General features: G+C 36.9%; 1 protein-coding gene across 1 annotated transcript; it reads left to right on the top strand.

The window, feature by feature from the left end:
- The first annotated feature begins 13,677 nt into the window (after positions 1–13,677).
- On the top strand, positions 13,678–59,930 carry HNMT (histamine N-methyltransferase). Its single transcript, XM_060626063.2, has 6 exons — positions 13,678–13,937; positions 27,307–27,359; positions 47,991–48,098; positions 49,141–49,271; positions 51,714–51,807; positions 59,063–59,930. Exons 1-6 carry the CDS (start codon positions 13,801–13,803, stop codon positions 59,416–59,418), a joined length of 879 nt encoding a protein of 292 aa, XP_060482046.1. The 5' UTR covers positions 13,678–13,800; the 3' UTR covers positions 59,419–59,930.
- Positions 59,931–72,089: the final 12,159 nt, after the last annotated feature.

The raw sequence follows: 72,089 nt of genomic DNA, 5'->3' as shown, positions 1-72,089 counted from the left end.
AACACTTTGAAGGAAAAGATCTAAGTTCTATCAGAGAGTAATAGGCTGTAGGAGGCCAGGGAGGGGACTGGATTATGGGGGGCGAGGACCATCCCTCTGATGAAATGACTCCGGTGCTGCTTGATGAGTTACTAGGACCAGGTCAGGGCTAGAATGGAGCCACCAACACTCTTCTACGTTTTTTCTCAAGTCAAAGACAATTTCTTTTTCTCCATTTAAAGAGGAGATCAGACAACCAGATGGGCATTTGCTCAACTGGTTTGCTATTTATACTTTGAAACATATTGAGAAATACTGAATCCACTACAGAAGGCAAAACATACAACATTTGGCAAAACCAGTCTCTTGAGGAAATTTCTCAGGAAGTGCTGGGGCCCATCTTTCTTGAACTATATCTGGTTAATAGGACTAGATTTGTGCTTTCCTAGACAGCTCTCTCCAACCATTTGTGAAACAAGGCACAGAATAAATAAAGATATTTATCTCTAGTTTACCACCTCCTGCCTCATAAGAGAAAGCCTGTCTTACGTGTTCATCCTTGAATTGGTCAAATTTCTCTCCTTCAGCACATGGGAGATGAGATCTCAGGCACTATTTCCTGTGTTTCGATTTTCAGTTTGATGATGCCTACTCTGGAGGTGGTCTTTCACTTAAACAACACTGTCCCACTGGAGCTACCTATTTCTGTGGCTTTTCCACACCCAGTTGAAAGGGTAAGAGTGGGCCCATCAACCCGGAATTAGCTGCAGTGCCATCCCTAAAAGACAAGCCCAAAGTGGAGATCACTGATTCACTTCCTACCCATGTCCTTTGGGCAGCAGACCCCAAGGACCTCAAGGATTTCACTGGATGTGACACTGCTATCAGGAGCTCTGGACAGCAGGGCCTACCTGTGGTTGGTTGTAGCCTGACACCAGTGCTTAGAATCAGGAATTCCAGCTCAAGTACAAGCTTTTTCATGTACTAGCCTTGTGACCATGGACAATTCATTTTTCTGGGCCACAGTTTTCTCATCTATAAAATGGCGGCAATGACTCCACCTACATTAGCAAGGTGTCAGAATATTAAAGGAGCCAGTTTCAGATTATCATAAGCCATGACACACTTTACAAATAGAAGGCAGGGTTATCATGATAGCCTTCTATTTATTTCTTCCCTATTCCCCACCCTTTGGTTTTGCAATTTGCCCCCGTCAGGCCAACCTGTCTAGACGCCCTGTCCCTGCCAAGATTCTATAAATCTTTTCCCAGAAGGACATTTTCTCCACTATCAGATTGCTCTTGCCCAGGTCTGAATTCTTTTCATCATCATTAATTTGAGGACTTGGTCCGCAAAGGTTTTGTTTTGTTTTGAAAAGAAGAGAAACCAGAAAATCATAGCAAACCCTGGGAAAGAGGTGAAACTAAGGAGAGGTGGAAGGGAAGAGTCTTTGAAATAGTAATTAGGGAGGCAAATAAGTACTGGGTAAATGTCAAGTCTACTGGTGCACACGTATAACATAAAGCCAAACTGATGCACTTAAAAAAAAATGTCAAAGTTGACCATGTTTGCTTGTTTGTTTAATTTTTAATTTACAAAGAGTAAAATCCCTCTTCCTGGCATACAGTTCCAAGGGTTTTGACACATGCACTACCATGGCACCCAGAGTACAGAGTTCATCACTCCAAAAGGAGTCTCTCTTGCTTCTCCTTTACAGTCTGCTCCTCCCCTGACCTTTAACCCCTGTCAACCACTGAGCCAGCTCTATGTTGCTACTAGAATTTTAAAACGGGAAATGAAAATCTCCCATCTGGTCGGTAAATGTAGTTTCCTTCCTATCTCAGCATCGCCCTTGGTCTGGAGTTTTGTTGTACTGTAGCTCATAGTAATAAAGTTCAAAGAAGAGCTATTGTTTTCTAAGCATCCCTATCATTGTTTTGGCAAATACTCTCCTGTCTGGGTGCCAGAGAAAGGTCCTGGGGGTGGGGATATATTGTGTTTGCAAAAATGAACACGATCTCATAGAAAGGCCATTTTCAGCACAGAAATTGCAACCCTGGTATAAAATTAGAATTGCTTCTCAAGGAGAAACAGCCTTTATTAAAGTAAGTACAAATTCTTTCTGGAGAATCCCAGGTTTGATATAACTTTTAATTAAGTTTCTCAAAAGCTGGAGCTCATTTATTCTTCCCTCTGTCTGCCACCTAGCAGCAGTATGCAGGGCCCCGTATTCACTGAGACCTTGCTTTGAATTCTAATTCCAATTTGAGTTTTCATATATAATTTTGGCTCATTCCATGAGTTTTCTAAAATCATTTGTTTGAATATCATCAATATCTCCCTCCACTTTCACTATGGAAATCTCTCTGGATTTGGCTATTAAGGAGTTTGAGCTATCTGTTCTCAATACTGGATTGCCATGAGTGTTTTAGAGCCAAATTAAACAAAACGAATTCCCTAAACAAATTAAATTCCAATATGCATTCATTTCTTACCCCGACTAGAGATAAAAAGGTGATAAAATGAACTTTAGAAAAATGATTCTAACAGCAATATTATGAAAAACAGGTGAGCTTTTTGTTGTTTATCTGAGGAGTGAAAGGGCCAAATACTGCAAATACTGTGAAGTTTTAACCAACTTTGAAATTCCAAAGAGAGCTTCCTTTGGCATCCAAAGTTAAAAGCAGACTATGTAATACACAGCAGGCATGTGTGGGAGGCAAAACTCACTCTGCCTTTTTTTTTTTTTTTTTTTTTGGTGGCATGACATTCCAGAGGCAAGAGAGCTCACATACGTATTCAGAATTCCCAAAAGCAAATTTTCAAAACTTAACAAGTCAATGTCACATACCTTCACCATCCTTGACCCAATCTGTATTTCATTTCTGCTAGAACTGGATCAATGGAAGTATTTATTTGCACTAGGCAAATAGAGAAGTTTTGTAGGCACTTTGTACATATCATGCCTCCTTCTTTAACCCTGTGTTTATTGGCTGCAAGTTTCACTTGACTGCACAAAATGGATTCACAATTGATAACTCTGAAACATAAGGGCAATTGTGTTTATGGAAGACCATCTTCTAGCTACTGAAACTGGCTGACACCCCCTGTATAATGTCTGATTATAGAACATGCTGGGAAAGGAGCTTATTCTTCAGGTCCTATAGGTATCCATGAAAACTCTTAGAGGCCTAAATAGGAAATAATAAAACAAACATTGACACATATGCTTTTTGTTTTTAATTAGCCATACTGATAAACAGATCTTAATTATTTTCCACTGCCTGAGAGCATACGGGTAATTAGTATGATTTCCTTCTGTTTTCCAAAGAGTGCATTCTGATGGTATAATGTGTGCTTAAAAATGGAAAATAGCTTTGGATTTAGAGAAGGGGTGGTACTATAGAATCAGAGAATGAGGTATACAGAGTGCCAAATTTCTGAGAAGTGGCATCCTGCTTCCAACCGGAAATACTAGCCACATCTCTGAATACCAGGTTTAAACTCAAGTATCCTTAGAATTTTAGAACTGGAAGTGAGATGGTGGGATCTAGTTCTTCACATTTGAAGAAACTGAACTCCCACTGAGTTAAGTACTTACCCAAAGTCACACAGGGAGCTAGGGAGTAGAACAGAAGAAGAACCAGGGTATCACACACTACTCCACTTAGTAACTTCCTCCGACTGTCTGAGACAGGGACCTCCTGACTTTGCCCGTGGCTAACTCTGCAACTTTCAGAGGCTAGAGGAGTCCCAGGTGCCCACTGATGGTTCTTCCTCATGAATTTAATGAACTCTGATGAATTCCGAAGAGATAATTTCCCAGCAAATACCTTCCTCATAAACAAAGCCAATCTTCCTGATGTCCTAAGGGAGTTAATGATCATAGTCAATCATCTCCACTCTTTAAGATTTCAATAATACAGCCTTCTTTTGACCCTATAGCTATCATATTAACTATAATAATATCATATAATATGCAACATGCAATAATATCATACTAGCTATAATAATATCATAACACAGTGAAAATACCTTTATTTTCACTATTTTACTGTGATTACCTGGCATTCATTGAGCATTTAATATGTTCTAGGTGTTTTGCTTTACACTTTTATACTTTTTTAATTTAATTCTCACAACAAATCAGCATAGTAAGCACTTGTGCTAGTCACTGGCTGCTATCAGATCCACTTTTGGTCCTTCTCCTGCTCTGTTCAGTATTACAGGGTGCTGAATCTTGCAAGTTAAATCACCCATGCTTTCTTGCCAACTTAGCTTTCACTCAGCTTTAGTAAAGAGGGACACTGGCAAAGATGAGAGCATAAGAAGAGGGAAGATGCTGGGTATTTCTGTCCATTTCCTTTGGTTTCAGGCAGCATCTCCAAGAGTAGCTGTGTCTCGTCCATTGTTCTAGCTCTTACTGGGTAGCCCAGGCTCCAGAGCTTTGGTAACACATGTCCTCCCTTTATTCCTCCAGCCCTACAGGTGGTGGGAGCTTCCTGATAGGTTGCCTCAACATCTCTGTTTGCCTTTTCAGCTCTTTCAAGACCTTTTAAATTGGTTGACAGTATTAAAAATTCCCTCTGAACCACCTCACAAGAATTCTGCAATTTGGACTGAAACCTGGCTAATAGAGTATTATTGTCCTCATCCTATAAATGAAGAAACTGAAGGTTAGAGAAATCTGTCTCACTCCAGAGAGATTACTATGGTTTAAATACTATGCCGGACATTTTATACACAAAATATTATGTGGTAATATTTTAATATTACCTCACAAAAATATTTAATCCTCACAAAAATATTATGAGGTAATATTATTATTCCTATTTCACAGATTAAAAAAACGAGGCTCAAGGAACATAAATTACCTATCCAATGTCATACTAGTTAGTGGCAGACCCAGGGTAATGCTGAGATCAGTTTCTAGATCATAGTAAGAGGATAACCAATTAATTAAGAGATGTTGGAATAGGGTACCACTTCTTCCAGAATTTGAGTGGTCAAACTCTTTAGCAAGGTCATGCTAGAAAGTTGAAAAAGGAGGCCTTTGTCACATTGCCATAGCTCAGCTGTTTTACCAGAAGGCTCAGGGCCACCCAGCAGCTTTGCAAATAATCACAGGGCTAAAAGCATCTGTGTACTGCTGTTTAACAATCTGCCCTCCAGGAAAAATTAAAAAGTCCTGATTCATAGTGTTTGCCCATCTCCATAGTGTAAATATTCTCACCACGGCTGATTTTAAGCTATTGATATGATATCAACCAGCTCCCAGAATTCCTGAAACTCCACCATACTACTGGCTAAAGGTCTAAAAGGCACATGATTGGGGTGCCTGGGTGGCTCAGTCAGTTAACTGTCCGACTTTGGTTCAGGTCCTGAACTTGCAGTTTATGAGTTTGAGCCCTGCACTGGATTCCATACAGACAGCTCAGAGTCTGGAGCCTGCTTTGCATTCTGTGTCTCCCTCTCTCTCTGCCCCTCCCCCACTCACACTGTCTGTCTGTCTGTCTGTCTCTCTCAAAAATAAACAAAGATTTTTTTTAAAAAGGCACATGGCTAGTTTTTGTTGACCTGATTATATTAAATAAATACATTTTTAGATTAAGGATTTAAAAACTGTAAGTTGATGAATTTCTGTTTTTCAAAAGACATCATCGAAAAATGAACAGCATGCCACAACCTGGAAGATATTACATATATGTATGTATATATATGTATATAATGTGTACATATGTATACATACTCACACGTATATGACAGGACTCATCTAGAATATATAAAGAAATCTTATATAAATCAATAAGAAAAGAAACAAACAATACAGGCTTTTAAAATGGACAAAAGACTTTAACAGACCCCTCATGAAAGACTACACACTTTTTATGGCCCACAAGTATTTGAAAAAACACTCAAAGTCACTAATCGGTTGAAAATGAAAATTGAAACTACAAAGACATACTGCCATATACGCCCAGAAGGGATGAAACAAAAGTGATTGGCAGTATCAAGAATTGATGAGGATGTGGCACCTAATATCTTTATATTTTGCTAGTGATTGTGGACATTTGCAGATCTTTTTGCAATATCTTCTAAAGCTAAATATTTGTTTATCCTATGACATAATTTCACTCATGGCAACAAAAACGAGTGCGGCAAAAGACATGTATAAGAATGTTTCCATCAGGTTTATTTATAATAGCCCCAAACAGAAATGGCCCAAGTGTCCATTAAGAGAAAAATAGATAAAAAATAATACATTATAATAATATTCAACAATAAAAAGAATTAACTGCTGATGCCCCACCCCCCCCCCCAAAATTATGGGAATATCTCAAAAATATTATGAAGAGAAAGAAGCCAGACATAAAATTATACATTCTGTGTGCCCCTTTTATAGGAAGTTAAGAACAGGAAAAAGTAACCTGTGGGGATAAAAATCAGAATGGTCGTTATCTGAAGGGGGGGGGGGGCTGTATTATTAATTGAAGACATAAATTAGTCTTCTAGGGTGTATCACATATAAACCTTCCTCAAGCTGTACACTTGAGATTTGTGTACTTTATTATATATAAATTGTGCTTTGATTCTTTTTAAGTAATATCTGAGCCTCATAGGCATGTGCATCCTTTTAGTCTCTGGATCATGTACAAGCAAGGCTTCTCAGATGGGGTTTAACCCATCATATACTTGAACAAATGCCTCTGTACCAAATACCAGAGTAGTCTGTTTACCATTAACACTCTCTTTATAAAAATTTTCTTACATGACCCCTTAACCTTCACAGACCCCTAATTCAACACTAGACTTATAGTCACTGAGACAGTAACTGAGATGATCTGTATAATGGACTCAGGCAAAGGTTGTTTGATGAATTGCATTCTTTTATGTTTGTTTTGTTTTCATAATTTCCCAGTTCCTGATAATATATCAGGTTCTAAATATTTACCGTCTTCTATCTTTGGAAGGGGATCTAGACCTTTCCAGGTTACTTTAAATGTTTGGATTATTAAATAGGAACTAAGTTCTCTATTTCTTTTTTGTCTTGCCTCATTACTTATTCCTACCCTTAAACATTTCTTAAGTCTCTAGAATATCATTGGTTACTCTTCTATATTTTTTACTTTCTGTCTACTCATCCACCCTCTTACCTCCCAAGTAATTATTCCCCAAATATTTATTCTGCATTATTTCATTTGGTTTGTCTTCTCTCTTATTGGGTATTTTGGACCTTTTTAATTTTTCTGTTCTAAGTTAATTAAAACAAAAGCATAAACTCCAGGCTAAAAAAGAGCAATTGAAACAACTATGCCATTAAAAACAAGACATAATGGCATTATTACCAGTTGTGTGAGTTTAAGAAACTTCCATTGATAAAATGTGGCCAGGGATATTTCACATAAAGTCAAGGGGCTGCTTACCCAGAGATTATCTTCAGGTTATCATTTATGATTCATTGATAGTCTTTGTATACGGTGGCTCCGCTAGCTATGAATACATCTAACTTTAGTTTCATAAGCCCAAAGTAATTTATCTTTTTTAAAAGATGAAGACTAATCAGAACTTCAAGGAACCTTAAAGGTCATCTAGTCTACCTTCTTTCCCCATATTTATATATAGTAGGGGTGGTAGGGGATGGGGGAGGAAGTTTAAAGCAGTTACATCATTTACCTGATGTTATTTACCTAGTAAGAGGCTAAGCTTGTATATAGTACTCAAGTTTCTCGCTTCTTAGCTTATTTCTACCCTTATGAGAAACTTAGCTAAATGTCCTGTTAAAAGTAAGATTCTGATATCTATCATCTGTGCCTGATGTTACCAATCAAATTGAGCTCTAATATTTTATGTACTATGATTTCAAACCTCCCTTCAAGACCACAGTTGGGCTAAACTGCTTGTTAAATTTCAAGTAAACTAGCACATCAAATAAGCCAACCAATTTGTATAAAATACCTTCCTCCTCCATGTTTGTCAAGAGAAAATAAAGTGGGACTCTTGTAACTATTTGATTAAGATAATTTAATAATATTGTCATTATCATTTACATATATGTTATGCTATGGGGCATATAGCTAAGGATAAGAATAAGGCCAATAAAAACAGTGTTCAAAAGACTACAGACCAGAGTGGAGACTGCTGAAGAATGTTACGTACCATAAAATGGGTCCTTGGGATTTTGCTATCGTTTATTCCTCTTTTGTTCATTTGTTTGTTTTTTGGCATAGCACATTCAAAGCAATAAGAATAAAAGGAAATTAAAAAAAAAGCAGAATCATACCTATAAATAGAGAATAAATTGATGATTGCCAGAAGGGAGCGGGGTGGAGGTAAAAAAAAAGTGGGTGAAGGGGAGGGGAGATACAGGCTTCTAGTCATGGCAAGAATAAGTCACGGGAATAAAATGCACATTGTTAAGAATATAGTTAATAATACTGTAATAGTGATACATCAGGACAGACGGCAGCTACACTTGTGGTGAACACAGCGTAATGTATAAACTTTTCAATTCACTATGTTGTACACCTAAAACTAATGAGACATTGTGTGTCAACTATACTCAAATAAAAAATAAAAAAATAAATTTAAAAAAGAATAGGGGTGCCTGGTAGTTCAGTCGATTGAGTGTCCGACTCTTGATTTCTGTTCAGGTCATGATCTCATGGTTTGTGAGTTTGAGTCCTGACTCAGGCTCTTTGCTGACAGTGCAGAGACTGCTCAGGATTCTCTCTTTCTCCCTCTTTCTTTCTCTGCCCCTTCCTCACATGCTCTCTCTCTCTCTCTCTCTCTCTCAAAATAAACAAATAAATTGTGTTTGTTAAGAATAAACAAGGGAAACCCTTTCCTTTATGACCTAGCATGGACATTATTATATTAATAGGTGATAGGAAGAATACAGAATCGCTCCACTTTTTGTTGGTTCCAGAGTTTTCTAATATGGAAAATAATCTTCATGTTGATAAGGTACAGAGTGGTAAGAAGTAGTATGATACAATTTTTAAAAATAGTCCATGGAGTTAAACAACATGAATTTGAATCCAGATTCTTCTCTCACGAGATATATGATCTTATACAATGTATTTGTTCTGAGTCTTGCTTGATGATATCAATAGTTCCATTCCCAGAAGATTAGGAGTATAATGAGATAATGTGTGAAAGGTACTTTGACACAGAAACAGCTTAATATATGGTAAGTAATAGAGGACAGAAACCCCAATAGGTAAGAGAACATCTGAGAATTCTAATTAAGACAATCTTTCACAGCCTAGAAGAATCACATCAGAATATACCAAAATAATTTATAAGAGCAATGATGTTATTGCCAGTAAACTTTGAGAAGTCATGGCAAATGACAGATGTGCCAGACAGTTGCTCCCATTTTCAAAAACGAGGGGGAAAGAGGGCTCTTAAAATTTAGTTAATTCCTACCAGCCAGCTAAATGTTTAATCCCCAGGGACATTACAGATGTGTTTTGGATTATGAAACAGATATTCTGTTTGCAATTTTATTTTTTTAATGTTTATTCACTTTTGAGAGAGAGAGAGAGAGAGAGTGCACGCACAAGCGCGCGCGCTCGCGCAAGAGTGGGGGAGGGGCAGAAAGAGAGGAGGACAGAGGATCCAAGCAGGCTCTGAGCTGTCAGCACAGAGCCCAACGTGGGGCTCAAACTCCGTGAGATCATGACTTGAGCAGAAGTCGGAAGCTTAACTGACTGAGCCACCCAGGCGCCCCTCTATTTGCAATTTTAAAAGGAAGCTGTGATTGCTAAAACCAGCGTTCAGTTAAGTGCAAGTCATGCTGAAAGCAACAAGATTTCCCTTTTTTGAAGAGGCTGAAAGATTAATCAGAGAAATGCCAAAATGCCATAGACATGGTGTATCTGCATTTTAACAGGGCATGTGGCAAAGGTTTTATAAACCTTTCTTATGTTAATGTGAATTATGACTGTCCAGAGGAATCTGTTGAACTCGGGGCTTTTTTTGTTTTTGGGGGTTTTTTTTGGAAAGCAGTAGTAACATCTGAAAGAACTCGGATTGGACAGAACATGGTTGGGAAATATTAGTCTAATCTGTACTTCTTAGGCAACTTTTGGGAGACTGTGTTTATTTCCAAACACCATTTTTTAAAAAAAATATTTATTTATTGGGGGTGGGGTGGGGGGGCAGAGACAGAGAAAGAGGATTTAAAGAAGTATCTGCGCTGACAGCCCGGTGCAGGGCTTGAACTCACGAACCCTGAGACCATGACAGAAGTCAAATGCTTAACCTCTTAACTAGCTGAGCTACCCAGGCGCCCCCCACAACACCAATTTTTTAAAGAAAACCTGACAAATTCGTTTGTCCAAAGGGGGAAACTAGCATAATGGATTATATAAAGCTATACTGGAAAGGAATGATTAGTAACTGTTATGGACCAAGTATTTGTGTACCCATCAAATCACATGTTGAAAGCTTAAGCCCCAATGTTATAGTATTAGGAGGTGGGGGTCTTTGAAAGGTGATTAGTTCATGAGTGTGGGGCCCTCATGAGTAGGATTAGTGCTCTTAGAAAAGAGATTCCAGGGAGCTTTCTTGTCCCTTTTAACATGTGAAAAGGCAGTGAGAAGATGACTATGCAAAGAAATGGGTCTTCCCCAGACACCCAGTCTGCCAGCACCTTGATCTTGGCCTTCCCAGGCTGTAGAATTCTGAGAAACAAATGCTCCTTGTTTAAGCCACTTAGTGTATGGCATTTTTGTGATAGCAGCCCAAATGGACTAAGAATTATGGAACTACGAAACAGACACCTTTGAGAGTAGGGCTATCCTATGAGCCAATTTTTCAATAAGTGTTATATGGGGAAGAAACTAGAATCCTTCCATTCAGTTTAAGCAGTACCCTATATAAGTTACAGGGAGGCAGATTTGGGCTGAACATAGTTTGTGAGAGCACTGGTTAGGAATTTGAAATATTAGAATTACATTCCCAGTCCTGACCCTTCCTTGCTAAGCATGCTTGAGCAAAGGACGCAACCTCTCAGAATCTCAGTTTTCTCATCTGTAAGATAGGCAAGCCCACAGGTGCTTCAAAGTTTAAAATCCTATACTAAGTTAGAAAAGATCCATATAATTCCTGGCACATAATAAGAACTTGATGAATGGAATCATAGTTGTATTTTAACAGAGTCCCCCAATAATGTAAAGGATGAAGAGTATCTGACGGTGGAGAGTAGCTCAATAGTGAAAATGATAAAGTACAATTTTAGTCATTTAAAATAACTGAAAGCCTACTGTGGGCAGCACACATCATGGAGAGTTGTGACTCAATTCCTGTCTCTATTAGCTAGCAATAACATAGGGACTAGCAGGGGGGACCAGGCAAGTATGTTAGTAAACCCTAACATAAGGACAAATGCCATCAAAGTTGTAAGAGGCTGAAAGTTAAGAGCACAACTGCTAATCCTTTTGGGGGGAATATGGAAGGCTTCATGGAAGTGGTAGCCTATGAAGAGTAGGAATATTTTCAGTGGGTGGGGTAAGAGGAGGAACTGAAGGAGGGGCCGTTATGTGGAGAGGGGTAGGAAGGAAAGCACAGGGATACATCCAGAGAAGCAGCACAGTTGGAAGGGACACACTGGCAAGTCCAAAGGAAAATGAAACAGAAGTCTGGATGATTTGGGGCAGGGGGAGAGGGTGGTGGGCAAAGAGTGAGTCTTGGACTTAACTTGGGGTATGGTGGAGAGACAGTACACATTTTGCAGGGAGAGGAGTGACTTTATCATTACTGTGCTTTAAAAAACTGAATTTGGCAGTGGCAATAAAATTGGCGAGGATCTGTGTGACTCCTAAGGCACGAAGGCCAGGAAGAAAATAGCAGAGTAGGTCAACAACAACAGCAACCAGAATCTCAAGTAGGATAGAGGCCCTGAGAATGGGGAGGAAATCCTTAATGAAACATAAATGAAGGGCTGACTGTTGGAGAAAATTTGACAAGGGACGCAGGTGATGGTCTCAGGTGAAGAATGAGTTTTAATTAAAAGCAGGTTTTAGTAGGCACTTTTGAAGTTAAGGTCAATGACATTTCTTCACAGCTGAATACACCCTTACTAAATATTTGTTTAGTAGATGAATATGTAAATGAATGATTTGGATTGAGTGCTTAAGAAAAGAGCAGAGGTGGTAATGAAGAACCAGAAGCTTGTGAGAGTCAGTTTGAGGAAGACAGGGCTGGTTGGATAGACATGACAGTTGAGTAGCGTATATTTGTATGTGTGTAGCCCTAGCTGCTAAGTTAGTGCCTGGTGGTCAAATCCAGCCCAGCAACTTGTTTTTGTGCAGCCCATGAGCTAAGAATAACTTACATCTTTCCATGACTGGAAAAAATCCAAAGAAGAGTAATATTTCATGACATGTGAAAATGACATGAAACTCAATTTCAGTGTTTTTGTTTGTTTGTTTGTTTTGTTTCTCATCCAGAAGGGACCAGCTTGCATTTTATGGGAGCAGTAACAATGTGCTAAGCATAAGGTACTTGTTATCCACATAATTCTCACTAAAACCCTATCAGATTTTAATTCATTGTTCCCAGTTTACTGATGAGCAAACAGAAACTTGTCTTTCAGCCAAGGACACATAGTTACACACTACACCCACATGAATCTGCTTTTCCGGGTTTCCTACTTTCTCCTAGGATAAAAGCACAGTTCTAAGAGTAGTGAGACCATGAGTGCTTATAAAAGAGGGTTTGTTGAATGCTTGAAGGGCAGTTTTGGAGCTGAATCCGAGCAGAGGAATGGCTTAGGCAGGTACATTTCTAAGAGAGGCATATGAATTCACTCATTAATTCTTACAACTCTTCCATGAGTTGGATACTATTATTAACATCCTGTGCTGGAGAAGGAGTGGTCTTCTTCAACACCACTTCCCAAACAAAGCTCTGGCACATGAACACTCTAACACTGTGGGTCTCTGATAGGTGACACCACTAGGCTGCCAGAGGTTCATCTAACCCTAAGTATCTAAAATCTCATGTTCAGAAGAATTTAGGGAATGACTTTTATGGACTTGGCTTTTACCCCTTCTCCTGCATTTTGTGCCCTAAGACTACTCTCATTCCCCTGATTCTTCCCCATACTCCAGCAGGCTTCTCACACCTTCCAATTAATAATTTCCAGGTCCCTCCAGGATGGTTTCTGCTAAGGAGACTTCCTGAATCACAACAAACCAGGATTTGAAGAAACGCAGTGGAGGAGTGTAAAAAGTTCATGTTCTGAGAAGGGTGAAGGCAAGAAATTCTCCTGTAGAAAGCATGGAGGCGGACATCCATCTTCTGTCAAAGATTTCAGCAGGGGTATATTTCTGAAAGTGGTTTGTAGCCTTGTAACTGGCTGTTTACCCTGTGTTTGTCGCCTTTGGCCCTTAAAGCAGCCACTGTCCCACTTGGAATTCACTCCTGGCAAAGGCTGACAAAACAGGAAGTGATTAGAATGGGATCAGTTTTTATGACTTTCTGAACTTCAGACGTTTAAAAACAAGTTGTAACAGTGGATTTATTGCTTTGCTTTACCACCTCCATTTCTTATAAAGGAACACTGCAGGGGTTAAAGTATCAGCTCAAAGTCCTGAACAAATAACTGACGTAAGAATGGGATTTGCACACCAGCCTTCGTTGCATGTTAAAACTCAAAGCAGGCTTTTCTGGCATGGGGGGGGGGGGGGGGGAGGAAGTGGTGCGAGAAGTGGGGATAGGAATTGGTGGGGGTGAGTAGAGAGACAAGGAACTGGGAAGAGGAGGGGAAGTTAAAGCTTCTCCTCCTTTTCTGCCTTCCATCAGAAACCAAACATGGCATCTTCCATGAGGAGCCTGTTTTCTGACCACAGCAGATACGTTGAATCTTTCCGGAGGTTTCTCAGCAGTTCCACGGAACACCAGTGCATGCAGGAATTCATGGACCAGAAGCTGCCAGGCATAATAGCAAGGTAACAAAAAAGGACGTTTTTGTCAGAGCCAAGCCTCGGGCTCTTTCTATGCGGTGATAGATGGGTCGAGCCCAGCCCTGCAGGCTGGGCGAGGGGATAAGAAGGAGCTACTGATAGCAGCTGCCGCCTGGCGCTCCTCGCCCCCCTGGCGCCCCTTCTCCTGCGGCGCTTTAGTTAGACGCTCGCTTTCAACGTTCACAGGCTGTGATTTGTGCAGTGTTTCCAGCCGCGCCGAGATAAGCGTTAACCATTTGAAGGCACACATCCATATGTTCATTTGGGAAAAGATACAGATCTTTGAGCTCAGATTTTTCAGCCCTCCTCCAGATTTTACGTGTCTCAAAAAAAAAAAAAAAAAAAAAAAACCCAAACGGAGAGTCTAGTATTCTTTTCATTAGAATCAAATATAAATAATTACCAACTCCTGTTTGCCCCTGAGGATTGAGTGAGTGCTTCTCAGTTCTCCTAATGTCCATTTAAATTCACTTCTGTACTCATTATTATAGTTATCACTCCAAAAAAATTGTCTTTTCCTTTCAACTTAATATTAGCAATGTGGTTCTTAAAAAAAAAAAGCATTTTTCCATTATCAGTGAAACTCACTAGTTCCTATCCTTCTTGCAGACTTCTTTTTTTGGTGATTAATGTGTTCAATTTGTGCCAGAGCTGATAAGCATTACGAGAGTAAAAGATTCCACATGCTAAAGATAATCAAATCACCTATCTGGAGGTGGATTGCTGTAACTTACTCTGCTTCAGGAAATAATGATAGAAAACTGGGAAGAAATGACTGACTGTGGATCCAATTTACAACAGCAACAGAAACTGATATTTTATCTTTTGCTGGATTTCTCTATTGTAGGCCTGACATTCTTTCACCAGGACAGTACCTCTGCCTGATCAGAGCAGGTATTGCTGGATGTGTAGGGGATTCCATTCCCCTATTTTTCTTTTTACTGTTAAATTTTTTTTTAATGTTTATTTATTTTTAAGAGAGAGAGACAGCCTGACAGAGTGTGAGTGGGGGAGGGGCAGAGAGAGAAGGGAACACAGAATCCGAAGCAGTGTCCAAGCTCCAAGCTGTCAGCACAGACAGTCATGGGGCTCAAACTCATGAACCTCAAGATCATGACCTAAGCTGAAGTAGGATGCTTAGCCCACTGAGTCACCCAGGCGGCCCTCCCTTTCTGTTTTTTGTGGTTCAGTTTTTACTTTTTTTTACGTTTATTTATTTTGAGAGAGGGAGAGAGTGCATGCTCCAGTAAGCAGGGGAGGGGCAGAGAGTGAGGGAGAGAACCCCATGCAGGCTTTGCACTGTCACTGCAGAGCCCAACACCTGGCTCAAACTCACAAACTGTGAGATCATGACCTGAGCCGAAACCAAGAGTCAGACACTTAACCTACTGAGTCACCCAGGTGCCCCATGGTTCAGTTTTTAAATGTTTTTTTTAATAGAGTGTTATATAATTTATTACTAATTAATAAGTAATAGATAATGATGCCAAAATCAAAGCATACAGTACATTAAGATAATTTCTTCTCTAGGAACTAATAATTTACTTTTTTGGGTCTTTTTGCTCATTTATAAAATTAAAGGTAATGACTTAATTTCCGAATTCTTTTGTAGTACTAAAGGTCTGTGTTCATGTCTGTAGTTTATCCAGATCCTTGGTTTTCTTCGGTCATCAGTGGCTTGAATAGGTACCATGGATGGTTATAACATAATGAATGATGACCCCTATCTTCACAGAGTATACAATCTAGTTGGAAATCTTGAATATAGAATTTCTGAAAGACTGTAGAACTTTCAAAGGCATAATTAAATTTGCATTGCAGTGCTAAAAATACTGAAAATATTGCAGTGGTAAAAATTCCTAGCCCTACTCACTCCCATCTGACTCCCATTCTCCAGAAGCAACCACCTTCAACACTTTGAAATATTTCAGTTGTTTCTTATGAAATTTTCTTTCCTAATTCTATTTTTTTTTTTTTTTTTTTTTTCAACATTTTTTTTTTTTATTTATTTTTGGGACAGAGAGAGACAGAGCATGAACGGGGGAGGGGCAGAGAGAGAGGGAGACACAGAATCGGAAACAGGCTCCAGGCTCCGAGCCATCAGCCCAGAGCCTGACGCGGGGCTCGAACTCACGGACCGCGAGATCGCGACCTGGCTGAAGTCGGACGCTTAACCGACTGCGCCACCCAGGCGCCCCTTTCCTAATTCTAAATAACATGTTATTCTTGTCTTTCTTAATTTTACTGCATTAAAATAGCTAAATACGCACATTTCCTCCCCTATCATGTCAGTATATTTATTTTTTTAATTTTTAAAAAAAATTTTAATGTTTATTTATTTCTGAGACAGAGAGAGACAGAGCATGAGTGGGGGAGGGACAGAGAGAGAGGGAGACACAGAATCCGAAGCAGGCTCCAGGCTCTGAGCTGTTAGCACAGAGCCTGACGCAAGGCTCGAACTCACAGACCGTGAGATCATGACCTGAGCCGAAGTCGGTCGCTCAACTGACTGAGCCACCCAGGCACCCCTCATGTCAGTATATTTATGTCAAAATTTTTGGTTAAATAATTTGAATGTTTATATCATTTTGCCTATGTACATATTATTCATAATTGAATGATGGGTTATACTACAATCACATTTCCTTTCAGGTATTTTTTTTGTTTTTCCTAGAGATAACTATTGTTTTTATTTTAGTTTCTTTTCTTAGTTTTCCATATATCTACTGATGTGAAAATGTTGGGGTTTGGGAAGGAACAGATAAGAAAGAATTCTTGAGACGTCTTTGGTGCAAAAGGTGTTTTTAAATTTTTAGTTATTTAATTTTTCATATTTACTTATTTTGAGAGAAAGAAAGAGGGGTGGGGAGGGGCAGAGAGAGGCGAGAGAGACTCCAGAGCAGGTTCCATGCTGTCAGTGCAAAGTCCTACACAGGGCTTGATTTCACAAACCATGAGATCATGACCTGAGCCAAAATCAAGAGTCAGACACTTAACCGACAGAACCACTCAGGTGCCCCAAAGAAGGTGGTTTTATTAAAGCACAGGCAGGACAGGACCCATGGGCAGAAAGAGCTGTACAGGGGTTATGAGGAGTGGCTGATTATATACTTTTGAATTGGAAAGGGGTTAGAGATAGCATTAAGTATCTAAAATTTTGGAAGCAATGTTTCCAGGACCTTGAGGAACTAGCTTTTGTTAGGAAAAGGCCATTTACTACTATTTAGTTAAACCTTAGTCAAGAGACCCTTCAGATGTATATCAAAGGGCCATCTGCTTGGAGGATGATTGCTAACATATATCTGGGGAGAGTAGAGAGAAAGGAAGCTTCCAAAGGAATTTTTATATGTTAAAGGAGACTTCTAGAATCCTGAAGTTCAGGCTAATGTTAAGCCAAGGCTGCCTTTTGCCCTTAGCAAAATATTAACATCGAGGTAACTAAGCTCCTTGAGGAAGGTCACTCTGTCTCAAGGACATGTCAATGGGCTGTAAGTTGTAAGGAAATTTAATTTTTTTCTTTTGTTTCGTTCTCCACATCACTATCACTACTTATACCCCAAGCAGAAGTATTAATCCTCTCAATACAGTCCAGCAGATCAAGACATCTGTTAACTTTTCCCCATGGGAACATCTATTCTGGAGCTCTGTTCATTTTTTCAGTCTGTGGCAATTTGCTCTCTGTCTGCTATACGATTATTAATAAGATAATTTATTTCACCTTCTAGATATTCTCTTCCCTTGTCTGAAATATTGGATTCCCTAATTCTAGATCTCATGCCATTCTTTTCTTGATTTCTTTTGGATTGGAAACAATCCCCTATCTGTAGGTGAAGCATGGGGTGGGGAGAATTCCAGTATAGCTGTAAATAATCAAGTTTTTGTTGTTGCTATATGTAATGCATTTAGAGCCTTGACTCTAAAGTCAAGTAGTAAGTAGTAAGTGGTAAGTTTTCAATAATTATTAATCATTACAATATATGAAATGGGATAATAATAGTGTCTAACTCAAAGAAGAGTTGTGAAGTTTCAGAGTAAAATCACTTAGCTGTGCCTGGAATAATAATAATTGCTAATACGTGTTGAGTGCTTGTCACGTACAGACATATTTCTAAGAGATTTACATGAATTAAATAATATAATACAACTCCTCCTTAAGCCAGCTACTATTATTACAGTCCTACACAGTAGATGGTATTATTATCCTATTTCATAGGTAATAAAGATGCAGAGAAATTAGATAATTTGCTCAAGGTAACGTATCAGTAAGCTGGGATTTCAACCTTGGTACTCTGCTTCATAGCTTCCCTGTGCTATCTACAATATAAAGCAGTTTTAAGAATTAACCAAGAGCATAGATAGAGATGGGTGTATCAGGACTATGATTATGAATGGGAAGATAATTAGAACTAAGAAAGGCAACTCATTCATATGTGCTCTTGACTCTATCCTTTCCAGTTTTCTTAAAAACCTTGCTTCAATCTCTGTTTTTGTCATACTACTCTGTGTAGGCTCTTTCACTTCAAGGGGAAAAAAAATCTAAAGTGCCAAGAAACAAGCACTACTCTTTCAGTTCCTGCTTCCTCTTCCCATTCTTACTCTTTCGTCCTATGTCAACAATCTCTAGCTTCTTCCTCTTTATTTGGTTTGCTTTTAATCTCACTGCCATCAGACTTATGCCCTCAACCTTCTTTTAAAACTATTATCAAAGATATTCATATTGCCAAATTCATTGGAGATGATTCCTCCTTTATTTTTTGGTAGTACACTCGGCTACTGTTGACACTACCTATGGCTTTCTCAGAGTTTCTCTAATTCTATCCTCTATGAGCTTTACTGTTTTCCTCTTTGTCCCCTTTGTGGGTTCCCCATAATGCAGTGACTTTTAAAAGTTGACATTGCATATCATCCCACTGATCATCTAATTCTTTGTAATATGCTTGGGTGATAAAATCTAGTCTCCTAGTTTTGACCATTAGCTTTATGATGCTAATTCTCCAGAATACATCACCGACCCTGATCTCTCTCCCACTCAGCTTAAATCTTGCATATCCAAATCTTGCATATCCAAATCTTGCATACATATTTATTAAAAACATTCTTGAGGGTTTTTATCAAGAAAGGATGCTGTATTTTGTCAAAGGCTTTTTCTGCATCTATTGAGAGGATCATATGGTTTTTATCCTTTCTTTTATTAATGTGATGTATCACGTTGATTTATTTGTGGATATTGAACCAGCCCTACAGCCCAGGAATAAATCCCACTCGATTGTGGTGAATAATTCTTTTAATGTATTGTTGGATTCAGTTTGCTAGTAGCTCGTTGAGAATTTTTGCGTCCATGTTCACCACGGAAATTGGTGTGTAGTTCTCCTTTTTAGTGGGGTCTTTGTCTGGTTTTGGAATCAAGGTAATGCTGGCCTCATAGAATGAGTTTGGAAATTTTCCTTCCATTTCAATTTTTTGGAACAGTTTCAAAAGAATAGGTGTTAACTCTTCTTTAAACGTTTGGTAGAATTCTCCTGGAAAGCCACTCAGCCCTGGACTCAAGAAAGTAGGGAAAGAAACACCTCATGATAATAAAGGCCATATACAAGACCCACAGCTACTATTATCCTCAATGGGGAAAAACTGAGAGCTTTCCCCCTAAGGTCAGGAACACAACAGGGATGTCCACTCTCACAATTGTTGTTCCATATAGTGATGCAAGTCCTAGACTCAGCAATCAGACAACAAAAAGAAATAAAAGGCATTCAAATCAGCAAGAAAGAAGTTAAATTTTCACTCTTTGTAGACGATATTATATTCTACATGGAAAACCCAAAAGACTCCACCAAAAAACTTCTAGAATTGATAAATGAATCCAACAAAGTCACAGGATATAAAATCAACATACTGAAATCTGTGGGCATTTCTATACACCAATAATGAAGCAGGAGAAAGAGAAATGAAGGAATCAATGTAATTTACAATTGTACCAAATACCACAAAAAACCTAGGAATAAACTTAAGCAAAGAGGTAAAAGATCTATACGTTGAAAACTACAGAAAGCTTATGAAAGAAATTATAGAAGACACAAAGAAATGGAAAAACAATCCATGCTCATGGATTTGAAGAACAAACATTTTTAAAATGTTGATACTGCCCAAAGCAATCTACATATCCAATGCAATCCCTATCAAAATAATACCAGCATTCTTCACAGAGCTAAAACAAACAATTCTAAAATTTGTATGGAACCAGAAAAGACCCCAAATAGACAAAGTAGTGTTAAAAAAGAAAAAGAAAGCTGGAGGCATCACAATTCCAGGCTTCAAGCTGTATTACAAAGCTGTAATCATGAAGACAGTATGGTACTGGCACAAAAACAGATACATAGGTCAATGGAACAGAACAGAAAACCCAGAAATGGACTCACAAACACATGGAAAACTAATCTTTGACAAAGCAGGAGAGTATCCAATGGAAAAAAGACAGTGTCTTCAGCAAGTGGTGTTAGGAAAACTGGACAGCAACATGCAGAATGAACCGGGGTACTTCCTTACACTATAAACAAAAATAAACTCAAAATGGTTGAAAGACCTAAATGTAAGACAGGAAACCATCAACATCCTAGAAGAGAAAACAAGCAACAATCTCTTTGACCTCGGCCACAGCAACTTCTGAGTATACCTGTCTGCAGAGGGAAGGGAAACAAAAGCAAAAATGAACTATTAAGATCTCATCAAGATAAAAAAGCTTCTGCACAGCAAAGGAAACAATCAACAAAACTAAAAAGCAACTAACTGATTGGGAGAAGGTATTTGCAAATGACATGTTGGGTAAAGGGTTAGTATCAGAAAATCTATAAAGAATTTATCAAAATCAACACCCAAAAAACAAATCATCTAGTGAAGAAATGGGCAAAAGACAGGAACAGATACTTTTTGAAAGAAGACATCCAGATGGCTAACAGACACATGAAAAGATGCTCAACATCACTCATCATCAGGGAAATACAAATCAAAACCACAATGAAATGCCACCTCACACCTATCAGAATGGCTAAAATTAACAACTCAGGAAACAACAGATGTTGACAAAGATTCAGAGAAAGGGGAACACTTTTGCAGTGCTGGTGGGAATGCAGACTGGTGCAGCCACTCTGGAAAACAGTATGGAGGTTCCTCCATAGAGGAACTACCCTATGACCCAGCAATTGCACTACTATTTATTCCAAAGGGTACAGGTGTGCTGCTTCGAAGGGGCACATGCACCCCAATGTTTATAGAAGCACTATTAATAATAGCCAAATTATGGAAAGAGCCCAGATGTCCATCGACCAACAAATGGATAAAGAAGATGTGGTGTATATATATACAATGGAATATTAGCAATATAAAAGAATGAAATCTTGCCATTTGTAACAACATGGATGGAACTAGAGTGTATTATGCGAAGCAAAATAAGCCAAAGGAAGATAAATATCATATTTTCACTCATATGCGGAATTTTTTTTATTTTTTTACTCATATACAGAATTTAAGAAACAAAAGAGATGAACATATGGGAAGGGAAGGAAATATAAGATAAAAACAGAGGGAAGCACACCACAAGAGACTCTTAAATAAAGAGAACAAACTGAGGGTTGCTGGAGGGGTGTGAGGAGGGGATGGGCTAAACGGGTGATGGACATTAAGGTGGGCACTTTTTGGGATGAGCCCTGGGTTTTATACATAAGTGATGAATCACTAAATTCTACTCCTGAAATCATTGTTACACTATATGTTAAGTAGCTTGGATTTAAATAAAATTAAAATGATTTTTTAAAAAACAAAACAAAAACAAAAACAAAGCATCTTACAAAATATAAACTTGTCATCAAAATATATTCTCCAGCTTCCTTTTTCTCACCATGATTTTTGCAGTTATCCAAGCTTGAAATTAATCAGTCACTGTACTCTAACTTTTTTCTAATACCCCCCACCTTTTTTTATTAACATCAATCAAAAACAAGTCAATGTTACCTCCCAGTCCATCAATTCCATTCCATTTCTAGTACTAGAACCAAAATACTGGGCTCTATTTTTTTCTTTATTTTTATTGTTTTAAATGTTTATTTATTTTGAGAGAGAGTGCAAATGGAGGAAGGGCCGAAAGAGAGAATCCTAAGCAGGTTCTGTGCTGTCAGTGCAGAGCTTGATGCAGGGCTCAATCTCACAAATGGTGAGATCATGGCCTCAGCCAAAATCAAGAGGCAACAGTTAACCAACTGAGGCACCCGAGTGCTGCAAATATTTTATTCTTTTTAACGCAGTTGTAAATGGGATTGCATTCTTGATTTTTCTTTCTGCTAGTTTGTTTAGTGTACAGAGATGGTATAGATTTCTGCAATTAATTTTGTATCCTAAAATTTTACTGAACTTATACTTTTAATAGTTTTTTAGTGGAATCTTTAGGGTTTTCTATATATAGTGTCGTGTCCTCTGTAAATAGTGGCAGTTTAACTTTTTCCTTACCAACTTAAATGCCTTTATTTCTTTTTCGTGTCTGATTGCTGTGCCTAGGACTTCAGTATTGTGTTGAATAACAGTTGTAACAGTGGAAATCTTTGTCTTATTGCCGACATTAGAGGGGAAGCTTTCAGCTTTTCACGAGAGCATGATGTTAACTGTGGGTTTTTCCTATTTGGCCTTTATCATGTTATGGTATGTTCCCTTTAAGCCCACTTTGTTGAACATTTTTATCATGAATAAATGTTTAACTTTGTCAAATGTCTTTTTTTTTTTGCATCTAATGAGATGATAATATGATTTTTACCCTTCATTTTGTTAATGTGGTATATCATGTTGATTGATTAGCAGATATTGAATCATCCTCATATCCCAGAATAAATCCTACTTGATTGTGGTGAATGATCCTTTTAATGTATTGTTGAATTCAGTTTGTTAATATTTTGCTGAGAATTTATGAATCTATTTTGGATCTTGGCCATTTTGTTTTGTCTTCTTTTGTTTTTGTAGTGTCTTTGTCTGCTTTTTATTTTGGTATTAGGGTAATGCTGGTTCCGTAGCATGAATTTGGAAGCATTCCTTTCTCTTCCCTTTTTTGGAATAATTTGAGAAGTATAGGTATTAGCTCTTTAAATGTTTGGCAGAATTCCCCAGTGAATCCTTCTGGTGCTGGACTTTTGTTTGTTGGAAGTTTTTTGATTACTGATTCAGTTTTGTCGATAGTAATCTGCCTGTTCAGATTTTCTATTTCTTCCTGATTCAGTCTTAGAATCTTCTATTTCTTGGTGTATGATTTGTTGGTATATAATTTTTCATAGTAGTCTCTTATAATCTTTTGTATTTCTATGGTGTCAGTTGTAACTTCTCATTCATTTCTGATTTTATTTGAGTCCTCGCTCCTTTTTTCTTAATGAATCTGGCTAAAGTTTTATGAATTCTGTTTATCTTTTCAAAGAATCAGCTCTTGGTTTCACTGATCTTTCCTATTGTTTTTTAAGTATTTAATTTATTTATTTCATCTCTGATCTTTATCATTTCCTTCCTTCTACTAATTTTGAATTTTGTTTATTCTTTTCCAAGTTCTTTTAGGTGAAAGATTAGATTGTTTGAGATTTTTCTTATTTCTTAAGTAGACAAGTAGCACTATAAACTTCTTAGAATTGCATTTGCTGCATCCCAAACACTTTGCACTGTCGAGTTTCCATTTTTATTGTTTCCAGATATTTTTTTTTATTTCCTCTTTGATTTCTTAGTTGATCCATAGGGTTTTTAGTAGCATACTGCTTAGCCTCCATGTTTTTTTTTCCCCATTTTTTTTCTTGTAATTGATTTCTACTTTCATATGGCTATGATAAGAAAAGATGTTCAGTATGATTTCAGTTATCTTAAGTGTATTGATACAAGTTTTGTGGCCTACCATGTGCACTTGAAAAAAAAGGGTATTCTGCTGTTTTTGAATGGAATGTTCTGTATATATCTGTTAAGTCCATATGATCTAATGTGTCATTCCAAGCCATTGTTTGCTGATTAATTTGCTGCCAGGATGTTAACTGATTCATTGATGTAAAGGTGTTGTAAAGTTCCCTATTATTATTGTATTACTGTTAATTCTTTATGTCTGATAATATTTGCTTTATATATTTAGGTGTTTCTATGTTGGGTGAATAAATATATATAGTTGTTAATTGTTTTTGTAGTTCTGTTCTTTTTCTCTTGCTCTATTGCCATGTGATTTGATGACTTTCTTTAGTGTAAAGCTTGGATTCCTTTCTCTTTATTTTTTGTGTATTTATTACAAATTTTTGGTTTATGGTTACTATGAGACTCATATATAACATCTTATGTATATATCAGTCCATATTAAGTTTATGGTTGCTTAAGTTCAAACACATTCTAAAAGAAAAACATTTTTACACCCCCCTCCACATTTTATGTATATGATGTCATATTGTATATCTCTATTCTGTGTAATCCTTAACTAATTTTTGTAGATATAATTTATATATATATTTATAATTTATTTCACTACTTTTGTGTTTTATACTTCATTTTAGCTTTATTTGCTTTTACCAGTGATTTTTTTTTCCTTTCATAATTTTCTTACTTCTAGTTATGGCTTTTTATTTTCCTTGTTAAGAAGCCCCTTTAACATTTCTTGTGTGTCTGGTTTAGTGGTGATAGAATCCTTTAATTTTGGTTTGTCTGGGAAATTCTATATCTCTTATTCAATTTTGAATGTTAACCTTGCAGGTAGAATATTCTTGGTTGTAGGTTTTTTCCTTCTGGCCTGGAAAGTTTCTGGTGAAAAATCAGCTTATAGCCTTATGAGATTTCCCTTTTACACAACTGTTTTCTTTTCTCTTGCTGCTTTTAATATTTTCATCTTATCTTTAATTTTTTTATATTGTAATTATTATGTATCTTGAGGTAGACCTCCTCTGATACATCTTGTTTGGGGCTCTCTGTGACTCCTGGAGCTGTTTCCTCCCACAGGTTGGGGAAATTTTCAGTAATTATTTCTTCACATAAGTTTTCTGCCTCTTCTTTTCCTTCTGGCACTCCTGTAATATGAATGTTAGCACACTTGATGCACAGAGGACCCTTAACTTCTCCTCATTTTTTAAAAAATTATTTTTTCTTTTTGCTGTTCAGCATTGGGGCTTTTCACTATCCTGATTTCCAGATTGATCTGTTCTTCTGCATCCTCTAATGTGCTGTTGATTCCCTCAAGTATATTTTTCATTTCAGTTACTGTGTTTTCAAACTCTTATCGTCTGAGAGTTTCAAAACTCTTATTGGTTCTTTTTTACATTTTCTGTCTCTTCACTGAGGTTCTCATGGAGTTCATCCACTCTTCTTCCAAATCTAGTGAGCATCATTATAAACATTACTCACATTTCTTCATCAGGTAGTTTGTTTAGTTCTTTTTCTGATGTTTTGTCTTCTTCTTTTATTTGGAATGTATTCCTGTGTCTTTTAATTTTACCTGATTCTCTGTGTTTATTTCCACACATTAGGTAGATCAGCTATATCTCATAGTTTTGAAAGTAGTGGCCTTGTGTAGAAGGCATCCTGAGGGAGCCAGTAGTGCAATGCCCCCATTCACTAAGGGTACTCTAGGGGTATCCCCTCTGTGGGATACATATGTATTCCTGTTGTGACTAGGCTGAAACTACTATGGGCACACTGATGGGTGGAAATAGCCCATAGCCTGGCTGGCTGAGAGACCAAGCTATAGCTTCTGTGGGCTCACTGGTCAGTGGTATGAGCTCCCAACACAGCCCGCCGAGAGGCCCAGCCACAATTACTGCAGTCATACTGGCAGGTGAGGCTGCTCCCAGTATCCTTGGCACAGAAGTCACTTTGGAGGGGAACTGATATCAGCTGGGGTTGTCTTCTGGGTGTGGTGGGCTGCTTTGGGTGTATGAGCCGCTTTGTAGGGGTATCTGGTGGGGCAGGTCTGGTGGGGCATGCCGGGCAGTGCAAGCAGTAGATGGAGAGTGTCATCATTGGCTCCTACCAATATCCAGCAAGCTAGGCTGAAGAAGGGCAAGAAAAATGATGCCTGCCAGCATTTCCACTCCTGGAGAAAGCTTCTAAAGGTCCCTGCTCCTCCAACACAAATCCTAAAATTAGTCAAGAAACTTCCTTCCTATATGGTTCAGGCACTTTTCAAACTTCAGTCTCTGTACTGGGTCTCTGATTGAGTGATATTAGGAGCAGAGTCTTGGAGAGCCTGGGTGGTTCAGTCGGTTAAGCATCCAACTTTTACTCACGTCATGATCTCACAGTTTGTGAGTTTGAGCCCTGCATCAGGCTCTGTGCTGACAGCTCGGATCCTGGCGCCTGCTTTGGATTCTTTGTCTCCCTCTCTCTCTCTGCCCCTCCCCACTCACACTGTCTCTCTCTCTCTTTCTCTCTCTCAAAAATAAATAAACATAAAAAAAAAAAAAGAGCAGAGTCTCAGTTTCCTATAGCCCTCCTGGCTCTCCTGGAGTTGAGTCCTACTGATTTGCAAAGCAAGATGCTATGACAGCTTGTCTTTTTGGTATAGGTTCCATGACAGGGGATGCCTCAGGTGGGGCTTGATCTCCTCACTCCTCAGGAAGGATCTCCATGCCTTTGATGTCCTTCCAGCCTGTAGTTGCCATGCTAGGGTGTTGGTTCCCTAACACATCTCTGCCCCTCCTACCCTTCTCCAAAGGGCTTCTTCTTTATGTCTTTAGCTGTAGAAAATATGTTTTGCTAGTTCTCAGGGTGAGTTGTATTATATGTCATTGTGACCTCAGTGTGTCTGTGGGAGGAGATGAGCTTGGGGTCTTCCTACTCTGCCATCTTTCCCTTCTCTTAATATTGGGCTTTATTATCTCACATTTCAACTTTAAAGCAAAGTAGTGTCTTATTCATTTTTATATCCTCAATGCTAAATATAGACACATAATAAATGTTTAATAAACATTTTTTCATTGAAAGGAAGTTAGCAAGGAAGAAGGAAGGCAGATATACAGTATGAATCTCCTTAGCCTTTTTCCCATCTATAACAAATGGCTTATTAGATCACTAGACTCAAAGGCCCACTTTTTCTGTTCTTACTCTCCAAGCAATCTCTAAACAAATGGTGTTTCCTATTTCTGAGATGTTTATAGTAATGTTTCTAAAAGTCTTCCAATCAAGATCATTAATGAGTGGGACATATTTTCTAAAGATTTCTAAAGACACTAGTGTAATCACTGACATGAGTGTGACCTTTCATGTTGGCCTAGTTTTTGTTCACTATAAATTTTTCTCTTCCACTAGAGTTGATAATCAGATTTTACAAGGCACATGGCAATCTTTTTCTTAAACTATATAATTTTTTTTTCAGGATTGGAGATACAAAATCAGAAATTAAGATTCTAAGCATTGGCGGAGGTGCAGGTATGAATAACACATTTTTAAAATTTGTATTTCACCCCAAACATCATGCTTTTTGATGGCATACTGTTCATTCTTTAAGAAAACTATTTTTCTTTGCTCCTGGAAGAGATTAGCTTACTAAAACTAGTAAGAGCAGGATCACTTCAACTAAGATTAAGGCCCCCATCGTTTTATAACACTTAGGACTTAAGTCTCCATTAGTATCCAGAATATGGATAAGATATGGCTTTTTAATTCTTTTTTATAAGTGGAAAACTACATAGGATGGCTTTGAGGATAACTTTTGTGCAAAATGATCTAACTGTTCACAGTAAAGGGGAATTTCATTAGACATTCCTTAAGCTTGTGCTACTTAAGTGAGGTCCATGGACCGCTTGCAGCTTTGCAAACTTACTGGACCAGGAGGAGGTAAGAATGCACTGGAATGAAAATCAGTGCACAGCTCCCTTCATTGAGAAAGTATCACTATGGGGGAAAGTATGTTTAATGACATAGTTAACTTATACTGTTGTGACCCAATTCTGAGTTGCACTGGCTAAAACTATTTCCTTCCTCTGATTCAGTTCCAAAACTGCCCTCCAAACATTCAGCACACTCCCAAACCCACTTTTATAAGCACCTCATGGTCTCTCTACTCTTTGACCTGCGCTTTCATCCTAGGAGAAAATGGGAAATCCGGAAAAGCAGATTGATGTGGGTGTGGTATGAAACGTTGTGCCCTTGGCTGATACATAACTTCTGTATAATCATCAGTAAAATGGAAACAATGAATTATATCTTATAAGGTTGTAGTGAGAATTATATAGATAACATTTATATCATGGTTAGCACATTGTTACTACACCTGTAAGGTACAGGCTGGTCCTTCAAAAATAAAACAAAAAATTTCACGTGCAGACTTTGCCTCATATCAAACTCCTGAGTAGCATTTGTTTTATTTTTAACTTGCTAGTCATCTGGAGATCTGATTTAATATATCAATATATAAAATAGAGTTACATATATTATTCACATATTTATATCTTTATTTTCTTTTGACTGAGCAATGGCTTAGTATTGGTTACTTCTTGGTAACAAGTCAACAGTACACTACAACTTTTTATATAGTGCCAAGTGTTAACCTCTTTAGTTTCTTAAGTACTCTAGTGACACATGAATGAGTTAAATTGTGAACCATGTTTACACAAAGATAACCAGGAGCCCTCTAATGGAATAGAATTACTAGTTTTATGTAATCATTTGTTTATTTTTTTCATAAAATATACTGTGTGTGATATAATGTAATGAGGGCTAACTCTTAAAATAATTTTTCTTTATTATCATCTTTCACCAAGAAAATAAAAACCAACAAGGACAAATAATGAAAGATATTATCATGAATGATATTATAGAGATTGTTTAAGCTAAAGTACCCTCTCGTTGCCTACTGATATTCTAAGTCCTAAGGATTACAAAAGGGAATTCGTTTCACCAAGACAGTCCTTTCCAGTGAGTTTTGCATATTAGTTTCAGGCATCCAACAGTCACTGAGACTATCGTTTGATAGTGTCACTTGTGCTTGGACAAGAAGTGAAGCCCCACAAGGAAAAGTAATTAAAAACAATCTCTATCATGGCCAAGTTAATTGACCTTTTAATATAAAGTTAATTGAATTTCTAATGTAAATTTATCCAGATGCTTATAAGCTATCTAGAGAAAGGAACATTTGGCCCGCACAGTGATTCCTTACATAAAGGTGCACATAGGAGCTAATATAGAGAACTTACCAAAACAAAGGTAGCAACACTTGGAGTTTTTCTGACTGAGCGCTAACACTGTATTAGTAACAGGCTCTGCCTTGGATAGAATATGGGTGCCTTTTAAGGTTATTCTTCCTAAGAAGCTGATCAGAAATAGAAGAAGAACTCCAAGGGAAATTCAAATTATAGATAACTTAGTTTTCTCTGCTCCAGTAAATAAGCTACATGAAATTAAAATTGATTTATTTAAAATTCCTAGGTCTACATGTTCCTGGCATGAAAGAAGCAGTGTGTTGTAGGGAAAGGACCCAGTTAAGTTAGTTTGAGTGCTCACATAGAACAGGGAGATGCTTATCTGATAACCTGTCATTGCCTAACTGCAAGCACTGTGCAAAAGAACAATGTATCACTTTACAATGAGATACCTCCTGTCTTTGCCTTAGAGAAATGGTCTCCCCATGTGTTCCGCAATCTATAGCATGCCTGAGAGTTTTGCATTGTCCTGTGGCTTCAATATCCTTTCAAGTCAGTCACTGAATTCCAATCCATGGCAAACAAGATCATTGGCCCTATCTAGTACTTGTGCTCCACAATGTATCTTTTTTTTTTTTTTTTAGTTTGTTTATTTTGAGAGAGAAAGAGAGAGAGAGAGAGAGAGAGAGTGAGTAGGGGAGGGGCAGGGAGAGAGAGAGAATCCCAGGCAGGCTCCACAGTATCAGCACTGTTAGTGCAGAGCCCTATGTGGGGCTCGAGCTCGTGAATCATGAGATCATGGCCTGAGCTGAAGCCAGATGCTTAACTGACTGAGCCACCTAGGGGCCCCTCCCATAACGTATCTTACAAGGTTCTACTTCGTTTTTAGCTTAGGGACCTCTCTGGTTTCAGTGTTTAAATTTTCTCTTCCTGGTTGTCCAGATACCTGCAGATCATTTTCTGTATATCTTTGGTGCAAATATTTCCTCTGCATTCATAATGGTGCTACCACTTCTTCCCATCACAACAGAAAAACAAATCAAAAACAAACAAACTAAAAACCTCTCTAAATGAAATTGATGCTTTTATATCACTTAAGGCTCATGTTCTTTGACAGCCTATCTTTATTTTCAGAAACATAGGGGCAGGAGCAGGGGGTACATATACACCCTTTCTGTCTTCTGCCTCTCTTCTGTAGAGGCTGGTGATTGTGTAGAGAGAGATTCCATAGTTTAAGAGAATGTAACATTTTTGAAAAACGTGTTTGGTTATTCATTTCGGAAGCTGAGAAATTATTAGGGCTCTGAGCACTTCAAAAGAGAGGAAATTCATGGCAAACTTTTTAATGCCATTTTTAATCTTCCACATCAATTAAATACAATTGACAAATCGCACTGCTAGCCATAGATTATATATTTAATATTAGGAAAATGTATGAAATACGTATGTGAACCCAAAAATAAAGAGAGAAAATCTGGAGAAAAACATCATGAAAGGTAATACAGACCACGTAGCTTTTACAGAGCCCAAATGGGAAGTATAAAGTTGTGTTGTGTACATTGCATGAGTTTGTGCTTTAATGAAACACAGGGTATCTGGAATTGCTTTATTCAAGGTCTTGAAGTACTCACACTATGTTCACTTCAGCAGTTGTTTTTAGATATTGAGAACAACTGCACTGTATTCTAAATCTCGTAGAATATGCTTTTTGGTTCATCCTCAATATTGATAGTTCTTGAAATTAACCACCCAATGGAGCTTCATTATTATTTGTTTTTTAATGAATATTGTGTCTTTATGTTACATAGTACATGGAGAAAAAGAAACCCATATTCTTTTTTGGTAAAGGAGAATGCTAGTTATTTATAGTGCATGCATTTATTCCTGGAAAAATGTTCCAAAAGGCAGTAATGGGCAATGTATTCTCCTTGCCCTGGGCTCTGCTTAAAGGAGAATCTGTGTTCAGTTCCTATGTTCAAACACCAGAAAGTTTTATAAGCATTAGACAAAATGATAACTCAAATAATCTAATTTTACCTAGCTTTCTACTTCTATTTTTATTAACCTTTTGTGTACTAACTCAATTGCCATAACATGTATAATAGTATATATGTTAATAGATAATTTTCAATCAAGGTAAAACTCACATATGAAATACAGGTAGTATGAATGCTCCCATAACATTTTTTTGGTAATAATTTTGATGACATATATTGAGAGCAGTTAGGTAGTTTTATTGTTCTGCCACATACAGACATTGGCATTCCTACAGAGGTTAAAAAAGAGAAAGTTTGGAGACCATCAACATCTAATTTTAAAGATGTTGAAACCTGAGAAGCACCAAGGCAGAACAAAATCCAAGTCTCTTGACTTTAGTCCAGTTCAACAAATTATATTAAACAGATATAAAAGTTAATTATTGACTTGAAAAAGGAGATATTAGGTATTTAGTAATAACCAGCTATTTGAAAGTTTAATCTTTTCAGATTATTGATTTTGCCTCTGTTCATAAATGACATGTTAAGGTGACACAGAAGTTTAATTTTTTAAGCTAGTTGGATAGAAGTGAAACAAATATAATTAGGGCAGGAACTAAACAATCCAGTGCGTCAGGTTAGAAGCCAGGAGGTGGCAAGAAGCAAAGATTAATGTTTTCCGGTGATTCAGAGTAAGCCAACAGTCTGTATTAGCAAATTAGGAATAACTGGGGAAATGCAGAGAATCAGGGATTTTTTTTTCTTGGCCCAGAGAATAATTTTTTTTAATGTGCATATTCCCATCTTCATATATTTCCTGTTGATCAAACTACAGAATATTTGCTGCTAAAGGGCCAATGATTGTAAGAGAGAAAGATTTCTTGAATCAATATGAGAATTTAGTAATGATCAAACTTGTCCAGAAATGAAAGCACACATCTTGAGAGATAAGGTATTATCTGTGACTCTAGGCAGCAGCCTAGGCCAGAAAGTTACTTTTCAAACATGCTGTGGAAAGGACTTAAGCACTGATTTCTTGGATGGTGGGGCCATTAAAGGTGCTTTTGGTCCAGAAAATCTATGGTTTCATGAGTAACCTTCTAGAAAAAGGTAGGCATTTCTCCAGAGTGGGATGGCTAACACTGTGTTTGGCTATATTAAGGAGGTGGAATTTAACTGTGACTTGTAGATACCTAGATAATTTTTAATCTGTATTCTTATTGCTTATAACTTGAAATGAGTAAGTACCATTTTACTAATATGCAGCATGCTAGCAGTTAACTCGATAGAAGGATAGAGACTCTACTGATTGACTAGAGAATTTAGAACTGTCTACTTTGTGTAATCATAGTTTGGGGCTTCAGATATAAAGGCATTTTTTAAAGGCATCTATATCATTCAAAAAGTAAACTTCTCCATATATAATTTAAACAATATAATTAACCCCATTGTATTGTATTTAAAACTTTCAGTGAACATAGAAGTATTGTTAACAACAGATACATTACCAATTTGAGAGAAGCAAACTAATGCTACAACATTGGAACCATTGGCATTAAAGCCAGAGTAAACAAGAGTGTTTTGACTAATTCAATAAGGCTTGAAACAGGAAAACAGGATAATGAGCAGAGTGAAGACAAAACTACCATTATTTGCAGATTAAATGACTGTATACTCAGAAAAGCAAATAAACTCAGTTGGACAGCCTTAGAATTAAGAATTCAGTAATGGCTTGATACAGGTAAAATAGATAAAAAGAAGTATGACAGATCCACATTCTTTTTTGTTAACACATGAATGTTTTCATTCACAGTTTGGAGTATCTACAATGTACTTGGAAGTCCTTAGCATGTGCTTATCTGTAATTTCCCTGAAGAAAAAATTTGTATCTTGCCAGTCCTTTTATGACACTTTAGGACAATCTCTTAATTAGTGAATAGGCTTCCACTTGACATTTACTATTGAATAAAACTTTGTGATTTAATATACATCCTCATGCAACCCTGGTGCAGGGGGTCTGTTATCATCTTCATTTTATAGATAGTAAGCCTAAAAATATAGAGAGACTGCGGTCAATGCACAGGGTCTTCTGTAGCTTTGTCTCTATTAGCAATAACAGACTGATAGAAATGATGAAAAAATGTTGGATTAGTTAGCTAATAATTATATTTAATACAAAAATAAGCAACCTATTTGGAGAAAAGTTCAAATTTTTTACTGAGAACAGTTTGAGAAGATTTAAAGAGCCAATATGTAATACCAACGAGATGATAGGGATATGGAAGCTTTCATGTACAAAAGGTAAAAACATGAAATGAAATGAAATTTTCCTGAAAGCAATGTGACATTATGTATCAAGAAGAGCTCTGACGTTCATCTAAAACACACAGGCCTGGTCATGCTGGTGGTGAAAATATTGACATACTTAATAAATAGCCACTCCCCTGCTGTCCTAACACACCCTAGCTGCTGCTTCAGCCCCTCCTCATGGACTCCTGGACATCCCTGCATCCATTCTGTACCCCTGCCCCCTTACCCCCCCATCTCCAAGTGCTCCAGCAATTAGATTGGTCTTATCCAATGAGAGGGCCTCTAAGAATGTGCGACAGGTCATCAGTCTGCATCCTTTCTCAGCATCTGGCACCTTTGTCCTTAAGGTTTTTTTGTTTTGTATTTTTATTTTTAATACCACCAAAGATAAAGGGTCTCATTCTAACCAGTAATTCTGGTCCTTGGAATTAAACTGAAAAAATTAAGATTTTTTTCACAAAAGTCATGGTTTATTGTCAGGTTCTTCATAATAGTGAAAAATTTAAAACTAACTATATAGTAACTATATGTAAAAATGTATTTACATATATAAATTTTTATATATTTCCACAAATAAATGTATACATTTATATAAATTTATATTGTATTTATATTATAATATCAAAGATAATAATTAAATCAATCATTCCACATACCCATGTTAGAGGATATAGTGTTGCTGCCACAAATAATTACTCATTTAAACAAATTTTTGATATATTAGTGGTTTAACCCTCAAATAAGAAAATCAAAATAACTCATATGCATAATAATCTCACCTGGGTAGAATAAAGAAAATTGTTTGTTTAAAAGTGAAAAAAAAAAAAAAAAGGAAGAACTTACAAGGAAATAAACCAAAATGTTAACTTTGGTTTTCTCTGGTAGTGAGACATTTATTTTATTTTCTATTTTATACCTTTGTCTATTTCTCAAGTTTTCTACAGTAGTTATTTATAGCTAGGTGCAGGAAAAAATAAACCTAGTTAAAACTATAATCTTATAGTTGACGAGACATGATGGTAAAGAGTAGACTGACTTCTGATAGCAACTTTAGCTATGTGGCTCATGTCCAAAGCACTGCTCCCACACATATGTTTTCAGGACAGTTTTCCTTTGGCCATTTTTTACCCACTGGCAATAGCATTATACCTGTATAAATATCTGAAGAACTATCTCATCTGTGTTGTAGGTTAGCAGAGATTTTCTTCAGAGTACACAGATTCTATCATGCCTACTCGAAGTACAGGTTAGCCATGATGATGAGGTAAGGATGGACAAAAAAGAAGGTGGCTGTCCACTGTCTCTTCCTTAAGATTCTTGATAATACTGATTATTTCTTGCTTTTTATTCCATGAGGACAGCAGGTCCTCAGTCTCTACTCATAAAGGGTATAAATCACTGATAATTTTCCTCAACATTTGTGTTCTAACAATCATTAATGTTGCAGGCTCTTATGAGAGCTTATGAAAGTTATTTGAGAGAGAGAAGAATGAGAAAGCATGCATGCGTGCCAATATCAGTGAAATCACACCATCTACCTGATTATCTTGGACTGTCTTTGCCAGTCCAACTACTTTCACCTTATAAATCCTGTCTTTGGGCTTGAGGAAGGTAGGAGAGAGTTGGCACTTCATTAAGGGTAACTCAGTATAACTTTTAAACATGATAACATTCTATAGATAGAACTTGCTACTTTCTATGTATGTGCTAAAGTAGCAGTCAAATATCTATATGTTTAAAATTTAAAAATTAAAAGGCAAAATTCAGTCTTTTATGTGAGCTGTCTATTAAATATCTCTACACTTCAATGTTCAACACCCTTTGGGAAATTTTCTCTAAGTTTGTATTTCATACAACATTTTGGTAGCATGGCTTTTCTTAGGCTTCCTGCAATTGCAAAGCATCCAGGCAGTTTTGTTCCTGGGCTAACAGCCAGAAGACACATGAAAGCAATGGCAATGCCCTTTTGACTCAGAATTTATGTTTATAATCCCCTTCCTGAGACCCTATGGCTATTTTAATATTCTACTCTCATATTTCCATACTGACAGAATTGTCTCAGTGGTGAATACTCAATACTTACCCAGGAAAGAAAGAAAGAGAGATTGAGAGAGAAGGGGAGAGAGATGAGGTGATCTTGTCAACAATCTTCTATCTTTCCCATTGCTGCTCAAAATCAGATTGTTCTTGCTCTGGTTGCAAACCCATAGCTGAAATTATTTTTCATCACTAAGCACAGAGTTATCTGGGCAATTTTTCTCCCTACAAGCAATTTTATTTGTGCTCGGTATTCTGGTAGAGAGAAAAGGAAGATAATAATCTTAATACAACATATAATAGAATAAAAATTTTCCTACTGATAATCTAAAGAATTCACATGTATTTCGATATGAGAAATGAAGCAATAATAGACGGAAATCAAATGGCAAGAGATATCTCCACAGTTATTAATACTCCATTTTCTTGATCTGCAGATTTTCTCATTTGGGGAAGACCCAGGGTTCTCAAGCTGGGATTTGTGTTTCATTTGATGTAGGCTAAGATAGAAGAACAAAGCAGACAATATGAATATGTGATGTGCACTCTTCCAAGTTGTCATTTTATTATGGGGTTGCCCATTTAGAAGACAAATCTTCACTCCCTCATTCCCAGCCTCCTTCAACTTTCTCTTAAGTGTCACTTTTTCCATGAAGCCTACTTGACCATGCAGTTGAAAATCACAAACTCCCCACTATGGCTTCCCCTCCTTCCTATTTGCCTTGGTTTTCGCCATGGGGCTTATCACTATCCACAACAGTTGAATGTTTTCATCTGCATTATTCATTACTATATATCCATTGATTAGAACCTGGCAGTTAGTAGATGCTCAAAAATATTTGTTGAATTAATGTATAATAGTTTCAATTTATTGAACAATTACTATATAATTATGAACTGAAGTAAATCACCTCCATATAGTGCCTTCAACCTTTACAGTGACCCAGTAGCATGAACCACATTATCCCTAATTTACAGATATGTACTTTAAAGGGCAGAGATATTAATAAGTTTGTATAAAGTAATTCTGGTAAATACTAAATTTGAGCCCAGTTTTGTCTGTCCATAACTTCTAACTTTTCTTTTCATTTTTTTCCATTTTTAATCAGCTGACCTTGGGTTTAGAGCAAAAATACAACATTCCTCTGCTATCTCAATATATCATGGAAGTTTAGGGTGAGAAAAGATGTCTAGAAGATGAGATTCCCTCCTTTCCTTGTTTTTGAGCTTTTTATAAGTTCCACTGTCATAGGTTTCAAATATATATCCCTCTAAATATAGGCATGATGAATTTAAAATATGACTCATGTGAAATCAAGATATTTGACTGTAAAATTAAGTAAAGCATTTAACATAGCCCAAAAGGAACCATGAGAAGTTATTTTATATTTATGGCTGATTTGAGGGACAGGGTGGTACAAAGGAAAGAGATTTGCAAGGAGGAGGATTTTAAGAAATGACTTTTCATTTAACTTTGTAAATCAAAATCAGCATGTTTTGTTTGACAAAAAATAACACAGGAAGAAGAGAGAGAGAAGAGGGCAGAAAATTTATGTGAAGATATAATAGCTGAAAACTTCTGTAACCTGGGGAAGGATATTCAGATCTAAAAGCACAGAGAACTCCCATCAAAATCAAGAAAGACAGATCCAATACCAAGATATATTGTAATTAAACTGGCAAAATATAGTGATAAGCAAAAAGTTTTTTAAAAGTAGAAAGACAAAAGAAGACAATAACATGCAAGGGAAAACCCATATAGCTAGCAGGAGATTTTGGAGCAGAAAGTTTCTTAGCCAGAAGGGAGTGGCATGATATATTCACAGTGCTGAATGGGAAAAATCTGCAGCCAAGAATACTCTATCCAGCAAGGCTATCATTCTGAATGCAGGAGAGATAAAGAGTCTCCCAAACAAACAAAAACTAAAGGAGTTCATGACCACTAAACCACATTGCAAGAAATATAAAAAGACTCTTTGAATAGAAAGAGGATACCAAAAGTAACCATATAGAGCTAGGAAACACAAAAGCAGTAATAATCAATATTTCTATAAAAAAGTCAGTCAATGAAGTCACAAAATAAAAGGATGTAAAATATGGCAACATATACCTCAAACATGGGGAGGAGAAAAGTAAAGAATGGGTTCAAACTTAAATGGTTATTAACTTAATATACACTGCTATATGCAGAAAAGGTTATATACAAACCTAATGGTAACCATATGTTAAAAACCACTAATAAATATCTAAAGAATAAAGAGAAAGAAATCCAAATATATCACTAAAGAAAATCATCAAATCATGAAGGAGAGAAAGACAAAAGTTCAGAGAAACTATACAGAAACAATCATAAAGCAAATAATAAAATGACAATACATATCTATCAGTAATTATTTTGAATGTAAATGGACTAAATGCTCCAGTAAAAATACTTAGGGTGACAAAATGTATAAAATTCCAAGACCCATTGATATCCTGCCTATAAGAAACTAGTTTCAGACCTAAAGACACATGCAGACTGAAAGTGAGGGGAGGGAGAAACATGGATGTCAAAAGAAAGCTAGAGTAGCAATACTTATATTGGACAAAACAGCCTTTTTAAAAATGTTTATTTATTTTTGAGAGAGACACAGAGTGCAAGTAGGGGAGGGGCAGAGAGAGAGGGAGACACAGAATCCGAGGCAAGATCTAGGTTCTGAGCTGTCAGCACAGAGCCTGACGTGGGGCTCGAACGCATAAACTGCTCATGACCTGAGCCAAAGTCACATGCTTAACCAACTGAGCCACCCAGCCACCCCAAAACAGACTTTAAAACAAAGACTCTAACAAGAGATGAAGGACACTATATAATAATAAAGGGGAAAATCTAAGAAGATATAACAAATTGTAAATATTTATGCACCCAACATAGTAGAACCCACAAATATAACTGTTTTATATAACAGTTAATAACAAATATAAAGGGACTAATTGATAATAATACAAGAATAGTGGGGGACTTTAACACCCCACTGACATCAATGCACAGATCATCTAAACAGAAAATCGACAAGGAAACAATGACTTTTAATGACATACTGGAACAAATGGATTTAACGGAGATATTCAGAACATTCCATCGTAGAACAGCAGAATACACATTCTTTTCAAGGGCACATGAAACATTCTCCAGAATAAATCACATAAAAGGCCAAAAAACAAGCCTCAAAAATTCAAGAAGATCGAAATCACATTCTGCATCTTTTCTGATTAACACACTATAAAACTAGAAGTGAACCGAAAGAAAAAATCTGGAAAGACCACAAATACATGGAGGTTAAATAACATGCTACCAAACAATAAATGGATCAACCAGAAAATAAAAGAAGAAATAAAAATGTACAAGGAAACAAATGAAAATGAAAACATAACAGTTCAAAACCTTTGGGATGCAGCAAAAGCAGTTCTAAGAAGGAAGTTTATGGCCATACAAGCTGACCTCAAGAAGCAAGAAAAATCTCAAATAAATAACCTAACCTTACACCTAAAGGTGCAAGAAAAAGAACAACAGACAAAACCTAAGACCAGCAGAAGGAAGGAAATAATAAAGATTAGAGCAGAAATAAATTATATAGAAACTAAAACCACAACAGAATGTACCAATGAAACCAGGAGCTGTTTCTTTGAAAAACCTCAATAAAATTGATAACCCCCTAGCCAGACTTAGGAAGCAAAAAAGAGAATGACACATATATATAAAACCACAAGTAAGAGGAGAGAAATAACCAACACCCAGAAATACAATTATAAAAGAATATTATGAAAAACTATATGCCAACAAAATGGACAACCTAGAAGAAATGGATAAATTCCTAGAAACATATAAACTACTAATCCCCCCCCAAAAAAAGTGTTAGAAAATTTGTAATAACCAGCAAAGAAATTGAATCAGTAATGAAAAAACTACCAATAAACAAAAGTCCAGGCCCAGATGGCTTCACAGACAAATTATAGCAAACATTTAAAGAAGAGCTAATACCTAGTCTTATCAAGCTATTCCAAAACAATAAAAATAAAAAAAGCAAAGAAAACTTTCTAATTCATTCTATGAGACAAGCACTACCCTGACACCAAAACCAGACAAAGACACCACTAAAAAGGAGAACTACAGGCCAAATGTCACTGATGAACATAGATGCAGAAACCTCAACAAAATGCTGGCAAACAGAATCCAACAATACAATAAAAAAAAAATCAACACAATCAAGTGAAATTTATTCCCAGGATGCAAGGGTGGTTCAATATTCACAAATCAATCAGTGTGATGCATCAATCAAGAGAAATAATAAAAACCATAAAAACCATATGATCATTTCAATAGATACAGAAAAAGCATTTGGCAAACTACAACATCCATCAATGATAAAAATCCTCAACAAAGTAGGCTTAGAGGGAACAGACCTCAACATAATAAATGGCATATATGAAAAACCCACAGCTAATATCATGCTCAATGGGGAAAAACTGAGAGCTTTTCCCGCTAAGGTCAGGAATAAGACAAGGATGTCCACTTTCACCAGTTTTATTCAACATAGTACTGGAAGTCCTAGCCACAGCCACCAGACAACAAAGAAACCTTAAAGGCATCCAAATCAATAAGGGAGAAGTCAAACTTTCACTATTTGCAGATGACATGATACTTTGTACAGCAAACCCTAAAGATTTCACCAAAAATATAGCTAGAACTGATAAATGAATTCAGTAAATTCATAGATACAAAATCAATGTACAGAAATTGATTGCATTTCTATATGCTAATAATGAAGCAGCAGAAAGAGAAATTAAGAAAACAATACCACTTACAATTGCACCCAAAATAATAAGATATCTAGGAATAAACCTAACCAAAGAGGTGAAAAACCTTTACTCCAAAAAATATAAAACACTGATGAAAGAAATTGAAGACAACACAAAGAAATAGAAAGACATTCCATGCTGATGGATTGGAGGAACAATATTGTTAAAATGTCTATACTACCCAAAGCAATCTACACATTTAATGCAATCCCTATCAAAATACCAAAAGCATTTTTCAAACAATTAGAAAAAAAAAATTCTAAAATTTAGATGGAACCACAAAAGACCCCAAATAGCCAAAGCAATCTTGAGAAAGAAAAGCAAAGCTGGAGGCATCACAACTCTGGACCTCAAGTTATATGACAAAGTGTAGTGATCAAAACAGTACAGTACTGGCACACAGTGCCACAAAATAGACACATAAATCGATAGAACAGAATAGAGATCCCAGAAATAAACCTACACTTATACGGTCAATTAGTTGACAACAAAGGAGGCAAGAACATACAAGGGGAAAAGAGTGTCTTAGGTAAATGGTGCTGGGAAACCTGGACTACATGCAAAAGACGAACCCCTTATTACACCTACATAAAATTAAACTCAAATGGATTAAAGGTCTAAATGTGACACCTGAAATCCTAAAACTCCTAGAACAAAACATTGGCAATAATCTCTTTAACATTGGTCTTAGAAATATTTTTCTGGATCTGTATCCTCAGGCAAGGGAAACAAAAGTAAAAATAAACTATTGTGACTACACCAAAAGAAAATCTTTTGCATGGTGATGGAAACGAAAAATCAAAAAGGCAACCTACTGAATGGGAGAAGAGATTTCCAAATCCTATATCCGATGAGGGGCTAATATCCAAAATATATAAAGAACTTTTACAACTCAACACCAAAACAAACAAACAAACAATTCAATTAAAAATGAGCAGAGGATCTGAATAGACATTACTCCAAAGAAGACACATAGATGACTAACAAACACATGCAAATATATTCAACATCACTAGTCATCAAGTTAATGAAATTCAAGACCACAATGAGATATCACCTCACAGTAGTCAGAATAGAGAGAATCAAAAAGACCAGAGGTGGCTCAGTTGGTTAAGGTCTGACTTTGGCTCAGGTCATGGTCTCACAATTCGTGGTTTTGAGCACTGTGTCAGGCTCTGTGCTGACAGCTCAGAGCCTGGATCCTGCTTCAGATTCTGTGTCTCCCTCTCTCTTTGTCCCTCCCCTGCTTGCACTCTGTCTGCCTCTCTCTCTAAAATAAATAAACATTAAAAAAAAAAAAGACAAGAAATAACAAGTGTGGGCAAGGATGTGGAGAAAATGCACCTGGGTGGGAATGTAAATTGGTGCAGCCACTGTGGGGAACATTATGGAAGTTCCTCAAAAAATTAAAAATAGAAGTATACATACAATCCAATAATTCCACTTCTGAGGATTTACCCAAAGAAAACAAAAGCATTAACTTGGAAAGATATATGCACCCCTATGTTCATTGCAGCATTATTTACAATAGCCAAGATATGGAAGCAACCTAAGTGTCCATCAACTGATGAATGGATACAGAAGATGTGGCGCACACACACACACATATTACTCAGCCATAAAGAAGAATGAAATCTAGCCATTTTGCAACAACATGGATAGACCTAGAGGGTATTATGCCAAGTGAAGCGAGTCAGTCAGCAAAAGACAAATACTACATGATTTCACTTATAAATGAAATCTAAAAAACAAAACAAACAACCATCGGGTGCCTGGGTGGCTCAGTCGGTTAAGCGTCCAACTTCAGCACAGGTCATGATCTTGCAGTTCGTGAGTTCAAGCCCTGCATTGGGCTCTGTGCTGTCAGCTCAGAGCCTGGGGCCTGCTTCGGATTCTGTCTCCCTGTCTCTCTGCCCCTTCCCCGCTAGCGCTTGCTCTCTCCCTCTCTCTCTCTCTCTTTCCCCCATCTAAAAAATAAATAAACATTACCAAAAAAAAAAATTAAAAATAACAAAACAAACACAAATGAAGTAGAAACAGACTCATATATACAGAGAACAAATTGGTGGTTGCCAGAGGGGAGAGGGTTGGGGGTATGGACAAAATGGGTAAACGTGAGTGGGAGATACAGGCTTCCAATTCTGGAATGAATAAGTCACAAGAATAAAAGGTAAAAAGGGTAATAATGAAAAATAACCTATAATTCCATCACCCTGAAATAACCAATGATTGTAAATTGGTGTGTATGTTTCCAAACACTGTATATTGAAATGAAATACTCTGTAACATTTTGACATGTTTGGATTTTACCAAGTTTGCTAAAATTTCACATATTAACCAACTGAGAAAAATCAGTTACATCAGAATAACATGCACAGACTCCAAAGAAGGATGGTATGTTGAAATAGAGTTGTTTAATCATTATAATTTTTCCATTTGTCGCAGGAAACTGCAGATTTTCTTCCAAAACTTTAAGGGGAAACACATAATAAGGCTTTAGTTAACCCAAACAATTGTTGGCATTTATTTATCTAAAGATTAGGATATTAAAAATAGTCTACTGGGGCACCTAGGTAGCTCATTTGGTTGAGTGTCTGACTTTGGCTCAGGTCATGATCTCACGGTTTGTGGGTTCAAGTCCTGCATCAGGCTAATGTTGTCAGTGCAGAGCCTATTTCAGATGCTCTGTTCCCTGCTCTCTCTGCCTGTCCCCTACTTGCACTCTCTCTCTCTCGAAAATAAATAAACATTAAAAAAATAAGTAGCCTACTATTGTCAGAACTATAATCAAGCAATGCCTAATGAGAGATCATATGTAAAAGGAAACTGACTTTGAGATAGACATGCATGCCTTCTTCCCCTTAAATGCTGTGTTTTGGAACTCAAAGTTAAGATTCCCAGGAGGCTTTTCAATGCACAATACAAATGGGCTACTGGCTTCCACATTTCTTTTGTTTACCCCTGAATTTGCTGACAATTTCTGAATTATTTGATTGATTCGTTTCTAGTTTACTTTTGGCACATTAGTCTGGCTTGTGTGCTCTCTAAAAGCATTTATAGGGTGCTTAATGCCTGATACTGGAACACATTCATAGTGTTACAGCTCCTACTCAGGAGGACTCAGTTAAGAAAGAACAAATGGTCTCCTTCTCTCTCTCTCTCTCTCTCTCTGTTTTTGTTTGTTTGTTTGTTTGTTTGTTTGTTTGAATCTCTTTACTGCTGGCTCATGATACTATAGGGTCTGATAATCCCTCACATGCTTTTCAGTGATTGATGATCAAACCTGCTCAGTTGTTCAATCTAGCATTTTAGAGTCCTTGATACTTTTTAACAAACTCATTGGAATCAAGCCTTTGCTAGTGAATAAAATAAGTGAAGTAAAGCAATAATTTATATCAGGGCACACAAGGTTTTATCTTTGTTGCCAACTCTAGTCAAATGATGGGTAGTTTCTGTCTGAAGGATTTTGATGCTATCCCAGACTCTGTGGGAAAGACCACCAAGGTAATTGGTCATGTGTAGAAGAGTTCAAGACACATAGGAGTTAGATGATATAAGGAAGTGAAGGGAGAGGATTCCTGGCAGAGAAGCAAACATGGGCAAAAGACTAAAGGCATGGAAGAGCATGGTGTATATGGAGGGCAGAGAGAAGGGTAAAAATGCAAGAAATTCAAAGTTCCTAGAGCTAAATTTTCAAAATATGAAGCTGTGAGAGATGAGAATAAGGAATCAGGCAGGGTGGTCCATGCTCAGTTAAGGAGCTTGGACTTTATCCAGTTGATTAGTCCTTAGGTTTTAAGCAGGGAAATGATGGGTTTGCTTAGCATAGAGTTTTGAATAATTGTTGTAGTGGTGGCTTTGGAGGGACATAAAGTTCAGCAAAGATAGGGTGAATTTTTAGGGTATTTTTTGCAGTATTCCAAGACAGATAATTTTGGCCTGAACAAGGATTGCTAATAGAAGTAAAAAAAAAAAAAATAAAGAAACATTTGGCAGGAAAATTTACACATGGCTAGGGAAGGATGAAGCAAAGAGCAAAGCTTGAAGGACTCAATGGATAGTGAACAGCACTGGTGATTTGTTAAAAACATAAAGAATTGCTAAATGTTTAGGCTAGACTATAGGACATAATACTGTAGGTCATCTGTTACTCACTTTTTGTTGAAGATGTTCATATAAATCATTTTTTTAAATTTTTTTTTAACGTTTATTTATTTTTGAGACAGAGAGAGACAGAGCATGAACGGAGGAGGGTCAGAGAGAGAGGGAGACACAGAATCTGAAACAGGCTCCAGGCTCTGAGCAGTCAGCACAGAGCCCGACGCGGGGCTCGAACTCACATACCGCGAGATCGTGACCTGAGCTGAAGTCGGACGCTTAACCGACTGAGCCACCCAGGCGCCCCTATAAATCATTTTTTAAAATGCATGTCTCCTATTTCTGAGAGATACCAGAAAGCAAACTATGTAGGGTATGAGATCAAGGAATATTTTATATTTTGGGTGATCTCTACATCTATCTATATCTATCTATCTATCTTTTGCAATAAGAAAAAAAGAGTCCATTATAAATAATAAACATAGCACAGAAAATAAGTGTCCCCATATCACCATAAGCATGATGGTATTACTTACTGTCAAACTCAGGATGCTTTTATTAATGAGAGTTGTAGTGAGTGAGTAAAGAATTAAAATTATTATAAGTTTTAAAAATATTTATTGATATTTTTATTATAAAACTTCTTTATAAAATAGTTATGTATAAGATACTATAAGTACAATGAAATACTAAGAATACTATAACTATAAAATAGTTATTTAAAAAACTATTTACAAAAATAAAACTCTAACAATATTTGTTTAAAAATAATAATTAAAAAAATATTAGAATAAGAAACAAAACCAGATGGAACACCAGCACAATAAGCATAAAGTGGAACTGTCCCTGGCAAACGAGAAGTCTGGTTACTCAACTTATGAAGTCAGAAATGGACTTTATGTGCTAATTCCTGGTGTAATAGTTTCATTATCTCCTTTTGTTGTTCACTCATTTCTGCTAGGGATCCAGCAGTGAATGCACAAATGTTCATGGGCTCACATTCTAGAGGCTGTCATGTAAACCCATGCTTTCCATGTTTCAGTTGTAATTCTAGCATTGTCTCTTCCATCACTGCCCTAAAAAGAGACACTGGCTGGCTCTGACTGTAGTAGAACATTCTGCTGGTAGGGAAAGTAACAATATAGGAATATACTGTGGATATGTGCTGGATACATTCTGCCATTTGGGCAGATCCAAAATGTTGGGGTCCATCTTAGGAGAAGCAGCTCATCAAGGCCCAAGAGGAAATTACTGCAACCTTCTGAGTTTCAAGGGATCCTCAGAATTGATGAATCCTCAGAATTTTTTTGTTTAAAATATATGGCTAGTTTGATAGAGGCAAGAATAGAATTTTGGGCCTCTGATTCTTTGAGGCAAGGTGGAATCTGTTTCTCATTAGTCCACAGCTTTTTGCTCTAGTTATTATTATTTTTTATAATTCAAAAATAGTTACTGGAAAGAAGGGAAAACATTTCTTATGCCCTTGTAGTATTTGGTGCCCTCCTCTTTCTTAGTATGAAGTAGAAGAACTAACACTTCAGAGTCAGAAAAGTGTGCCTTAACTTTAGGCATATTAATATCCCCTGTGTGTCAAATTACTCAAATCACCTTATGTGGTTGGGAATAATATTGTGAGTGATAACATTGTGTGCAGCATTAAGTGAGATGATCCAAGTAAATTGCCTAGCACAGTGTTTGAGAAATAGTAGGTGGCCAATAAGTGGGAGCTAGAAGAATTATTAAGGAAAGTATAAAAGGCTTCATGTTGGTGAGGCCAGAAAACTGTCACATAGGCTCCTTTATCCTCCATTTCAGCTTCCTTCCTGCTCCTTCCCCTCCCGACCCGCACCAGCTCCTATTACCAGTACTTGGGGCTTTCATGATACGGTTAAACTATCCTCTTTTCCTGGTCTAGCATCTTTTGTTCTTGATTTATCTTCCTCATTTCCCTCCTTCCAGATTTCCTAGTCTTATAACTTATGCTTTTGCTGCTGCCTGCTATATCTAACCTTGTAAAGGTTCTGTTAATGTCATTTATGCCAAAATGTTAAAGACTAACATCATTTTCATATGCTAGTCTTGCCAGCACATAGGTCTACTTTAGTAAAGGTCAATATCATAACCTTAGAGAACAAATGCAGAACATAAGTTGGAGGTATCAGCAATAGGGACAGAGGAGATATTTTCAAAGAGAGGCATGGCACTCAAAGATAACAATAAAACTAACGAACAGCTAACATTTATTGGGTGTCTATTTTGCACTGAGTTTTTATATGCATTGCCTCACTGAACTCTCACAACTAATAAATTCTGTACTATTATTATTGCTATTTTTCTGATGAGGAAAATGCAGCTTGAAAGGGTAAAGCAAATTGCTGAAAGTTATATACACCTAGTAAGTAGAGAAGACAGGTTTGGAATTCAAGTCCATCAAACATCACTATCTCTCACATGCAATCACTTACAAGCTAAATTTTCATGAAGACAGATGACTCTGTGCTCTTCCTATCATTTGCTAGAGCCTAGTGCAGTGCTTGACACATAATAAACAAGTAATTGTTGGTGCATGAATTAATGAATAGGTATCTATTCTATCATAGCCTCCTCTTCATTTACCTCACTAGAATCATCTTTTGCTTGGAGGCTCTCCCTTGTCCAATATTCCAAAACTCTGAGCTTCCAGTAGTCCATGTACACCATTCCGTTTCCTGATTTCATATCTCTAACTTGCTATCCTATCCACCTGCAATTCTTCCTTTCCCCAGAGGTCTCTCAGTTAACTTCCACCGAGCCTGTAACACAGAGCTCAGGAGTGGTCTACTTCCATAAATCTTTCCATTTCTCTGACCTCTCCTCCTATCCTCTTCCTCACTGTCTCCTTTCCTCTTGCCACCATGGCCCAACTTGGCAGGGTTCCTTCCATGTCTGTGTCTTCCACTAGACCATGGTGTATTTGAAGGTAGATGTCTGGCATATTTCTGTATAATTTTTTTGCACCTAACATATTTTTCTTCTGACACTTCTCTAAAGTTTATTTATTTGTTTTGAGATGGGCAAGGGGTAGAGAGAGGGAGAGAGAGAATCTCAAGTAGGCCCTATGGTGTCAGCACAGAGCCAGACACGGAGCTCAAACTCATAAACCATGAGATAATACCTAAGCTAAAACCAAGAGTCAGACACTGAGCCACCCAGGTGCCCCTCTTCTGACATATTTTATATGGTTCTGGCTTAGCCAAGTGTATCAATTCTAAGGTGCTTTTTTTTCATATTTTAATATCTTTGAAATTGGGATACATCTTTTAGTTGATGGAATCTTAAAATTATAATTGACAGTGTTTTTTTCTGACTTAGTAGAAAAAGAAGAGTTGATTGAGTCCTATAATCAATGGCAGCTTCGAGTTAACATAATGCAGTACTAGATAATAAATAAAGGTTATACGAATGAAGGAATGAATAGCAATCATAGCCCTCCTCAAATCATATTATTATTCCTAGTTACAACCTAGCACCACAGACAGTGTGGCAGGGCCACAGTTGAGCATCGTTCTTTACTTATGCTGAACTTTCCTAGTACAAGTAAGACAGGCAATAAACTACCTCAAATTATTCCTAAGCATTTCTTTCTGGAATTACATGATTTGTTCCATATGCTTGTCTTTTAGGTGAAATTGATCTTCAAATTCTTTCCAAAGTGCAGGCTCAATATCCAGGAATTCATATCAACAATGAAGTTGTTGAGCCAAGTGGTGAGCAAATTGCCAAGTACAAAGGTACCTGTAACCCATGGTGTTGTATGTCAAATCCTATCCCAAATGGCTTATCATTCCAAATATGTCGCCTCAATCATTAACAACATAATTGCTGTGATATATTCTTTGTAAGCTTACTGGGAAAAAAACATATTTAATTTTTTTTCTTGACAGACATGACTAACACCTCAGAAACATGAACAGTGAATAATTAGACTTCCTTTTTTACCGACTTTTCATCTATTCCCTGGTTATCAGCTATTATCGTTGATGTTTTTTCTTAGAGACGTAGTCATTAATTCATTAATAAATATTTAAACAGAATCCTTGCTCTTAAAGAACTTGTGTTTAATGGATTATAACAGGAGTCAGCAAACTTCTCTGAAAAAACACACAGTCAACATCTTAGACATAGAAGGCCACATGATCTCTGTCACCACTAATCAACTCTACTAATCAACTCTGCACAAAGGCAGCCATAGATGATACTGATAAACTAAGTGTTCATATGTTCCAATAAAACTTTATTTATAAACATTAAAATTTGAATTTTATATCATTTTCACATATCATGAGGTATTATTCTTCCTTTGATTTTATTCAGCCATTTTAAAGTGTAACGACATGAGATATAAAGGATAGGCATAAAGTCAGGAAGTACAGTAGTATATATATTTTAGCTTGTAGTCCATTTAGAAATAGGTGGTGGACCAGATATCGTCCACGGACCATGGTCTGCTGACTCCTGGGTTACAGAATCATATCACTTGTTTTCCATTGATAAAATTCACCAGTTGATTCCTCATCAACACAGAGATAATGTAACCTATGTCTGATAAGTGTTCTCATTATTTCTTACTGACTCTTTCTTTCATCTCTAATTTCATTTAACACTAGAAAAAAAATCAGTATGAACTCTGGTCTTCCAGAGCTACATAAAAAAGAAAAATGTGCTTTATATCTGTTATGTGTATAACATTGATTGCATTAAAATTCGAAATGGAAATGGATTCTGCATTTGCAATTAAAATTGATGGTGTGCCACCTCTTCCCTGTATTTTAGAGCTTGTAGCCAAGACATCAAACCTTGAGAACATAAAGTTTGTTTGGCATAAGGAGACATCATCTGAATATCAAAACAGAATCACAGAGAAAAAAGAAATTCAGAAGTGGGACTTTATTCATATGATTCAGGTAAGAAATATTTATTGTTGTATATTCTCAGAAAGGAGATTTTTCAGAAATATGTATGAAGAGTGCCTAATATTATACCTTTAGGAAGAAAAATGAAAATCTGATTTCTGATTTTACAAGTGAACATTATCTGTCCAAAATGAGGATAAAAATGTTTATAATACTAAGAGATTCACTCTAACACTCAAAAAGCTAGTTTTTTATACGTGAATTACTTTATAGTTTTTTTTTTTTAATGTTGGTTTAATTAACTTTGTAGGATTGAAAGTTCATAGGTAGGTTTGAGGACAGTAGAGTGTAACATATCCTAGCATAGTTCATCAGTAGTTCTAATGGTCTGGATGGGACTCTGATGTCCCAGAGTTTTTCTGAATCCTCTTGCTTTTGTCTTATGTTGGTGACCTGGCTAATGTGCATGTAACTGAAGGGGCATGTTAGGTGATTTGTCATGTCAATAAAGTTTACTAATACAGTCAGCCATTCAGTAGGAATTTATTTCCATAATCCAGCACTGATAGCGTATTTCTTAGAAATACACTAGAGTATGTCTTGGAAAGGACATGACTATTCATTATATGGTATGGGGACACAATTACGAGAATCACTGATATTTCTGGATAGCATATGGGTGTATAATCTTTGGGTGTTGACTACCATTAGAAAATGTGTGTACTTTAGAAATACCAATATTAACAGCAAGAGACTTCTTTCTTTCTATAGTCCATAAGTTCAGTCATCCCAAGGGAATAAACTTATAAGAAACCCAAGGAAGAAATGACTCTAACATTGGCATATCCAAGCAGTCCTACACCTCTGCTCTCCTAGCTGACAAAATCTTTTACCTATAAGGGAGCACGTAAATTGTCCAGCAAGCGTATAATGTTTCTCTATCAGACTTACTTTCCTATTTCCTCATATATCTATTTCATACCTCCTTCTCTCTCCTTACACTTCCTGTAACCCCTCCCTCATGATTCATTCCTAACTGATGACCTTACTTCATACTGTATAGTGAAAAGTGAAATCATTAGATGGAAAGTCATCTTTTACCCTCCAAATTTACAAACATAGCTGCTCCTGTACCTACCATCTTTTTCTTTCATCTTATTATAAAAGTGTCTTTTTATCAAAAGCCAATCTCTCCACTTGTGCTCTGGATTCAGTTCTTTACCTGTTATAAAATGTTACAGCTTTAGAGATCATTCTCCCATTTCTCAAAATTTGCACATGTCTTCTTTCTTAGAGCAATTCTGCTTGCTCTGCATTACTATACTATTCTATTTCTCTATCTTCTTCTCTGTCTACTCTGCATTTTATGGGTTATATTTTTGTCTCTTCATTGCTCCCTATAGTCTTAACACTCTCATGACATTCTTTCAACTTAATACTCACAGTTAACTTCAGAGATCTCAGTGTCTATTAGATCAAATTTCAAAGAATCTGTTATGGGCCACCTCCTCTTTTTTAGCCAGGTCACATCATAGACTGTTAGGCATCTTATGGATTAGATTATGTATCTGGGTATCTCTCCCCCTGTGAACAGCATGGAATGACATGAGACTAAATATGGCCCCGAAGCAGCACTGGCCATGTGCAGGTCCATTTTATCTCATTCATTTATGTGAGAGGGACACAGTTTAAGTTGTATTTGCTTTATGCAGTAAATTCTGTCATGGGCATCTACATAATATATTGAATTCTTGTCCAAGAGAGATGGAGATGAGATATAAGAAGTAAGTGTCTGTGGGAGTAGATTCCCAGGATGCAAGCTCTGGGGAAAATTTTCCACCGTCAGTGTATTCCAAGCTCTACCTGTATTGAATGAAAAGGCCTCTCCCTGTGCTTCACCAGATATAGTCCAGAGTTATTTAAAAGTGGTGGGTTGACCCCTAGCACCTTGTGACCAAGCATGTAACCTCATGCTTTATTCAGTCCATTTTCCTAGAGAATCTGTCAACATCACAGCCTGCCATATTTCCTGTGATTTTAAAAAAGCATTTGTGAGCATATGGTGAAGCTAGTGCAAAGGGCTTAATTTTAAAGCAACGTTCCATGAAATGGGGTCTGTTTTTATGGTGCCAGCACTATCTTCTCCCATAAGAACGATAATTCACAAAATATAGAGTACGCATAGAATCAATGCCCCCATGTGGAGAGGAGACTAAGTATCTCCAGCTATAAATGTCTGTGTTATTGAAGCCAGAAAGAGTAAATTTAAAACAACTTGGCTGTAATTGAGCAAATAGCATAGTTTTCCCTTTTCCCTAATATTTTATCACATTATTACTCTCTCTTTCCATATAACCTCTTTAATATTTAAAGTGTTTTGTTGAGTAAAAATCTACTCAATTTGAACATCAAACTTTCTAGTGAATATCTAGCCCAAGTAACAAAGACATTGATATAGAAAAGTGTCTAATTTCTCTTTTCCTTCATTTCTAGATGCTGTATTATGTAAAAGATATCCCAGCTACCCTGAAATTCTTCCATAGTCTCTTAGCTACCAATGCTAAGATTCTCATTATTCTTGTGTCAGGTAAATTTTTTACATTCATCCTGAATTTTTAAACAGCAAAAGTGCATATGTGCTTGGATATATGTATTTGAAGGCAGCTGCTATATTTTGTCTTTGTTATGAAATTCTTAACTTGGCTTCTGATCATAGTCAATTAATACAGTATTCAGAAAGTCCTTCACGATGGTTCTCAATACAGGGAGTTTAATGGAATTAAATGTCTATTTACTCCTTTCTCTTGGGGAAAATTTGTCTTTATTGTCTCTATATAAATTCTTCTTTATATAACATGGAGCAAATAGCACTAATAGGAATTTTTTTTAATGAGACCGAAAATAGTAAATATTTCTGTTTACCTCCTTTTTGTTTCTTGAATATCTCTTTTCCTTCTATGGTGTTTATTAATACATAAATACAGGCTTAAATATTTGGGATGCTTTCATATTTGATTAATTTGCATTTCTAGAGCTATTGTCAATATTGTTCATGATAGATTTTCTCAAATAACCAAAAATTGTTCACTTATTTTGTGTTATTATTTTCCAAAGAAGGCATTTGATCATGTCATGTTGCTCCCACTATATAATAAGTACCACACAGAAAATGTAAGCAAACATGTTAATAAATGAAACACTGACACTGTCGAGTTCATTAATTCACTACTTATTTCATTCAGCATTCTTTGTGGATTGTGCACACAGTGGGAGTCAGGTTGATTCTACATATACAAGAGTCTTTATCTTCCTAAACTTATATCAGACCCCGTACTCAAAACCATAACTCACAACATTTATCTATTCTTAAATATGAGGAATGACTTTAAAGATGGCAAGCTTGCCTGTTGCTTGTAATCCTAGGCTTGAACTCATGTGGCAGTTTTGCAAATGAGAGCTCCGCCATACAATCTCTTCCCCAAAGGAACATTTTGATAAACTATTTTTATCTCTGGTTGGTTAAAAATACCCATTTATGTGGGAGAGTTCTATCTTCCCATTTAGAAGGGCTTATGTAAACCGGATGCTTCCTACTAACCTCTCTCCAAATTAAGACACTTGGATAAAGCCTTTATAGTACATTTAGGAAATGTAAAAATTAGTTGTCACCATTGAGGGCAGTCTATTCTTGATAATCTGTGTCAATAGTGAAGAGAAAGTGTTACAGACAGAAACAGCAATTTATCCAGAAGTCATGTATGTTTGATTTTAGGATATATTTCATATCAATAGCATATCCACTCTTATTTATATTTTGTTTACTCTTAAATATTTTCAGAAGTGAAGTATTTCAACGTCAGAAAGCAGTTTTCTATGAGTCTATTTCTACCAATAGGAAAAAAACAGACTAAGGTTTAGGAAGTGGCATGAGTAGTCTACAAGCAACTGAGAATTGACTAAGTGCCCTTACAAATACAGTATTCTGCTCACTATCTCATGAATATATTAATACAATCCATGGCTTGTTGACATCAAGAAATATGCAAACCAAAACAGGCACAGTGAAATGTATGACGACACATGCAGCAAGAATGCTGAGGCACTTCCTAGCTGTGTGAACTTGGTCTGTTAGCCTTTGTTTATTCCAGGGCTATTTCTGGATAATCATACCTATGTTACATTGCATCTATGTATATATGTGGTTCATATGTACTATGTGTATGTACATTAATGGGGAAAAAATCAAAGAAAGGGAATAAAGACTCAACTATCAGTGAGCTTTTTCTTAAAAAAGTATTTTGAATAAAAGTTAGTCTGTGTAGTTTGATTTTACTAAGTTTGTATTTTACTACCTTTTTCTTTATGCAGTAAACAACTCTTCATTACTGTACCAAGCATGGGAGACAGGTATCCCAAAGAAGAAAAAATTGTTCACAGATACTGTTCCTAAACATAAGAATGTAACAAATAACAAATGTCCAACTATTAAAGGGACTCTAAAGACCCCTACCTTTATCACATACACTTTTTTTTTCTTTTTTCTTTTTTTGTGGCTAGCAGCTAGGTTTGAGAATGCTCAATGGGTCATATGAGGTGACTGAGCAACTTACCCCCTCATCCCTGTATAAAAACCATTGCTCTAAACTGCCCTTCTCAGTCCAAACTATGATTCTTGAAGCCCCACTCTCCATATTTGCGTTATGAAAACATTCATTAAATTTGAATATTGCCCTAAAACTTGGAACACACGCACATCAAAATGGTTCACATTAAGTTCTATTCTTATCTAGCTTCTTGCAGTCACTTTCTAAGTAGACTTTGCTTCATAATTACCTGGAAGTGAAAAAGCCTGTTTGCATATTATCCTTGTTTCAGGGCAGTACTGTCATCCATAGCTACACTTCAATGCAGAAAATTGATTGCTCATTATAGACAGATTCAGACAAGCCTGGAACTAGTCACTAAATTAAATTTCTAAGAATACTCATCTAGATAATATCTAGGCAGATAATGGTATTTCTGGATTATTATCTTGCTCCAAAGGGTTGTCTTAAATATGCTACATAACTAAGGCTTTTTCTTGTCTATTTCAGTCAGACAACTGACCTGTTACTAAATTGACAATGTATTTCTCTGAATAGACTGAATTACTGTTTTCTGAGTACCATAGACACCCACCTTTGCAATTTATTAGATCATAAGATAATGAAATATGGTGTCAGTTTCTAGATTTAATTATACAGAGACCTAGGATGGCTATATGCACCATGTGTACCAAGGTATTATGTGTGTTCAGCCATATTCAAAACAGTACATAGCCTGTGTTCTCAGTTCCTTGTTGGCTGCACAGTATAGCTGTTGTGTAGATTTGGTTCATGCAGCTTGTAATGAGTTCTTACAGTCAGTCACTGGTAGGCAATGAAGGATGCAGATGACTATTACTTTTTTTCTGCCTTTGAATGGCTCCTAACTAATGGAGGATTGAGACATGGAAATACTTGGAGCAGTATGCTAAGTGTGTTATCAGAGACATATGGGGAGTTTCAGGGGAGCTCCTTGAGAGCAGGAGTTCTGTCTCTTTGGCACCTAGAAGACAGACACTCAATAAATATCTGAATTGAACTGAATAAATTATTTTTTTAATGTTTTTACTTTTATTTTTTGAGACAGAGAGAGACAGAGCATGAGCAGGGGAGGGGCAGAGAGAAAGGGAGACACAGAATCCGAAGCAGGCTCCAGGCTCTGAGCTGTCAGCACAGAGCCTGATGCGGGGCTCGAACTCACAGACTGTGAGATCATGACCCGAGCTGAAGTTGGACGCTTAACTGACTGAGCCACCCAGGCGCCCCCTGAATAAATTATTTAATAACAATTTATTAGAGCTGCCTTATAATATTCTAAACTACTAGTTCTGAATGTCTTTCTACAAAAGAGAGTATGTTTTAGCTAAAACCTACTACATGATGGACATGGAATCAGAGGATATATTAAGTTCTGGAGATCTAAACATATGTTTAATAAACAGGAATAAAAGACTCAACAAAAAAGCTACACATACACACATACTCGCACACATACTGCAGTGTATGCTGAAACAGGCAGACAAAAGTGATGAAGGGTAGGCAAGTGAAACTCATTAGGAAAAGAAAGAGAAATTGATATCGTAATTAAATGACAGAGTTTACTGGTCACCCTGTTAGAATACATGTTGCTTGAGGGAAGAGAGGCTTTCCTCTGTGTTCCTTAGTAGCCCAGCTCAATAAATATTCATTTAATTATAACAAGCAGAAGTTCCTGGTTATACAAAGATAAAATATTTGATTTGGATATGAAAAGGAAGAGAAATAAGGACAAAGTGGATTTATAAAGTGAGTATCTCACACTAAAATGATATCGGGGGCACCTGGGTGGCTCAGTCAGTTGAGCATCTGACTTTAGCTCAGGTCATGATCTCACAGCTCAAAGGCTCCTGCGTTCGGGGCCCCCATAGGGCTCTGTGCTGATAGCTCAGAGCCTGGAGCCTGCTTCAGATTCTGTGTCCCTTTCTTGCTCTGCCCCTCCCCGACTCACACATGCACTCTCTCTCTCTCTCTTTCTCAAGAATAAATAAACGTTCAAAAAAAATTTTTAATGATATCAGTAGCACAGTTTTCTTCAAATATAGTAGCCAGGCATTAGTTGAGAGAGTTGCTAATTAAAAGGCAACGTTTCTGGTTAAGGAGTATTAGCCAGAAGGAGACAGTTTTGGGTTTTGTTTGTTTGTTGTCCTTCCCTCTCCATACCTGACTAAGGAAGGAGGCAAATCATGGTATGTTATTTTTAATACAATGGGGATAAAAGAATCTCATTTATATCATGTTGGAGACAAAAGTAACACCATATGTTGTGCCCACCAAAAGCCATTATGATAATGCATCAGTTAGAAACTGTATAATTGCTCAGCTCAGAAATGGCACCAAGTCACACAACACTGACACCACCAAATTTTCTGCAATCTCTCCTCAACCACTGAAATATTTACTTTCTTGTGAAGTCTTATTGGTAGGCAAATTCTTATTTGGGCAGATGATCACTCTCTTTGGAATGAAAGAATTTTTAATACATAATTGTGACCCTAATTTTTTTCCCCACTGGACTGAGGTTTCTTTTTTTTTTTTTTTCCTGCTTAATTCCAGTTGTACCTTCTAGAGAATACCCTGCAATTATTGCTCCGTCTTCTGAAGTATTAGTAGAATGTCAACTATCTAGACCATTTAAATTTTACCATTTCCTGCCTTGGATAGTCTCTTTTGTTGACGTCAGTTAGGAGACTTTAGCCTAGTCCATGGATGAAGGCCAGGGGTCTTTGAGCATCCAATAATTTTATGCAGAATGTATGCATATATATTGTTTGTGTACTTTTATGGAGAGTTAATCATTTCATTAGACCACAAAAGAGGTTTGGGAACCAAAATACCTTAAGCCTTTGAAATCTTCACTGATAATCCTGGAAGCTCACAGAAAATATAGGCTTTCCCTTACATTGCTTTGGCCAGGTCCAACTTAATTTCCTAACACTTCAGCGATGTTTATTTACTATGTGCCTGTCATGGTTCTCAGTATCTTTACTTATTCTTGCCCCAATTCTATAAATAAATTCTATTATTATCCCTATTTTGCAGATAATAAAACTGAGGCAAAGTTTCATAAAGCTAGTCAGAGGAAGAGCCAGACTTCATATTTAGGCAGTTGGGCTTTAGAGACCTTCTTAATTACTACACTGTATCAACTGTGTATATAACACCCCATTATTACATGCATGTATTAGAGGCTCCATAAATAGATGCTCATTTGTGTTAATTTATTAGTATTATAGATTTCCAAAGAGCAAGCTTGCTTTTTTCAAGATTACAACCAGTGAAAATACATTATCAAACTAATTCCATATAATATTCATTTATTTTGTAAGTACTTATTACTCATCTGCCACGTGCTTAACGTTGTGCAGCAATTCACTTCAATTATCTCATTTAATAACTGTAGTTCCATGTGAGGTAAGTATGGTTATCCCCACTTTACAGATGAGAAAAATAAGGTTCTGAGAGACTAAATAATGAATCTCATCTTATTCATGAAGTGTGAAAAGTACATTCCAACCTGTGTTTCTCTCTCAGAGGCTGCATCTTGTAGCTTCTACACTGGGCTGGGTTTTCAATTAAACATAATAGACATTGCTAAAATATCTTCTAAAGCTGGCAACAAAATTTCTAAGAATCAGCCTCATTTTTGGCAGTCCAAGGCAGCATCTTAGAAGTGGAGACATGAGAGGCTACCTCATCTTCCTTTTGAGAAAATCATGATTGTATTTATTGTGCTCTTTCTTTCTATTTCAGTTATTAACCTTAGATCCTCTCCTCTGAATGCAAGGCTCACATAAACAACTGCCTTCCTCCAATCACCAATGGAATATCCAATAGAGATATCGATAGATATCTCAAATTTACATTTCCAAAACCAGACCCTGATGATACATTTTAGACTGCTCCTACTTCAATCTTCCCATTTCCAACAATGACAGTTCTCTCTTTTCAGGGGCTTGGGCCAAAATCATTGGGGTCATCACTGACTCTTTGTTTTCACTCACACCCAGTATCCAAATTGTTGGCAAATCTCACTGGATCTAGAAGCATAATAATAAAAAAAATAATCGAACCACTTCTCATCACCTCCAACTTACTATCATCTGTCACCCAGATTATTGCATAGCCTCCTTACTGTTCTCCCAGTTTCTGCCCATATTCCCCTATAATCTATTCTCATGTGTGTGACCAAGTGAACTTATTAAAATGTAAATCAGGTTAAGTCACTCTAATGTTGTGTTGTCCAATATGAAAGCCACATTTGGCTATTGAAATTGGTATTTAAGTGAGCTGCAATGCAATAAAACTTAAAAATCATTTCCTTGATCACACTAGCTGCAGTTCAAATGCTCCTTAGCCACAGATGGTTAGTGGCTACCATACTGGACAACACAGATATAGAACATGTTCATCAATACAGAAAGTTCTATCAGCACTACAATGGCTTCACATCTCGCCCACATGATTTGGCACCTTATCTACTCCGCCGACCACTCATCCAACCTGTCTCCTTCTACTCTCCCCCTTGTTCACTCAATTCCAATCTCACTGGTTCCCTGACTAGCGTTTAACATGCCAAGCATGCTCCTGCCTCAGGTCCTTTGTAGTTGCTCTTCTCTCTATCTAAAGTAGAGAGATTATTCCCTCTGATACCTACATGGTTTGTTGTCATGGGGTGCCTGGGTGGCTCAGTCGGTTAAGCATCCAACTTTGGCTTAGGTCATGATCTCACAGTTCATGAGTTCAAGCCCCGCATCAGGCTCTGTGCTGACAGGTCAGAGCCTGGAACCTGCTTTGATTCTGTGTCTCCCTCTCTCTCTGCCCCTTCTTGCTCATGCTCTCTTTCTCTCTCAAAAATAAACATTTAAAAAAATAATAATAATACCTGGTTAGTTGTCATGTCTCTGCCCAAATGTCACATTATTACAGAGACTTTCTGTGACCACCCTATATAAAACAGCAATCCATCCAACTCTTTGACCTTCCTTATTCCTTGCTCTAATTTGTTTTTTATTAGCACTTAGCAGCATCTGATATGTGATTTATTTACTTGTGTATTTAACTTTCTTTCTCCCTGCTGTGTACTCCTTAAATTAAGCTACCCAAAGGAAAGAATATTTCTTTATTTGACTGATTTATTCTAAACATCTACTATACTGCCTGCTAAAGTAGGTAAATGAAAATAAGAATAAATGAAAGCATGAACTTTGTTCTGTCACACAGGAACCAGTGGCTGGGACAAGCTGTGGAAAAAGTACCGATCCCGCTTACCCCAATATGACCTCTGCCAATATGTTACATCGTCTGACCTCTCTCAGATGCTGGACAAATTGGGGATTAAGTATGAATGTTATGACCTTCTGTCCACCATGGACATATCTGATTGTTTTATTGATGGCAATGAAAATGGTGACCTGCTTTGGGATTTTTTGACAGAAACCTGCAACTTTAATACAACAGCACCACCTGATCTCAAAGCAGAAATTATGAAAGATCTGCAAGAGTCTGAATTCAGTATAAAGAAAGAGGGAAAGGTTCTTTTTAATAACAATCTTAGTTTCATAGTGGTTGAAGCATAAATATCAATTATGAAACTGTATTAAAAAAGTTGTATTTCGAATAATGTTGATCACTTATTTCTATATTAAAATTACAAACACATCTTCTAATATAAATAGACAATTTTGTCTTACATATAAAACTTAGAGAGTTCCAATAAATTCTCAGATTTCCATGAAGAATCATATATGATACTGTTGGTCTTACCCCATTCCTTCTCCAGGTCAAGAGGCCACATTCAGGCTAAGCTGGAAAAATGAGCCAACTAAGTTTCACTGGCCTATTGACCAGAAAATTCTTTCCATTTGCTGATTGTACTGGAATTTACCAAAATTTTAATAAAACATGTGCTGTGGATTCTTTAAATACTAAGAAAGTATATATTTATTGATATATAAGAAAAAGTATATGTTTATTGATTTTTCCCCTTTTGTGAAGAATTGTCTGTGCACATACCTCTAGTAGTTTCTATCTTGTTGTTATTGATTACTAAAAGTTAGCACCTTAGGATATTACAAAATTAATTCTTTTTCATGTGTTCTGTTTCCTTCCATTTTGTTTTCTCTTTTATCTTTATTGTTTACCTTTTTATCTTTGATTTTATAGTGTTTTGCTTTTTGAAAAGCTGAAGTTTTTCTATTTTATTCAGTCAGCTTTCAGAGTTTTTTCCTTTCTTATTTTCTGGGTTTCTGACACGTTTTATTTTTATTTTTTTTTTTTTATTTATTTATTTATTTATTTTTTTTTTAATATATGAAATTTACTGTCAAATTGGTTTCCATACAACACCCAGTGCTCATCCCAAAAAGTGCCCTCCTCAATACCCATCACCCACCCTGCCCTCCCTCCCACCCTGCCCTCCCTCCCACCCCCCATCAACCCTCAGTTTGTTCTCAGTTTTTAACAGTCTCTAATGCTTTGGCTCTCTCCCACTCTAACCTCTTTTTTTTTTTTTTTTTCCTTCCCCTCCCCCATGGGTTTCTGTTATGTTTCTCAGGATCCACATAAGAGTGAAACCATATGGTATCTGTCTTTCTCTGTATGGCTTATTTCACTTAGCATCACACTCTCCAGTTCCATCCACGTTGCTACAAAAGGACATATTTCATTTTTTCTCATTGCCATGTAGTATTCCACTGTGTATATAAACCACAATTTCTTTATCCATTCATCAGTTGATGGACATTTAGGCTCTTTCCATAATTTGGCTATTGTTGAGAGTGCTGCTATAAACATTGGGGTACAGGTGCCCCTATGCATCAGTACTCCTGTATCCCTTGGATAAATTCCTAGCAGTGCTATTGCTGGGTCATAGGGTAGGTCTATTTTTAATTTTCTGAGGAACCTCCACACTGCTTTCCAGAGCGGCTGCACCAATTTGCATTCCCACCAACAGTGCAAGAGGGTTCCTGTTTCTCCACATCCTCTCCAGCATCTATAGTCTCCTGATTTCTTCATTTTGGCCACTCTGACTGGCGTGAGGTGGTATCTGAGTGTGGTTTTGATTTGTATTTCCCTGATAAGGAGCGACGTTGAACATCTTTTCATGTGCCTGTTGGCCATCCGGATGTCTTCTTTAGAGAAGTGTCTATTCATGTTTTCTGCCCATTTCTTCACTGGGTTATTTGTTTTTCGGGTGTGGAGTTTGATGAGCTCTTTATAGATTTTGGATACTAGCCCTTTGTCCGATGTGTCATTTGCAAATATCTTTTCCCATTCCGTTGGTTGCCTTTTAGTTTTGTTGGTTGTTTCCTTTGCTGTGCAGAAGCTTTTTATCTTCATAAGGTCCCAGTAATTCACTTTTGCTTTTAATTCCCTTGCCTTTGGGGATGTGCCGAGTAAGAGATTGCTACGGCTGAGGTCAGAGAGGTCTTTTCCTGCTTTCTCCTCTAAGGTTTTGATGGTTTCCTGTCTCACATTCAGGTCCTTTATCCATTTTGAGTTTATTTTTGTGAATGGTGTGAGAAAGTGGTCTAGTTTCAACCTTCTGCATGTTGCTGTCCAGTTCTCCCAGCACCATTTGTTAAAGAGACTGTCTTTTTTCCATTGGATGTTCTTTCCTGCTTTGTCAAAGATGAGTTGGCCATACGTTTGTGGGTCTAGTTCTGGGGTTTCTATTCTATTCCATTGGTCTATGTGTCTGTTTTTATGCCAATACCATGCTGTCTTGATGATGACAGCTTTGTAGTAGAGGCTAAAGTCTGGGATTGTGATGCCTCCTGCTTTGGTCTTCTTCTTCAAAATTACTTTGGCTATTCGGGGCCTTTTGTGGTTCCATATGAATTTTAGGATTGCTTGTTCTAGTTTCGAGAAGAATGCTGGTGCAATTTTGATTGGGATTGCATTGAATGTGTAGATAGCTTTGGGTAGTATTGACATTTTGACAATATTTATTCTTCCAATCCATGAGCAGGGAATGTCTTTCCATCTCTTTATATCTTCTTCAATTACCTGCATAAGCTTTCTATAGTTTTCAGCATACAGATCTTTTACATCTTTGGTTAGATTTATTCCTAGGTATTTTATGCTTCTTGGTGCAATTGTGAATGGGATCAGTTTCTTCATTTGTCTTTCTGTTGCTTCATTGTTAGTGTATAAGAATGCAACTGATTTCTGCACATTGATTTTGTATCCTGCAACTTTGCTGAATTCATGTATCAGTTCTAGCAGACTTTTGGTGGAGTCTATCGGATTTTCCATGTATAATATCATGTCATCTGCAAAAAGCGAAAGCTTGACTTCATCTTTGCCAATTTTGATGCCTTTGATTTCCTTTTGTTGTCTGATTGCTGATGCTAGAACTTCCAGCACTATATTAAACAGCAGCGGTGACAGTGGGCATCCCTGTCGTGTTCCTGATCTCAGGGAAAAAGCTCTCAGTTTTTCCCCGTTGAGGATGATGTTAGCTGTGGGCTTTTCATAAATGGCCTTTATGATCTTTAAGTATGTTCCTTCTATCCCGACTTTCTCAAGGGTTTTTATTAAGAAAGGGTGCTGGATTTTGTCAAAGGCCTTTTCTGCATCGATTGACAGGATCATATGGTTCTTCTCTTTTTTTTTGTTAATGTGATGTATCACGTTGATCGATTTGAGAATGTTGAACCAGCCCTGCATCCCAGGAATGAATCCCACTTGATCATGGTGAATAATTCTTTTTATATGCTGTTGAATTCGATTTGCTAGTATCTTATTAAGAATTTTTGCATCCATATTCATCAGGGATATTGGCCTGTAGTTCTCTTTTTTTGCTGGGTCTCTGTCTGGTTTAGGAATCAAAGTAATACTGGCTTCATAGAATGAGTCTCGAAGTTTTCCTTCCCTTTCTATTTCTTGGAATAGCTTGAGAAGGATAGGTATTATCTCTGCTTTAAATGTCTGGTAGAACTCCCCTGGGAAGCCATCTGGTCCTGGACTCTTATTTGTTGGGAGATTTTTGATAACCGATTCAATTTCTTCGCTGGTTATGGGTCTGTTCAAGCTTTCTATTTCCTCCTGATTGAGTTTTGGAAGAGTGTGGGTGTTTAGAAATTTGTCCATTTCTTCCAGGTTGTCCAATTTGCTGGCATATAATTTTTCATAGTATTCCCTGATAATTGTTTGTATCTCTGAGGGATTGGTTGTAATCATTCCATTTTCATTCATGATTTTATCTATTTGGGTCATCTCCCTTTTCTTTTTGAGAAGCCTGGCTAGAGGTTTGTCAATTTTGTTTATTTTTTCAAAAAACCAACTCTTGGTTTCGTTGATCTGCTCTACAGTTTTTTTAGATTCTATATTGTTTATTTCTGCTCTGATCTTTATTATTTCTCTTCTTCTGCTGGGTTTAGGCTGCCTTTGCTGTTCTGCTTCTATTTCCTTTAGGTGTGCTGTTAGATTTTGTATTTGGGATTTTTCTTGTTTCTTGAGATAGGCCTGGATTGCAATGTATTTTCCTCTCAGGACTGCCTTCGCTGCATCCCAGAGCGTTTGGATTGTTGTATTTTCATTTTCGTTTGTTTCCATATATGTTTTAATTTCTTCTCTAATTGCCTGGTTGACCCACTCATTCGTTAGTAGGGTGTTCTTTAACCTCCATGCTTTTGGAGGTTTTCCAGACTTTTTCCTGTGGTTGATTTCAAGCTTCATAGCATTGTGGTCTGAAAGTATGCATGGTATAATTTCAATTCTTGTAAACTTATGAAGGGCTGTTTTGTGACCCAGTATATGATCTATCTTGGAGAATGTTCCATGTGCACTCGAGAAGAAAGTATATTCTGTTGCTTTGGGATGCAGAGTTCTAAATATATCTGTCAAGTCCATCTGATCCAATGTATCATTCAGGGCCCTTGTTTCTTTATTGACTGTGTGTCTAGATGATCTATCCATTTCTGTAAGTGGGGTGTTAAAGTCCCCTGCAATGACCACATTCTTATCAATAAGGTTGCTTATGTTTATGAGTAATTGTTTTATATATCTGGGGGCTCGGGTATTTGGCGCATAGACATTTATAATAGTTAGCTCTTCCTGGTGGATAGACCCTGTGATTATTATATAATGCCCTTCTTCATCTCTTGTTACAGCCTTTAATTTAAAGTCTAGTTTGTCTGATATAAGTATGGCTACTCCAGCTTTCTTTTGGCTTCCAGTAGCATGATAAATAGTTCTCCATCCCCTCACTCTCAATCTAAAGGTGTCCTCAGATCTAAAATGAGTCTCTTGTAGACAGCAAATAGATGGGTCTTGTTTTTTTATCCATTCTGATACCCTATGTCTTTTAGTTGGCGCATTTAATCCATTTACATTCAGTGTTATTATAGAAAGATATGGGTTTAGAGTCATTGTGATGTCTGTATGTTTTATGCTTGTAGTGATGTCTCTGGTACTTTGTCTCACAGGATCCCCCTTAGGATCTCTTGTAGGGCTGGTTTCGTGGTGACAAATTCCTTCAGTTTTTGTTTGTTTGGGAAGACCTTTATCTCTCCTTCTATTCTAAATGACAGACTTGCTGGATAAAGGATTCTCGGCTGCATATTTTTTCTGTTTAGCACACTGTAGATATCGTGCCAAGCCTTTCTGGCCTGCCAAGTTTCAAAGGAGAGATCAGTCACAAGTCTTATAGGTCTCCCTTTATATGTGAGGGCACGTTTATCCCTTGCTGCTTTCAGAATTTTCTCTTTATCCTTGTATTTTGCCAGTTTCACTATGATATGTCGTGCAGAAGATCGATTCAAGTTACGTCTGAAGGGAGTTCTCTGTGCCTCTTGGATTTCAATGCCTTTTTCCTTCCCCAGTTCAGGGAAGTTCTCAGCTATAATTTGTTCAAGTACCCCTTCAGCACCCTTCCCTCTCTCTTCCTCCTCTGGGATACCAATTATGCGTATATTATTTCTTTTTAGTGTATCACTTAGTTCTCTAATTTTCCCCTCATACTCCTGGATTTTTTTATCTCTCTTTCTCTCAGCTTCCTCTTTTTCCATAACTTTATCTTCTAGTTCACCTATTCTCTCCTCTGCCTCTTCAAGCCGAGCCATCGTGGATTCCATTTTGTTTTGCAATTCGTTTAAAGCGTTTTTCAACTCCTCGTGACTGTTCCTTAGTCCCTCGATCTTTGTGGCAAGAGATTCTCTGCTGTCCTGTATACTGTTTTCAAGCCCAGCGATTAATTTTATGACTATTATTCTAAATTCACTTTCTGTTATATTATTTAAATCCTTTTTGATCAGTTCATTAGCTGTTGTTATTTCCTGGAGATTCTTCTGAGGGGAATTCTTCCGTTTGGTCATTTTGGAGAGTCCCTGGCGTGGTGAGGACCTGCAGTGCACTTCCCCTGTGCTGTGGTGTATAACTGGAGTTAGTGGGCGGGGCCGCAGTCCAACCCGATGTCTGCCCCCAGCCCACTGCTGGGGCCACCGTCAGACTGGTGTGTGCCTTCTCTTCCCCTCTCCTAGGGGCGGGATTCACTGTGGGGTGGCGTGTCCCGTCTGGGCTACTTGCACACTGCCAGGCTTGTGGTGCTGGGGATCTGGCGTATTAGCTGGGGTGGGTAGGCAAGGTGCACGGGGGCTGGAGGGGCAGGCTTAGCTCGCTTCTCCTTAGGTGATCCACTTCAGGAGGAGCCCTGTGGCAGTGGGAGGGAGTCAGATCCGCTGCCGGAGGTTTGGCTCCGCAGAAGCACAGAGTTGGGTGTTTGCGCGGAGCGAGCAAGTTCTCTGGCAGGAACTGGTTCCCTTTGGGATCTGACACGTTTTAAAAGGCCTTCTTAAACCAAGCTTTTGGAATATTAACATATTTAATTACAAAAAATTACAATTTCACTTTTTTTTCTAAAAATAAATCTTTGTGTAGGAAGCTGGGAAGATTGCAGAATAGAAGGACCCTAAGCTCCTGTCATCCCATGGATACAACTAGGTAACATTCACATTAGCATAAATAACCCAGAAAATGACCCAAAAACTGGTAGAACAAACTCCACAACTAAAGGTAGAGAAGAACGCATATCAAGGAGAGTGGGAAGGGTGAATGCAGTGGAGAGCTCAAAGGTCCCTGGCTGTCTGAAGTTTGGAGGGAGTCAGGATCACAGAGAAAGGTGAGAAATACACTGTCACACTGGGAAACCTGCATGGGAAAGGTGAATCCTCATAACATTTGGCTTTGAAAGTAAGAGGGGCCAAATTTCATGAGTGCTTATAAGCAGAAGGGCTTAAAGCCTGGAATTTTAAAAATTAACAAGCTCTGCTCTGGGAGAGCCCAGTGAGCTATAGGAAACTGAGTCCTCACCCCTAAAAAGATAGCACAACAAATAGCCCATGGAAATACAGCATTGAAGCAGCAGTTTGAAATGCACCTGGCCTATGGGAGGGAGAGTTATTTACTGATCACAGAGCATGTCCCAGAGAAACAGATTTCCCTGGGAAACTCCTCCAGAAACAAAGAAGCTGGCAGGCACTATTTCCTCCCCCATGCCTCAGCATAAACACTTGGCCACCTTCAGAAACTAGCAGAGTTCACACTCCTTACCTAACTTGCTTACACCAAGCACCTCTCCATATGTCAGCAGATCCGCTCTTCCCAGTCACTTGCATGTACTGCATGCCCTTCCCTAGAAGACTGGCATAAACCTTGCTAACACTGAGTCTCCCAATCTGCATGTTTTATGGGGGCTTGTTCCTGGCAGTGGGTCATCTCTGCACAAACCTTGTCCACATGCGCTTTGCAGAGCAGCACTGGCCAGTCCTGTACTGGCCAGCTGCTGTACGTACCCTACGGAAGATGACCAGCACCAACTTATTAAAAGTGTATGCCCTGCCCATTACTTTAAAGAGTAGGAGATGTATCTGACTTTCCCAACACAAAGAAAAAGACAGAGAGTTAGACAAACTGAAGAGAGAGAGAACATGTCTCAAGTGAAAAGAACAGAACAAAACCACAGTAAGAGACCTAAGCAAAATGGATGTAAGTAATATGCCTGATAGAGAAGTCAAAGTAATGATCATAAAGATAGTCACTGTACTATCCTATGTCCTTATAAGTGGAGGACATTGGTGAGACCTTTAACAAAGAGATAAAAAAGAACTAATCAGAGATGAAGAACACAATAAATGAAATTAAAAATACACCAGATGAAATAAATATCAGGCTAGAGGAAACAGAGGAACAAATTAATGACAATGAAGACAGTAACGGAAAAGAATCAAGCTGAGCAGATGAAAGAAAACAAACATACAAAATGAGAATAGACTTAGAGAAATCAATGACTCCATCAAGCATAATAACATTTGCATTACAGGGATCCTTGAAGAAGAGACAGAAAAGAAGGCAGAAAATTTATTTGAGGAACAAATAGCTGAAAACTTCCTGAATCTGGGGAAGAAATAGAAATCCAGATCCAGGAGATATGGAGACTCTCCAACAAAATCAATCCAAGGAGGTCCACACAAAGACACATAGTAATTAAAATGGGAAAAAGAAGTAATAAGGAAAATATTTTTAAAGCAGCAACAGAGGACATAAGGCTATCAGTGGATTTTTCAGCAGAAACTTTGTAGGCCAGAAAGGAGTGGCATATATGCAAAGTGCTGAATGGGAAAATTTTACAGCCAAGAATATTCTATCGAGCAAGGCTAGCATTCAGAAAAGAAGGAGGAATAAAGAATTTCTCAGACAAAAACTAAAATACTTTATGACCACTAAAGCAGCCCTACAGGAAATGTTAAAAGGGACTCTATGTACAAAGGAAAGACCATAAGAGTATGAAAAGTAGGAAACACAAAGCAGTAAAAAATATATTTGTAAAACTTAGTCAAAGGATTCACAAGATAAAAGGATACAAAATATGATACTGTATAACAAAAGTACTAGGGAGAAAGGAATTAAGAATAGGTTTAAGTTTAAGTGACCATCAATTTAATATAGACTGCTATATACAGATGTTATGTACAAACCTAATGGTAACCACAAATCAAAAACCACTAATACATATGCAAAGAATAAAGAGAAAGAAATCCAAGTGTCTCACTAAAGAAAGCCAGAAAACTGTGAAAGAGAGCAAGAGAAGGATCAGACGATAAAAAAAAAACTACAAAAACAAACACAAAACAAGTAACAAATTGGCAATAAATGCATATATATAAATAATTATTTTGAGTGTAAATGTAGTGAATGCTCCAGTCGAAAGATTCAGGGTGAAAAAGTGGATAAAGAAAACAAGATCAATTTATATGTTGCCTACAGGAGACTAATTTCAGACCTAAAGACACCTATGGATTGAAAATGAGGGATGAAGAAACATTTATCATGCAAATGGATGTCAAAAGAAAATCAGGGTAGCAATACTTATATTGGACAAAATAGACTTTAAAAAGAGACTGTAACAAGAGACAAAGAAGGACACTTTATAATAATATTAAAGGGAACAATCTAACAAAAAGATATAACCATTGTAAATATTTATGCCCCCAAGATGAAGGTACCCAAATACATAAAACAGTTAATAACAAACATAAGAGAAGCAATTAATAGTAATACAAATATAGAAAAGGACTTTATCAATCCTTAACAACACTTTAACAATCCTCCTTAATCAATGATGGACAAATCATCTAAACAGAAAAACAACAAGGAAACAGTGGCTTTGAATGATACAGTGAAATGTATTTAACAGATATATTCAGAATGTTCCATATGAGGAGGCCATAAAGCAAGCCTCAACACATTGAAGAAGATCAAAGTCATACTATGCAACCTTTCTGACCATGACCCCACGAAACTGGGATTCGACCACAAGAAAAAATCTGGAAAGACCACAAATACATGGAGGTTAAATAACGTGCTACTAAACAATGAATAGGTAAACCAGGAAATTGAAAAAAGAAAAAGTTCATGGAAACAAATGAAAATGAAAACATAACAGTCCAAAACCTTTGGGATGCAGCAAAAGCAGATCAAAGAGAGGAGTTTACAGCAATACAGGTCCACCTTAAGAAACAAGAAAAATCTCAAATAAAAAACCTAACCTTACATCTAAAGGAGCTAGGAAAATAACAACATACAAAACTCAAACTCAGCAGATGGAAGGGAATAATAAATATTACAGCAGAAATAAAGAATATAGTAACGAAAACAAAACAAAATGAAACAAAAACAAAACCAACAACAACAACAACAACAACAAAAAACCCTAATAGAACAGATCAAAGAAGCCAGGATCTGAATCTTTGAAAAGATCAAAAAAATTGATAAATTTCTGGCCAGACTCATCAAAAAAAGAGTTGGGGGGGGGGGGGAACCAAATAAACAAAATCACAAATGAAATGGGAGAAGTAACAACTAATACCACAGAAACACAAACAATTGTAAGAGAATATTATGAAAAATTATGTGCCAACAGATTGGACAACCTAGAAGAAAGGGATGAATTCCTAGAAATATGTAACCTACCAAAACTGAGGCAAAAAGAAATAGAAAATTTGAATAGACAGATTACCAGCAATGAAATGGAATCAGTAATCAAAAAACTCCAACAAACAAAAGTCCACCCAAAATCAGATAGCTTCACAGGCAAATTCTACCAAACATTTAAAGAACATTAATATCAATTGTTCTCATGCTATTCCAAAAAAATAAAAGAAAGAAAACTTTGAAATTCATTTTATGTAGCCAATATCACCCTGATACCAAAATCAGATAAAGACACCACAAAAAAGAGAAGTATAAGTCAATATCTCTTATGAACATAGATGAAAAAACCCTCAACAACATACTAGCAAACAGAATCCAACAATACATTAAAAAAAATTCAACCCAATCAAGTGAGATTTATTCCCAGGATACAAGCGTGGTTCAATACTCACACAATCAATGTGATACATCACATCAATCAGAGAAACGATAAAAACCATATGATCATTTCAATAGATGCAGAATTAACAAACTGCAACATCCATCCATGATAAAAATCCTCAACAAAGTAGGCTTAGAGGGAACAGACCTCAACATAATAAAGGCCATATATGAAAAACCCACAGCTAACATCGTGCTCAATGGGGAAAAACTGAGATCTTTTCCCTTAAGATCAGGAATAAGACAAGAATGCCCACCCATTCTCACCATTTTTATTCAACATAGTACTGGAAGTCCTAGCAACAGCAATCAGACAACAAAAAGAACAGAATTCAACTTGGTAAGGAAGAACTTTCACTATTTTCAGATGACATGATAATTTGTATAGAAAACCATAAAGCCTCAATAAAAAAAACTATTAACTAGAAGTGATAAATGAATTCAGTGAACTCACAGGTTACAAAATCAATGTACAGAAATCTGTTGCACTTCTATACATTAATAATGAAGCAGCAGAAAGAGAAATTAAGAAAAAATCCCGTTTACAAACGTACTAAAAACAATAAAATATTTGAGAATAAACCTAACCAAAGATGTGAAAGACCTGTACTCTGAAAACTATAAAACACTGATGAAAGAAACTGAAGATGACACAAAGAAATAGAAAGACATTCCATGCACATGAGCTGGAAGAACAGATACTGTTAAAATCTCTGTACCATTGAAAGAAATCTTCAGATGTAATGCAATCCCTATCCAAATATCAATAGCATTTTTCAAAGAACTAGAACAAACAATTCTAAAATTGTATGGAGCCAGGAAGGACCATAAATACCCAGAGCAATCTCAAAAAAGAAAAAAAATCAGAGGTATCACAATTCCAGACTTCACATTACATTACAAAACTGTAGTAATCAAAACAGTATAGTACTATCACAAAAACAGACACATAGACAAATGGTACAGAACTGACAAACCAGAAATCAAGCCATAATTATATGGTCAATTAATCTTCAACAAAGGTGGCAAGAATATGCAATGGAAGAAAGACAGTCTCTTCAACAAATGGTGTTGGGAAATCTGGACGGCAACATACAAAAGAATGAAACTTGACCACTTTCTTACACCATACATAAAAATAAACTCAAACTGGATTAAGGACCTAAATGTGACACCTGAAACCATAAAAATCCTAAAAGAGAGCACAGGTAGTAATTTATCTGACATCAGCCATAGCAACATTTTTCAAGATATGTCTCCTGAGGCAAGAAAAATAAAACACAAATAAACTATTGGGATTACATCAAAATAAAAAGCTTCTGAACAGCAAAACTGGTTGGAAACAACCAACAAGACTAAAAAATACCCTACTGGATGGGAGAAGATATTTGCAAATGACACATCTGGTAAAGGGGTAGTATCCAAAATATATAAAGAATGTATACAATTCCACACCAAGAAAACAAAAACAAAAACAAAACAAACAAAATCCAATTAAAAAATGACCAGAAGACATGAACAGATATTTCTCCAAAGAAGACTTACAGATGGCTAACAGACACATGAAAAGATGCTCAACATCAATCATCATCAGGGAAATGCAACTCAAAACTACAATGAGATATCGCTTCACACACACATTTAGAGAAAAAGGAATCTCGGTTGCACTGTTGGTGGGGATGCAAACTAGTGTAGCTACTGTGTTAGACAGTGTAGAGGTTCCCCCAAAACTTAAAAATAGAACTAACCTGAAATCTAGTAATTGCACTATAGGGTATTTACCCCCAGATACAAAAACACTAATCCAAAGAGATACATGTACCCCTATTTTTATAGCATTATTTGCAATAGCTAAGATATGGAAGTAGCTCAAGTTTCATTAATTGATGAATGGGTAAAGTAGAGGTGATGTGTGTGTGTGTGTGTGTGTGTGTGTGTGTGTGTCTGTGTGTAACACACAATGGAATATTACTTAGCCATCAAAAATAATGAAATCTTGCCATTTGCAACAACATGGATGGATCCAGAGATTATAATGCTAAGTAAAATAAGTCAGTCAGAGAAAGACAAATACCATATGATTTCACTCATATGTGGAATTTAAGAACAAAACAAATGAACAAAGAAAAAAAAAGTAAGAGAGAGACAAACCAAGAAACAAACTCTTAACTATAGAAAACACACCCATGGTTGCCAGAGGGGAGGTGGATGGAGTGGGTGAAATAGGTTAAGGGGATTAAGAGTATATTTATCATGATGAGCACTGAGTAATGTATAGAATTGCTGAATCACTATATTGTACACCTGAAACTAATATTACACTGTTAACTAACTTGAATTTAAAGAAAAAAAAATAATTAAAAAAGGAATTTAC

This window comes from Panthera onca, chromosome C1, assembly GCF_046562875.1.
Source record: "Panthera onca isolate mPanOnc1 chromosome C1, mPanOnc1 haplotype 2, whole genome shotgun sequence".
Classification (NCBI taxonomy): domain Eukaryota; kingdom Metazoa; phylum Chordata; class Mammalia; order Carnivora; family Felidae; genus Panthera; species Panthera onca.
This window is presented reverse-complemented; position numbering and strand designations above follow the sequence as displayed.

What these genes read in the sequence shown, in the direction of transcription:
- HNMT (XM_060626063.2), top strand. Translation starts at nt 13,801, where the DNA reads ATGGCATCTTCCATGAGGAGCCTGTTTTCTGACCACAGCAGATACGTT. An exon ending in AAGCATTGGCGGAGGTGCAG is followed by an intron (nt 27,360 to 47,990) that starts GTATGAATAACA and finishes CTTGTCTTTTAG; the next exon opens with GTGAAATTGATCTTCAAATT. An exon ending in TCTCATTATTCTTGTGTCAG is followed by an intron (nt 51,808 to 59,062) that starts GTAAATTTTTTA and finishes TCTGTCACACAG; the next exon opens with GAACCAGTGGCTGGGACAAG.